At 40.2% G+C, this 72,089-nt stretch overlaps 1 protein-coding gene across 1 annotated transcript; it reads right to left on the minus strand.

The window, feature by feature from the left end:
- Nucleotides 1-5,558: 5,558 nt before the first annotated feature.
- Nucleotides 5,559-25,621, minus strand: LOC308135653 (BMP/retinoic acid-inducible neural-specific protein 3-like; the record flags this gene model as incomplete). The annotated part of the gene is given in 8 exon segments (XM_080503732.1): nucleotides 5,559-6,684; nucleotides 9,384-9,460; nucleotides 9,463-9,629; nucleotides 12,242-12,478; nucleotides 13,152-13,257; nucleotides 16,624-16,847; nucleotides 21,898-22,100; nucleotides 25,265-25,621. Coding segments are annotated over 8 exon segments (2,397 nt in total). The 5' UTR covers nucleotides 25,522-25,621.
- Between the last annotated feature and the right edge of the window lie 46,468 nt (nucleotides 25,622-72,089).

Genomic DNA, 72,089 nt, shown 5'->3' on the forward strand with positions numbered 1-72,089 from the left:
CATCTTATATAACCTGAATTTATTCTGTTTAGTGTTGCAGGGTACTGGAGCCATTCGTGATTACCTGCCAATGTTTTTTGGGTTTTTTTCTAACACAGCTTACATCCTTCCTAAGTTTAATTTTCTCAATTAAATAACAGAGCCCTCTGGTTTTGCGAAAGAATGGTGTCCTGTTTTAAAACTGCAGTTTAAACAGCCTGCAGCGGCCACTAATGGCAGGTGGATGTATGACTATTAAAACTGACCAGCTATGAAGTGAAGGTTCATGTAACTGCAGACACCCAGAGCAAGCCATGCCAATCACGACCAAAGAAAGCACTTGAGAGGTGTTTACACATGGCAGCTCAATATCTGTCATGTGAAAATAGTCTGGCCATGAGATGCTTCAAATTATTTTTTCACTTTTGTTACATTTATACTGCAGATTTCTTCAGAACCCAGTGACAAACATTAATTACAACCCATTTGTCCTGGTGTTTGACAAAGCTGAATATAAACGCAGATTCCTTTTTTTTTTTTCTTCAATTATACCTGCCGTTCTTTTCCCAATTATTGATGTGAGATCAGCCTTTAATTGCATTTATAATGATTTCAGAGGGGTCTTTAAATGATGTAAGTTAACCTAATTAAATCTTGCAGGAATGCTGAAAGAAGCACTTTGCTTTTGTGATTTAAAATACAAACAAGAAACATGACCCTGAATGAAAATATTGTTGATCAATAACCCGTTTCCTTCCCTTTTGTGTGCTTTGTTTATCATAAAAAGGGTGAAAACGAATTGATGCTTCAGTTAGCTTCCAATGAAAGGCTCCCACTTGGCTTTTAAAGCGAGCTGTCTGGGCTGTTCTTGACGTATCGTCAGCTATTATTCCTGATGCCTCCCATGGGGTCGTCCTCTCCATAAACTCTTTCCCTTCACTGAGCCCCTGCCTCCCATCACCAGCATGCTTGTTAAACAGACACACGCATTAGTCTAACTCATGTTTCCTCCGAGGCCCACAAGCCTGCCAACCCAAAGCTCCTGCTTATCACTCAGCCTCTGCCCCTTGTTTGTGTGCATAGCTGCTTGCACACATTTATACTCATGGCCTGCCCTCAGATAAAACCTCTCCAAGTAAGTGTGTGCATTTTCTTTATCCCAGCATCCTGCCTCTTAATAGCTTAGTTTGTTTGGTTTTATTTGACCTAGAATCCATTAGTTGAGGAGGACATATGCAAATTCCCCACTTGTATAAAAATAGAAGTATCCTGATAAAGGAGCCTTGCAAAAAAAAAAAGAAAGAAAAAAAAAGATATGTGGTTTAACTCATTACTGCGACATATATTCGAACTTATCTGCACCAAGAGGAAGTCTGTCTTTGATGCATAACTCTGAACAGGTCAAGTGGAGTTTTGAGTCAATAGCATCAGTGTATCTGCATAATACAAGAAGCACGGAGGTCAAGCATATCCAAACTATTCTGAGAATCAAATAGGAAAATCTTCCCCAGGGTAAGATATAAGCAACGCTCAGCAAAAGCAAATCAAAACATCAGTGCACTGAAGGAAGTCTCTACAAGGAACAGACTGGGTTCAGCACAGGATCTGAGCTGATGCAAGTTAGTGCACTATATAGCAGCCTGTTTCCACTCATCTGTGCCAACATCAAATCACTATCTGTGCAGGAGCCCGAACAGCATGCTGCCGGTGGACAGCAGAAACAGGCCATTACACAACTATTAGAGAGAAAGTAAACAGATCAGACCCCTTATTGTTTCAATCAAATCTCCTCTAATTTAAACTAATGATTTTCTCATTATAGCTTCAGTTCTTTCCTCTGCCACTTCCTGACCATTATTTAAAAATCACTTCTGAGTCTCTGCTGTGCCATACGAAAAAGTCTTTTGTGTCGATTTCCTCAATGTTTTTTTTTCTGACTAAAGTAATTTTTTTTTTTTAAATGGCAAGCACATCCACAACATCTATTTTTGAAAAAGAAATCTGTGAAATAGGATGCTCCCAGATCACTGAAGGCACTGACGCAAATAAAACAGCAAAAAAAAGCGAGACACGCTCACTTTATCTGAGAGCAAAACAAAAGAAGAGAGCAATTAAAATTTAGCAGGCATCCGTAGCACAGATAGGAGAGTTCAGGTGAGACAGACTCACAAACTGAAACTCATTAAATATCAAAATTTCATTCTCGAATCCTACCCGCGTTTAAATCTATCAGTCACTGGTAATTTAGGACATAAAACGGAAACTATTTAAAAGGTGATGGAGACATTTGCTGCTTTGTGCAGGCGACTACTTTCATCTGCATATGAAATTGTTTGAGTTTGAAGCTGCTGTCAACAGCCAGCTTCATGTAAATAAAGGACCAACAGGAGGGCAAGCAAGTCTGACTTCCAACTCGTATTACATCATATCTGGAAAACTCAAAGCAGCATGCCGGTCAGGGAGTTTAATGACGGAGAAAAACACCTTTTCAAAGAAGGCGGCGCCGCCTACACAAAGGCCACGCAGTGGGCTGCTGTGGACAAGTGCGACAGTTTCAGTTACTTGAAAGGAGATACCCTCAAAAAGCCAAGATCACTTTGAAATGTAGACGATATCTGTAATATTTTGAGGCTTTACCTTTCTATCAAATAAATCTCAGTAAGGGTTTAAAGAACTTTGTGTGGAAGGCAGAGTTTGCATGTGGGCGTGTGTGCATACATGCCAGTGTGCATGTCTGCGTGCGTGCGCATGTGCGTGTGTGCTTAAGGCTAATTGGTGATTCAAACATTGCCCACAGGTGTGGGTGGGAGTGTGTGTGTGTTTGTCTGTCTGGTGACCCACTGCAACCTGCACTTATGGTGAGCTGGGAATGGTTCCAGTGTTGTATGACACGATGGAAGAAGTGATATAGGACGGACAGATTGATGAGGTGGAATTTTGTCTTTATATGATGAATCAATCAAACACCTAGCTATCTGGTCAAACCAGCATGAAGACGAGCTTCCAGGTGAAATGGCTCCTTTTTGGTAAATAGTTTTTAATTTGCAAAAAATGTCTTGATGATTAATTCAGTGCATTGGTTAGTTTCAGTGCACATACATGACAAATTACACTCTGGTAACGTAACCCAATACTACAAATGATCTGACCCAGAATGCATTTGGAGAAAATAGTTTATTTATTCATAAAATTAAGTGAGACTGATCAAATTACTCCCTCAAGATGAATATTCACTTCTGTTCAATGTTTTTGTTCATCATTGACTCAAGCTACCAACAAGCATGGCGGTGGCTGGTGGACTAATTGCTGTTGACTGGCAAAAACCATCAAACCGCATCACATACACATCTAGTGGATTTGAAGTCGTTAATCAAATACATTCTCGGCCTTACAGGAGCCCCGGTCATGGGGTGGATCCACTCCACAAGCCCTCTGAAGCTTTGTCCATGTACCTGTACAGTATGTGCTGACTCAAATCCAAGAAACACATTTTATTTTCTATAGTTCATTTTCAATCATTCAAGGGGTTTATCATAATCAATTTATCTGCGGTTATTCTGTGTGTGTGTGTGTGTGTGTGTGTGTGTGTGTGTGTGTGTGTGAGAGAGACTGGTAATGTCAGTCTTTTACTGATATACTTTACATTGTTAGTCACATTCAAATACACCCTTGAATCCACAACCTTGTACCGACTGAACCAAAGCTGCTCATTGTTTTTCTTTCCACACTACTATCGTGCACATTTTCGCAGACTTTTCTCTGAGTGCCCTTTCTTTTTGACTCCTAACACTCCATGAACGATGCTGCCATCTGAGTCGAGATGAAGTGAAAATAAGTGGAAACAGTTTGAGTTGATCTGTAAGACAAGGTGTATATCCTCAAACCCCAACCTACTTTCCAAGCCTGAACTACTCGCAACAACAAACTCTTTTCTTTCTATTTCTTTTTCCTCGTGTCAAATTCTCCCCCAGAGGTAAGCTGGACTGTTTCCAATAAAAGTGTACCACATTTTCACATCCAGAAGCAGAATATTTGCTTGTTAAAAAGACTTTAAAATCTGAGCAGATGCTCGCTGTGTAGCCAAAGGAGTTAACCCTTCATTGGGATGTGGTCCAGATTTAATATCTTCCTCACACACTTTTTCCTGCAGTCAATTAAAACTCAGAAGTTGGTAGATTTTGGCATGTTGGATTTTACTGCTGCAACTTCTTCCAACACTTAAACTGCTTTTAACTTTCCAAAATGAGAGCATGAGGAAAACCAAAAGTAAGGGTTGTAGAGAGAGAGAGAGAATTCTAAAGGATGATTTTAGATGATGTGATGCGGCGCGCAAATACCAAAAGCCCTCGATATCTGATCGCTCAGTAAAAGGCTTAACTCTTGGAGACAATGAGTCTGGGTCCTAACACTGCAAAATCAATGTTTAAGCTTAAAGGTAGCCTTGAAAGATTTCAAAACGGCCTGTAGTACCATTTGAAGCTTTTCTTCCAATCTATTCCGTGCCACACAAACTGAATGAACATTCTTTTTTCTTTTTTTTTTTTACCACTGCAGCATGATGCATCATTCAGTAATGTGAATGACAGCATAGGGCAGCGGTGGAAGTGGTAGTACACTCAGCGTTTCATCTCACAATCAAAACTGGATCAGCAACCTCGTTCACATTCATTCTGAATGACGGCATCAGAGCAAATTGTGTCTGGCTTTAATCTCGGGAGGAAAAATGTCTGGTGAATCTTGATGAAGCTACCCTTTCCTAGCAGCTCTTTAGATGCTGGCCTAATCAAAGCAGTGCCATGCTGTTCGCCCGCGGCGGTACCATCGACAGTCCTTCTGGGATTAATGCTGATTTCTTTTTTTTTGGCTGGAGTCACTCTTGCGAGGGTCCGACTCACCCCGGTGCTAGGTGAGAGGAGCGTCCTTGTCGCTGATTCCTTGCTTACTCTTGTTTGATGCTGGACATGTCTCTGTGGCTCCCCACCTCATCTATCACAGTAAATGTGAATGGCGGACGGGGACAGCAGAGGACCAGAGAAAGGCTACTCCCAACCCTCCCTTCTCTCGCTATATACTTAGTAATCTGTGCCAATGCTGTTCCCTGAATGGAGAATGGAGACCTTGTGTGCTAAGGCTCCAGATGGGCAAAAACAACACAGCACACACCACCAGAACCCTCCACTGAGATAGAGGGGGAAAGTGTACGACAAGCTAAGAAGGCTATGAGGACATTTCTACTGCGTGCAGTTGACAATTAGTCAAATTGAACATGTCTTTTTTTTTTTTTATAAAATTGTAATGATGGAGCAGATGAGAGTTTGTAAGTGATCAACTATTTATAATCAATACCCAAAAAAGGTTTCTGTTGAACTTAAAATAGGTTTTTCTTCACCCTAAATCCATTGTTGTGGGCTTAAAACACTGCACTGATATTAGGAAACAAAACATCAAATTTAATTGCACATTGTGTATGTACAGCACAGTTTTGAACAACAAATCACACATGTGACACAAATTTATCCAGCTGACGAAGGATACAGGCCGGTGGCGAGGAAATAGTACAAAACATCTAATGGTGGCCATTAACTACACAGTTTATTTGCCTCGTATTGCATGTAGTTTGGTTGTTTGGCACTGAAAGCTTGCAGGGCAGTGAGTATCCTGGTCACGTCTGCACTGGACAGTTTGAGTCTGTGGCGCAGCAGACACGCAAACAGATCTACGTGCGGGGCCCCTGGAGGCGAGAGGCGGTTAACCCTGTAGCGCAGCTCTACCAACTGCAGCAGTGCCGAGTCCTGCGATCCCTGAGTGTACGGATAGTCTATCTGCAGGATCAGGTCCTGAATCGCCTCGGGGTCAAAGTGCACGCTGTAACCTAACAGCTGCATGCTGTTCACTTTCATGTAGCCGATGTTGTTGGACGGCTCTGTCGCCTCCAGAGGTTCATTGTACAGAGTCATGTTTTTGTTTCCTCCCACAGCGTCCCTGCTTTGACTCCTCAGGTAGAAATGAACCGTCTCAAAAAAGCTCTTCCATCTGTTTCCCAGACTTAACGTCCAGTTATAGCAGTCCAAAGGGATATCCAGCTTTTTCCGCTCCCAGTCGGGGTATCCGTGCTGACCTATAGGCATGGTCCAGCTCTCCGAGTGGCTGCCCCCGAAGGGATTGACAAACAGTGACAGCGCTGGCTCCAGAGTGCTATTTCTGGTGAGGCAAAACTGCAGAGCGATTCCAAGGAGCACATGAACACGGTTGGACTTGACTCGGTTGCTCTTGAGAGTGAGCAGCATTCTCTTCCTCCAGGACGGATCGAACCAAGTGTTAATGCGCACGTCGTTGCTCACGAACACGGCGTGCAGAGAGATGCGTGGGTCACGCCGCTGAAGCAGGTAGCGGAGCTCCAGGTCCTGCAGATCTCTGTCACTCTCCAGGCCCAGGTAGGGGTCCGTAGGGTCGGGCACAGCCGGCCGGCAGACCCCCTGTGTCAGGGTGAAGCCGAGGTTACAGCTGGAGCACCGAGTCCGGTTCTCCACGGAGCAGGAGGCGCACCGGGGACCGTCGCCCACAGAGCAGGGTATGATGCCCTGGCATGTCGGGTGGTTGTAGGGACAGGAGCAGCTGTGGCTCTCATCGCTGTAAACACCAACCTGGTTATTCTCACTGCAGTACAAAATGGAAAGAGCGTAGCTCAACCAGAAGAGCAGAGGCCTGAGGGAAGAGACAAAAAGTGTTTCAGTACAACCCGTATTCAGCTGTAGTGGCTATCGTTTAATATCTAATTTGTATTTGTCATTTTGTATCATTTTAAGTTTTTGTGAATATACAATGACAGAAATGTTTTGCCTGAGAAGATTAATCCTGCTTCTCCCCCAAATAATGTGTTGTTTTGATGTGCAGCAAAAACAATTTAAGCTCGACTCAGCTGGAGCCACAGAAGCAAAATCAGATCAAAATGAATATTTTAATCCGCTGAATTTCCCCCTGTGGTGTTGATGAGTTGTGATGACATTCACACACATAAACATGCAAACAGATGCACATACTTTCAACGAGTTTCAAGGTAGGGGTAAAATCGATACACCACAGCATATTCTGCAACGCAATACTTTATTGATGACAGATGCTGAGTATTGATGTTTTATCGCATGAATAAATTAGTTTGTCAGATGCAACATTTATGGCAGTTTTTTTTTTGACTGCATGAGTCAACTTGTTTGTTTTCATATCTTCATATAGTCATCTTCCAGCTTTATAATTATTTTCCAAAGTAATTTCATTCTCAATATGGAAATATTAGTTTCAAATCTTTTTTTTTTTCAGTAATTGGCCTCATGCATGAGTTTCATGCATTACTCATTCATGTCATATGTGTATTTCCTACAGCATACCAGGGCTTCATTGAGAAACTGTGCTTGTACAGAGTTAATGCATAATACATAGTGTTCCAACAATCTGTGTACATTGAATGTTGGACTCTTTACTTGCATTTTCAATTGTTGAACGAACTAAGTGGCTTTTAAAATGAATTCTCTACTTATAGTGCCGTGGCATTCAGAAATGCATTACATATTTTCCATCTGCTAGATCTGAGGAGGTTTTGTGAGACAGCATGAGTTCTTCACCAGGCACAGCCTCATCTGGGGGATTCACGAATGTGTGCTATTATGAAAAAAAAAAAAAAAAAAAAAAAGAGTACCGGTACTCTCTTTATGTGTTGGCATTTGAACCTTTGTAACCTTTGTAAATAGTTGTTTCTGTTGGTTTTACCCACACTGATATTGCCTTGCTGTTAAAATGCCTTTTGTTTATTAATAGAAAAATATTGATTTGAGAATGCTTTTATGCATCTTCTTTCAGTATTGTTGCAATAGAAGCAATGTTGATGAAAACCTATTCCTTTTGGTCATTTTAAGATATTTCAATCATATGTTGTTTTAATACTCTTCAATGCTCAGGACTCAAGGTGCTTAAAATTGCAATAACATTGATTATGACTTAAGTATTATGAGGTCTCCGGGGATCCCATTTCCTCATTGTATTGCAGTTCTCATGTATTTTTTCTCGAGGCTGTTACCTGCAAAAGCTTCAAAAGACAATGAAAACAAATCAATAAAAGAATGCAAATATTTCATTTCTCTGTGACACAAAAATGGACCAACATCCTATCCAGTTACTCTGAACCGCTATTGAGTTTCTTTCTTTCTTTCTTTCTTCCTTTTTTTTTTTTACAAGCAGAAGGGGGTGTGATAAAGAACTGTAATTGGATTGTGGACTGAGGAGGCAGTGCCTGAGTTTCAGTAGCAAGCTGATGGATTGTGTCATTTAGTTAATTTCCCTGCCAGAAATAGCTATCAACACAGAGTGTTCATGAGAGAGCATAAATCTGACTGAAGTTATGGCTCCAGCGGCCTCTGATAGGCTGCTGAAATAGAGGACCCAGGTGGGAGTTTGTAGCTGGAATAGCAGCTGTAACAGTAAAAACAGGAGTCGATATAAGCAGAGTCTATGACCCTTTCCTGCAGATTTCTCTGATGGCCACTGTTTCTCCTCAGACAACAGAGTAAGATAGAAAATACTTTATTCTTCATATGACTCTTCCTTAATAATTTTTAATCTTAACTTTGTATTAAGTGATTCGTTTCACTATTTATGTACTTTAGTTTTCATGTCTTCTTATATCCCCAAAAACTCTTTTTAGCATGTACTTTTTGAATGTTTATAATATGCTTATGGATATCTGACATGGATATGTAATAGATGATAGCATCAGAAAGCTACCTATTTTGAATAAATAGAAATCGATCTAACAATTAAACATCAGGAGTGAATGCAAATGAAAATACGACAAATTCATAATAATAACAACAACGTCAAATGTACTCACTTCTCCAGCAGGATACACAGTGAAATCACTATCAATACGATAAAACATGATACGATACAGTGTGGTGTGATGCAATGCGATGCAATACAATACGGTGCAGTGTGGTATGGTACAATATGATACAATACGATGTGACCTGATGCAATACGACATGATACAATGCGATGTGATATGGTGTGGTACAGTACGGTATGATGAGATACGGATGAAAATGCTGGATCAATTGCAATGCATTTTTTTAAGCTGCAGACATTAAAAAGTGTCTGTTTGGCCAAACATGATCCCGTTTATCTTTCAGTGGCTATAGAACAGAGAATCAGCTTTGGTCCTGTCAGCACTTTTCACCTCACCCCACAACTACTTTTCCTAAAGTGCCTTCTAATAAGTACCGTCTCGCTCGGCTGCTTTCTCTTGCTGCCTGCCGCATAAATCATTCTCATAATTATAAGTTTTGGGGAGCACCTTGGGTTAACAGGCTGCAGTATAAATATTCCCTCCTCCTGTCCCCCGTCTTCCTTCTTACCTCGGCCTCTGCTGGATTATTTTCGGCTGTTTTCGACACCTCTTGCTAAGGCTGAAGAGCTTGTTAGTGGTGCGGCGGGGAGCTTGTTAGTGGTGCGGCGGGCTTTGGTGAAAAGCTGGCGGCTACTGGATTCCAGCTGCCGGTAGCGCTGGAGCAGGCTGCCATCCGTCCTCCACAAGTGCTCCACGACAGATGTGTTTACAGCGTAATGGGTTGGCAGCTTCCCAACAAAGCTTTGGAACTCCTCTGGTAGGAAGGAGAACATGAATAAGTAAACTCAGCCTGTGGCTACAAGCCGCAGGGTAACACTCCCCCAAAAACCGTCTATTCCTCATTGTTTGTCCTAGAAAATCAAACAGCTCAAGAGGAGGGATAACAGCTGCCATGGTGCCACAAGAAAGTGTGTTTTTGTTATTTAGATTTTCGTGGGAAGGAGGTTTGCTGATCTCATTGTCATGTCCAAGAACAAACAAATTGCTTTCACACTTTGTGAAGACATTATACGTTTGTACATTTCACCTGTTGTCAGCGTGCAGTGCTGCACATCTTCAAGCCAAATCATTTTTAATTAGGAATGAATGACACTGACAGCAAATGTGCAGTTCCTGTCCTTAATAATGTGAAAAAACACGTTTCCATGGTAACTGTAATAACTTGTCAAACTTAAGAAAGAAAGCAGCATGTTTAATTTGTAATGGGCTTCGTTTGTTAGATGAAAAGAGACTGAAACATGCTCAGGAGGATTTTCTTTTTTTGTCCGTGTCTCCACTCAGTCACATGTGCATCATGCAGTATTATGTTATCCAGCACCATAACATTGGCTTTGTTTCCTCTAACAGCCACTTTGTCTTCCTGTTGTGTAAACTGTTGTGTAAGTGCCAGTTGAGGCGACTAATCTCCTCCACAGATGTATTCTATGTTTATGGTAATTATAGCAGTCTCAAAAATAATGCAATTATACAGTAGTACATACATGGACACTGGCCAGGTTGGGGGTAATTGCTGGTTTATTTATGTGTGTGAAGGCTTTGCTTTGTTGTATAAAGCTCAAATTAGAGAAGGCTGGAAAAAGTGGATTTCAGAATATATAGTGGTTTTATAGTGTTTATTTACTCTTTTTGCTTGAATTCAAGCAAACCAAGGTTCCAAGGTTGCTGTTTTCTTTCCCTCTAAACATACTATGTATAAGAAAATGACTATATTTCCCATTTAGATTTTCTCAAAATAATGATGGAAATGAAGATTGACTTATTAAGCCGATCAAGTTTATTTTAACCACCTATGCTAACCTCTGGAGTTTTACTGATTCTGACCAGAGATTACAGGGATTATAGTGGATTACCTGCTACTACTGATGGATAAATCAGATATCACTGTTAGCTGTGGTGTGTGCAAGACACTGATATTACATTTAGGACTTATATTTTCATAAAGGAGTTGCTGGCATATTAGACGTTCTATTTTTACTTTCAATAGAAGCTATCATGGTGTACACCCACAGAGGGAGTAAAGTTCAGACCGCACAACCCTGACATTTACATGGTTGATTTTTATATCCTTGCAGATTTTTACATATGCAAGTAAAAAGTAAGGAAAATGATAAAAACATCAGTGTTCTGGCTTGTAGTGTGAAGAAATTGATACAGATTTATGTTGATGCAGTAGAGGTAGTGTACTGGAAAAAGTCCCTGTACAAGTGTAAACCTACTCATATTCCTTCGATAACTTTATTCAGTCAAATTGCCAGAGGATTAATTAGGACAAAAAGGTCACATCTTCCTGACAAGAATCATAAATTAAGCCAAATTACATAATGCTTCATGTACGGGCCCGAGAGAACATGCAAACTCCATCTGTTGTCACTGCTTTAAGTGTAAGTGATTAGTTCCCCACTGCACTATAAGTGATATGAAATGATTTGAGAAGCTGCTGGAGCCACAGCTAGTTTGAACTACTTTAATCTGAGGGACTGACAAATTATTAATGACAGAAAAAAGAGAAATATTAAAATACAAAGTTGTGTTTTACAAATCATTTTTGTGGTAAATGTTTTGGAGGAAATTGAACCATTTTTACGAAAAAAAAATGTCTATGTTTAACTCTGTGTCATGTTTTGTTTTACATTACATTACATCATCTTGTGAAACTTATGAAGTTTCAAAAATATCTACAACTGACAGATGAGATAATAGAAAACTTGATGTTTTTCACTCAAATTGATTGGAACTCAAATACACATCAGGATCAAATGGAAAGTTTCAAATGTGTAGTATCGACTTCAGCTGCAAAACACATTGGAAACAAAGGAAAATTGAAATGAATAATCATAGAATCTGTCCACCAAGACCTCAAAACCTCACTGGTCAACAACTTGTACCGTGTCCCAGTCTATTGTGACATTGTGAAGTTTCTTTTTGACATTTTTGAGAAGAAAAAAACCCAACTTTTATTCTGTGTCTCTTTGCAGTAGTTTTGTGAGAACAGATGGAGTTTAAAAAAAAACAAAAACAAAAACAAAAACCCTAAAAGCAGCCCGGAGCACCTTGAGAGCACCAGAACAATCATTTGATTTGACACAGTAACTGACGGGTCTCTTGATTTGGTGTCAGGCAGCTGCCACTGTTTGACAGCTTGGAATGCATTTTGAAAGAGAAGGCTAAAAAAAAGCCATGTTGTAGCTTTAAAACACATTTTTACATTTCTTTTCTCAGAAAAGGTGACCAGTGTGCCGATGTCCAGAATCTCAGGGAAGGGTTTTCAAGCCAATGTGCCACATGTGGTGTTTTTGAAAGCACTATTCAGGCTGACATTTTCAAGTCCCATTGTGGCGGGTCACGCTAAATAATTTTCTGACTCACCGGATTCTTCAAACTCCTGATTGGCCAGCCTCCAGGTATCCCTGATGCGCAGCAGGTTCTTCTCCAGAGTGTCCAGGTCAGAGAGTGGACAGTTACATTGTGGAAAGTCCGGGCTGCACTTGCACCAGCAGTCACCGCTCTGGCAGACGAACTGACCCTCGGATTTGCAGCCGACGTAGTCGAGAGCTGCTTGGATGAAGCGGCTCCGTAAATAGCCTGGTAGGACAACCTGCAGCCCTGCGGCATCAAACAGAAGATAGACGGAACAAAATAGATTAACATAGTAACAATAAAAAAAGACAGTATAGGGGTTTATGGATGCCTTTGCTCTTCTTATACTCCACAAATTTCCTTATGGGCAAAGAAATACACCAATCTCTCCTCTGTGTGTTTTATACATTTTAATGAACAGTTTCTTGTTTCTTTGTCGTCTTGTGTTTTCTGAAAACCATCAATATCGCAAAGACCCCACTGCTTCAGTTATTCACTAGTGGACCAGATAATGGACTACCTAAACATGTGTAAGTCAACTATACTTAAATTGATGACCTTCAGAAAAGTATTTCCATATATGTTTGAGGGCATTTTTAAAGATGTATGTATTTAGTAATAAAGAAGGCGCTGGGATTGGCATGCAGCTGGTTTAGTTGATTCAGTGAGATTCGTCTTAAAATGAGCAAAAGATAATAAAATAAAAGGAACCCTTTCAAGAAAGAGTTTTGATTCTTGTTTTTTTTCAGATAGGCATCTTCACTTTTTTTTGCGAAGTACCACTTCAGAAGACTTCAATCAGTCTGGATCAGAATTTAGTCTCAGTAATCTCATTTGATTTGACATGATAGCAAATAAGCTTATCTTCTAAAATGTCAAACTGTACCTCAGAAAAGAGCACATCACAGTGTGGATATACCTTGTAGCAGAACCTTGTTTTCTGGACTGTGGACCAACACAGAGCTGACCGTGTCCAGGTTGTCATAGTTGCTGCATCCCAGAGGACCGGTTCTGGTTTCAGTCACCTGCAGGTACACCAAGAGGAAACCATAGTATGACAGTGTGTGGTGATTTTGTGCTTTTTTGTGTTTTCTGTAACTATCCATGTTCACTGGTGAGATCTCTTAGGTCCTCACAGCCTCTGTTGACACCAAGAAAAACATTTATTCTTGTCCCCCTGAAATGACCTGCATGTTTTTGTACCCCGTGACTTTTTTTTTTTTTTGCACTTGTCTGTTTCTTTTCCTTTTTGAGAAAAGAATCTCATGCCTCATACAGCGAACCACCGTGTAAGTATTATTCAGAAGATCCTCAATTATAAAACCTTCTCTCCACAGACAGAATAATTTCCTCTGATGGAAGAGATGAAATCAGCTTGCATCCGACGGAGAAACTTTAAACTGATTCACTTGTCAGCTTACATCATTTCCAACAGTAATTTTGATGTGAAGTTTAAAAACACACAAAAGTCAATCTGTGTTCACATTTTTTCCCTCCCCGAATTCTCTCTGATTTCCAAAACCATATGTGATTTTAATGAATGGCCATCCATCCCAGGTGCTGCTTTACATCCCTCATAAAGTGCAGCGTTCATCTCCCTCAGCCCCTCTTTTTCTCTTCCTCTGATCTTCAATCAGCCTCAAACTCTGCACCTGCTGCAAAAAGCAAATAAATGGAAGTCGGCCTGGCTGGAAATTAATGGAATGATATCCTTAATCCATCAGGCTGACGCATAACCAGAGGAACATGTTCTCATTTTGGGGGGGCACTTGTCTTCATCAGTGGCTACTCACTTTAGCATCTACGTTTGCCCCTTGGGCTGATTAATGCGCACACTCTAATAGCCACTTCAGATGATAAAATGGATGATTGGTGTTTTATACTACAAGAAGCACAACTGCCGCTCCGCTTTTCTTCACCGGTCTCTTCTTTAAAGCCGGCCACCGAGCAGAGGAAACCTTGCATCAGGCAGCATTGTTTTCCTGCTGCTTGAAAAGTCTGTTAATTACTGTGTTTAGAGGCGGTAAGCTATAAAGACTTGAGAGACCTTCATTTATCATATTCTGATACAAATCGAGTGAAATGTTCCTTTAGCATGCCAAGATATTTTCTCCAAAATAAACTCGATGCTGGAGAAAAAAAACAAACCCCCAAAAAACGGGTGGAACAGATTTGACAGCCTGCTTGCTTCCCTGCAGCCACAACAGGTGAGTCTGCTAATGTCAGGCCAATTCTGCAAATATGCATTTATTCTTAATCCAACCCGATTATGTGATCATGGGGGGGGGGGAGTACCTGAACTGGTATTAAAGATTTGGGATTGTGTGAGTTAACTTGAAGATTCGGAAGTGTCCTGGATTCAATGTTTGCTCTCCATGTAAATCAGTTATTCAGATGAACCGTCTCCGCCATCATGATCCATTTTGTATTTTGTACTGTCTGTGTCTATGTGGTCCATTTTTTCCTTATGGTTCAATCAAGCCCCAATAAAGTTGGATATATACTCTCTCACTCTTTTAGGTGAAAAGAACAAGGATGATGTAAACTCTGCTCAGGACAAACGGTTTGAGCAAAACAAACGAGCGACTATACATGGCATGTTGAATTTAATGCGTATCTCATGTCCAATACAAATCTCTAACCGATCGCATGTTAATTTTCCTGCATGAAATCACATGACAGACAAGTTCAGCCCTCATGATGTGTCGAGAACAAGCTGTGAAAACATCCAAACCAGGGTTGCGGGAGAAGAATTATGTCGTTATTTCCTTGCAGCCCTGGGAGAAAGAACAAGTTTCTCCATTCTTGCAAAGTACGTAGGGACAGTAATTCTCCGCTCCTCCTCTCTGCTTCCTCAGCCTTGAACGTATGAGGTGTTACTCGTTAACTTTCCTCTAAATAAAATACCCCGCGTGTATTTATGTGCCGTCCTCAGTCCTGCCGGTTGCCAGATTGTCTCACCATGTTACGCATCTCTGCAATGTGTCTTGTATTTGTCCTAGCCTTTACCTCAGACTTTAACCACATCTCCTTGACTGGTCCACAAGGGGTCAAAGATAAAGTATGAATCAAACGAGAATGAGCCTACATTATGCATGCGATACAAGTGTGCTCCTTTTATTCCGAGGCAGCCAGCCCTATTTTAACAGTGTATGTAATTCATGCTTGTGGGCGGACCCATATTTTCTCGACTGAAAAAAAAATCATTCAAATTTGAATCACCATCATTTTGCAACACATGCAAAGAAACACAAAAACTTGACAGATATTGAGTAGAAACAGTATAGTGCAACATGCTTTTTAATGAGCTTCATATTATTTTTTAGCAGAATTGAGTAGAACTCATGCTTCAGTCCACCATGGTAATCCAAGTTTTTCCGCAGTAAAATCATTTGCTCGTCCTCGCTTTATCTTGCACATATTTTCCAAATTTAGTCTTCTCACGTTTGGCTGTTCTCTGTTCTTGACCTCAAGTTCCCGGATCATTCTTGTCTGCCACTCTGACTGATCACATGTGTACTGACCTCTGCCTGCATGAGCGCGAATAAACTGTCAGGGCCTTCATCTGCTTCCTGAGCCATGAGTTGGGATCCTGGGACCCTGGCATTAACCTCTCTAATATTGCAAATTAATTTTTTGGAAGGTATTTCCATTTTGTACTACTTCACTTTTCTTGCAGCTGTAATTATTCTAAAGCTGCATGTAGTGTGTCTAGGTGACTTGTACAGATTGTTTTGACCTCAACAATTCAACCCAAACCCTAACCCTAATTCAACAAAGACTTGCATGTTAATTCTTGATTTTAAATGTATCTTATTGAACCAAAGTTAAAGCAATATTTCAAATATCTAAAGTGCCTTATTGTTCTTGTGAGGATGTATTAGTAGCTTAATCAATGCCTGGTATCCGTGAGTGTGTTCAAGTATTACTTATAGTATTATTTATATAGCAATATTTGCAACAAAAACAAAAGTACACACAGAATACACAGAAGTATTTTGAACATAACCTTTTATAGGATATCAGAAATAGATAACATCATTCTATGAAAGAGAAGGCCAATGTTAATTTATTTATCATGAGCTCAGGACATTTTCAAGGCTCAAATAAAGTTGAAGTGAAAAGGTAGATAAAGCAAAGGTTTTATTTCCAGTGTGATGACATCTTTCTTTTCTGAATATATCCTTTATGAAGGTACAATGGGTTTAAGGAAAGTGAACCAAGCCAGCTCAACTTTGTGTTTTAATTCATGGCATTCCCATGTGTAACTGCTGGAGGCTGACAAACCACGACACGCCACAGCAACACATTTCGCTTCAGGCAGTCAGTATGTAGTGCTTCATTTCCCAGCAGATCACTGTTGTATTTGCACTTTTCTCACTTCCACGTACCCTTATAGCAGTGGATGCGATTTGGAGGTGGTGCAGTTTGCGCAGGGTGCTCTCTCGGTCTGTGAAGTAGGAGGCAGCCAGCTGGTGGAGGGCTTCCAGGGTCACAGTCCCCGTAGTGTTTGAGTTCCCGGTGCTGCTACGGCTGCCCTCGGCCGCCGAGGAAGTAGACGAAGACTCCTGGCTGAGCTTCCTTTTGTCCACAAATATCGTCAGAGACTCCTCCCCTGGTGACAGTCAGGCAGAGGCAATGAGAGGTTCATTAGCTCTGACAGAGCAGCACTAATCACCTTTCATTAGTATCTTTTCAGATTGGAGAGAAAAGCGCAGTAGTGATTAAGTGCTGTGGGAGAACTGATGGTTTGGATGATTGCAGGAAAAGGCACAGACAAGGTCTCTGCATCTATTAAACTCCTCATGAATAAAGAGAGCTTATTCAAGATCATTGATCAAGTTCCCTTAATTATTTTAATTATCTTAATTATAATGGCCAAAAATCACACAAGAAACAAAGCGGGTCTCTGGCTGCCACTGAGTCTCTTTAAGAAATAACTTGCGCACTATGTTAATATCACCGAGAGCCATGAAACCCTCTCAGTTCCATTAAAGTTTGCCTTCAGACATTGGTGAGAGATGTACCAATATATCTTAAAAAAGTTTATGATACAAAAAAATGTTTTATCCACTATTTTATTCAAACTACGAAACATTCCTATTTTACATCTCTTACACCTTTCAATACTTTTTCAAAGCCCCACAGGTCCTATAAGAAGAAAAAAACTTTCTTGAATTAATGTATTTTCTGAAATGAGCTAGATATTGAATAATGATATGGAAATGTCAAATATATAAAAAGTACAGTATTTGCACGAATGGTCTCAAACTTCACACTATACGTGAAAAGGTTGTATATTCGACCAGAAACATCTTCTAATCTGTTTTGGATGTCAGAAACATTGTTCATAAATTCCATCAAAACCAGATTTTCAATAAGCGAAGTGCAAAAGCAAAGCCGAACACTTGACTGTAGAAAGAACAGAGCCACAGTGCGAATTCTTCACAGAGTTTTACTTTTGGCGGAGGAAAGCCAACATTGAAAACTGGGCCTTTCTGTGATGAAGTGCTGTAATTTACTCTTTCTGGTAAAGCTCCTCACTTTTCTACTCACTTTTTTCGTCTTCTTCTCCTGCAATTGGTCATTTCGCGCACTTTCGCGGTATAACTTCCCACTACTGTATTCCCCAGAGAGCAGGTGTAAAATTGCTCCATTCACTTTGGGTGAAGAGGTCATCAATAAGACCCGTTATTTTTTCCAGCAGGCTGACTTGTCAGGATGATACACAGATGACTACATGTTCTTGGCAGGTACTCTTTAGGGAGCCTTGGCAACCATTAACTGAATCGGGAGCCAATTAAAAAATACCTTTCTGATTTTCTGATTTCCAAACTATCTATTTGCAGCTGACCCTCAGCCTTGCAGAGGAGAAGGTTGTATCAACACACATGGCAAACAGACCAAACACCAAATACCTTCTGTTGTAATAAACTGCCCTGTTAGTCCTTCTGATTTAATTTGCCTCTGAAGTGCCAAATCAATTTAACAATCCAAGGTTTTCCCACATATAATTTACAGTATGGACAAAGAAATTCGGTTGTATTGTTAATGGATGGTGATGGTGTTGTTGTGAGTTTTTTAGGAGGATCTGGGGCAGAGCAAATCATCCATTATGAGGAATGTACTATTACATAATGCAACACACCACAGAAGCATAAAAGTGCAGCCTGGTTACTAGTTTTGATTGTATTAAAAACATAGAACTAAATTAGATTTTCCAACATAGAGGAGTCTTTGTAATGTAGCCACTGAGTCAAAGTAAGTTATCTACACACTTCTACTCATCATTCAGCAGTAAAATGGATGAAACCATTGTGATGGGCGGGTAGTCGATGTAAGTATTTATGTTACAAATTTATCTAATCAAATTGCACAAATACTCTCAGTTTACACAATAGAAAATTTTATATTTAATTAGAGCGACGCAATTATATAGGGGGGGGGCTTCTCTGTTTTTCAGTGAGGATGGTAAAACACATTCAGTTAAAATGTGACATTTGCTGCTGTTCTCATCACAATAGATAAGCACATTTTGCCAACATGTTTGTGGTAAAAATGACATTTCTTCTGTGTGTGTTACATTCAGTTTACTCACACGTCTCATTACATTTTTTTGCCATTGTTCTCTAATCTGCTGCTGCTATGCTGAACACTGGCTAATGGTCAAGGCTGGAAACGAGGATCTATCATGGTGACCTTTTGGCTTGGTGATTACCGCTTTTTCTTTCCCCTTTTTTCTGGCAACAGATGCCATTTCCATTACAATTTGTTGACCTTTAACAAGTTGTAGTTTTGATAATTGCAAGTCAAACCTCACCATACCAGTCAGAATTTAAAAAGAAAAAAGGAATTTTCACCTGATATCTGACAAGGATGATTGACATAATGACATTGTTTATCAGTGCTGTCCAAAAAGGTTTCCTGTGATATCCAAACAATGTTCATTTTCAGCAGGAAGCTGGAGCAAGAAGTATTCTCCTGTCATTACTCTATTCTTGACGTGTTTATCTACTTTGACCTCCTCCCTATTAAGTTTTATAGCTGTATAACAAAGCCAAACAATGTTAGCCTTTGTTTCTGACAGCCATGAGTCATAATTCTTATCGTTGCTTGTTGCCCTTGTCAGGTAAACATCATTTGTATTAGCATGGGTGACATACAGGATATGTTCAGAGACTCAGAATCTCAAAAAAAACTGTGAACTAGACGCATTACATGAAGGAGTAGTTGGGTTGTCTCCACATTTTAGGTACTTAGTGGTAATCAAATGACAATCCTAAAGACAACACGATAGGCTGTATACAAAGATGGACTTCGACTTTGCTTCTGAAAAGCAAAGCTAAAAAATATAAATGGCCAAAAGCACAATAATTGCAAAATCAAATTAAAGTCCATACCCTCATCCATACGAATTAACGGAGAAATTTAAAACAAGCATATACAATCAGTTTTACCAACTTGATAATCCAGCTGTTCATTTGATGAATGTACTAATTTTTTTAACAAAATTTCCCAGTGTGCCCTTCCTTCATCCATCCATCCATCCTATTGGTGGGAAACTGGGGCTCAGCCTAATTCACTATGGAGGAGGCAGGTTGCCACATTCACAGTCACAATTTAAAGTTGCGAGTTAACATAAAATGTCTGTTTTTAGACAAACCGGAGAACTGGGTGGAAAACTCATGCATGTACAGTGAGAACATGCAAACTCGACGGCACGGACAGGCTTCCAAGTCCAGACTTGTTGGTAGGACCTCCCAGTCATAAAAGAAACCCTCATCATTGCAATTCTGAGATCACAATTTCTGATTTTGTTCATGTTGCTAAACCTCGTGATGAGCATGCTCACCTCACAGCGAAGAGACCCTGGTTCAAACCAAACTCAGTTTATTCCTGTATCAAATCTAAATGTTCTCACTGTGGGTGCATGAGGTTTGTTCAGGCTCTACAGGTTCCTTCAACAGTCCAGAGACTTACCGCATGTGTTGGTGTTAGGTAGAAGGTGACTTCAAATTACCTGTAGCTGTGTGATTGTCTCCATGTATCGGCTCTGTGATGGAATAAGGACTTGCCAGCGGTGACTTGTCCTGCTTACTGGCCATTGTTTGCTTTAAGTTCAATTAACCAGTGTTTGAAGTTTTGTGATGAATAAGTTAATTTAAAGGTATACAGGAGGATTTTCAGGAATTTTAGGAAAGAACCGCCCTCTCCACCGTTTGAAAAAAGTGCGAATGCGCAACGCTGTACCTGCTCCCGAGACGGAACGCCTACTAAAACGCGTGCGAGAGACATGCACGAGCCCAGTTCTCCTCGTGCACGCTCTGTTTACAAGTCATAAGTCGGCATCGCTCACATAAGCTCACTTTACAAGAAGATGTGCACCAGAGGGGGTGAAACTGTGTAAAAATGTCCGAGAATAATGCGTCGGGTCGGCCACCGGCTTGATGAGGACCGTGTGGAGTGAGCTGCGCGCAGGGACGGGCACGTACGACGGGCTTACGTCATATATCACCAGAATGATTGACAATTGGGAGGACCAGTTATTTTGATGATCCACCCGGAAGAAGAAAATCCTCTACTATACCTTTAAGAGAACACATCTGTCAATATACTCCAATAAAATCATAATTTGAAAGTATAGCGTTATTTTTTATTTATCTATTAATGTTGATATACCTTTCCTGAGAAACATTGGGCCTATTAGTGTCTACTTGTGTTTTAAGCTCTAAAAAGGGGTGAAGGTTGACAGACAATGGTGGCTGTAATGGCAGCACATTATTACTGTGGCTTCACTGCTAACCACTGCAGCAGAAACGACGGTCCCAAAATATGTCACCAATAAAATATGGCAGCCCATAGATCAAAAAAGACTTTGGCTTCACTTCTGTACAATAGGCAGAACAAGAGGCATGTCGTTTATCTTTATATGCAGTATATTAGACTAAATACCCGGTGACCGCAGTAATTCAAGAGTCCAAGTTCAGCTAAGCAATAAAGGCTTCATTTTCATTTAAATCTTCAGTTGCCTTGCAGTCTGCTGAGTGCACTTCCAAATTACACGAGTACAACTTTTCCTTCATGAATGAATTATGATTTTATAGGATACTGACAAACAAGTGGTATGGATACAGATGCTTTGGCTGGTATTGTGTTGATGCAAATAGGATAAAAGCACACCAATGTACAGAGCAATCCTGAATGTACTATGTAAAAACAAAGAATTTGGATTTGAATTATCAAATTGGGTTGTTACATAAATAGTTTATTTTCCAGGACCATATTGGCTGTAAAACAAACTACACTGTGTGAATATAACTGATGAATGTGAGATAAAAGTTGAGGAATTAGCATTAAAAAGATTATATTGTACAACAGCTGTGAAGCTCAGCTTGTGGAATCCCGCTGTCTTTTCCCGCCTCCTCCAATGTATTTGTCACAATCTAAACAACAGAGATTTGATGATATTTGAGCCAAAAAAAAAAAAACACTGATCCCAAAATATGTTTATATGCTTTGTTGCTCAGAAAGCAGCAAGCGATAAAATCAGGGCCCCATATGCTGTGAAAATAAATAATAAATAAATTAATTAATTAATTAAAAAAAAGTAACAAGCTCACATGAGGAGTGACGTGAATCAAGGTTGCTTTGAATCTCTACTGTACCTCCCAGAGTGGCAGAGAGGAGGAGGTGGGTGCCGTATTTCTTGATGAGACTCTCTGTAATCGTCTGGAGGGTCGGACGCCTCCCCAACTGGCGGATGGTGTTCGTGAAGTCTGGGTCGAGGGGCGGAGCCAGACCACCGCTGCCTCCAAAACCATCCCTCTTCTCCACCGCCAGGCTGTTGACCTTCCATCGACCAAACTCCCTGCAACACACACACACACACACACACACACACACACACACACACACACACACACACACACACACACACACACACACACACACACACACACACACACACACAAAGCCTTTAGTTGTGTATGACGCACGGTGCTGCAGATGAACACAGACGGATGCATGGTACCTATATTGAGGCATATATTACAGGCCTGACTGAACAGATTCATTCCTATAGAGGGCTGACACGATGTGTCAGTGATAATCTGACGAGCTCTATCTAACTGCACAGGTGAAGGACTTTTCGACCTTGCTGGACCTCTCCATTGTAGGTAAAAAATCAAATCAGGTTTTTATGTATTACTGTTACATTTTCACTGACATGTAACCTGAGGTTCTCACAAAGTCTATTTTATTCCACAGTGATTGTACCTTTTCTATTTAACATACTTATGTTATACTGATTAAAATGTTAGTTTTTATACAAGTGGATACTTTAAACAAGTGCGTAAAATGTTTCTATACTGGTTCTCTTTTGTTCAGTGGGTTCAGTCAAGCTTGCTCTCATACTACTACTCTTCAGATGAGCAGAAATGAGACATGTTAAGAATTATTCGGCACTCAGTTTATGCTCTGCTCACCTGTTGTTCTCAAGCACTCATCACAGCAAGTTCTGATGCATTTGGCCTTTAGACTGATGAAACCTTGTTGCTTCATTCACTTTAACCAGCAGCTAGTAGGAGCTTTTTGTTGAGGCTCAAACACATTGCATCAATCTACCAATGAGAGCAATATAATAGGAAAAAAAAAAAACTTTGGGAAGGGGAATATTTTCACATGTACCGGTAGTAGTATTTCTAGAATCTAGTTTCTTGTCTTCAGGCTGGTTGGAGGTCGGTACTGTGTAGCTCTGATATTAGAAAGAATCCGAATCACATTGATTTGTAATATTGCTTCTTTATATTGCTTCTTAGATATTGCTTCTATTTCTCCACTTCACTGGCGAACACAGGTCTGTTTCTGTATTCTTCTTCACTTTCTTAAAACCATTTGCCAGGAAACCCCACTAAAAACAAACGTTCCATTTTCCAATCAAACTTTAGAAGACTGCAGAAACAGTGGCAAAAATATGACATTACCTTTCAAGAAACTCAGAATTGTGTTTTACCAAATCACTTTTTTCCCCCACCCATTTAGAGATTGTAGAGTTGCCCCCAGAGGACCCCTGGTAGAGAATCAGATTTATAGGGCTCACAGAGAGAGCACAGCTTTAAATAACTCCGATACATGCATAAAGGGAAACTTATTGGGATGCAAAGCTGTGCCTCATTCAGCCTCAGAAAGGCACAAAATAAAGTCCAACATCATCAGCTGCCTTCATTTGTTATCTTATGCCCCTTGGACACGAGTCTCGCTGAGCTGCAGAGACACAAACTGTCTGTCACTCTGTATAGCACCAGTTATTGTCTGCCTCTCCCACAGCGTTCGCCTGCTGCTCTGTGTCCCTCCCTCCACTTCCAGGAGGCCATCAAATCCCTGCCACGAGAAAAACGATCGGCAGGGAAATAATTGGAGGACCGGGACAGTGTGGAGTGTATTATTACAGCCAATCATCATAACGAGGGGACAGGCTGAGTGTCTGTCTCCAGTGGACATCTGGGCAGTGGAGCTTCGCCCAGGGTTTAGCCTCCAGATATTCCACCAGCAATGCACATTGTGGCAATTAAAGGAGCTGTAGGAGTGTACCTTACCTAACCATGAAACCCTATGCGGTGTGAAGAGAAAGCAATAAGCCATGATATAAACCTTTCTTGAAAGGGTGCAAAAAAATATAAACGGAGCAGCTGTGGGGAACAAATGGACAGCTTAATCACACGCTGCCACATGACTGACAGCCACATGCCATTCACTGTGGTCCAGCTATTACAGGGGTTTAGGGGTGTGTAAGCCTCAGGCTATTTAAGAACACATGCCAATGAAAAAATTAGGCGCTTACAAGAAGTGTGAGGGGGTACAATATATTTCTCAGTCTTTCCACTTTCAGATTTTATCTCCAAAACTTTAAATAACAGCCAACATCAGGTAGAGAAAAGTGCAAACAGTCTCATAAGGGCTTTCCTGTCAGTTATCATCTTATTACAGCAGGCTTTTACCTCAGCTGGGTCTCATTTTGGAACCATCCTTAAAATCCTCAAATCCCTAATCTGCAGAGCATCCTTTGAGTTAAAAATGTGAGCAGCCGGCTTACAGGGTACAGGGCTGACTGCTGCAGGGTAAAAGTCCCCAAAGAGGTGAGACATCAACTGCCAATACTGACAGTGGCTGTCATGGACCATATACCAGCTCTCTTCTTTTTTGTCTCTAACCCCAACAATGATTTTTCACTACCTATACAAAACTAGAACCTTTTCGAAGGACATTTGTACTGCAAGTCTGTTCTCTTATAAAGCCCTATGAGAGATGACAATGGAGCAATTGATCTATACACCTATGTATTCACAAGCAGTTATATTTACTGGCGGCTGAAAAGCAACTTCCCATTCTTCAACCAAACTCTGCAACACCTCAGGCATGTAAGAACCAACTTAAATTCCAACAGGAAATGTGGAATATATTACCCAAAGAAAGCTTGTACTGCAATAGAGGTTGGAGCAGCAGCTGGTAAGTGCACCTTCGGGATGCTGCTGAAACTCACTGGAAAGATGAAATAAATGCTGGCATTGGATTGCCTCCTGCTGCAGAGGTCATTTTGAAAGATCAGCAATAACACTCCCATCACATTCCAGAAGGTGAAACATAAACCTCCCCCCAAAAAATACCCAAACGCTGGCTGATGCTCAGATGCCTGATCTGTTTGCAGTCAGAATGCTGAGAGAGCAAAGGGCACTCTCTCCGTGACTACAGCTCTTCAGGTTTGCTCATCAGCTTGCGAGTAAATTGGTGCAGATACCTGTGAGGGCAATTCTGAGTGTGCAGGTGTTCGTTCCAAACACTCCAGCGGCTGCCTGCGCTGATAAGTTGCACTCTGGCTCAAATTGCTCATCGGTAAAATGATCCAGTAGCAAATGGACATGAAAACCCGCAAACAGCACAGCCCCAAAGTCTTCTTGTATCTCAAGAATAATATTCCTCACGCGCGCACATCATATTCATTCAATTATCACTGTTGACTTGAAGGACATATCTCACCTATAGATTTTGTATCTGGTGCTGAATCCCTGCTGGTACCTTTCCGCAGCCTCGGTGAACTCCAGAGATTGGTGGAACGGCCCTTTATCAGACAGCAGCCAGCCCAGAGGGTCGGGGGCGCTGTCGGCTTGTCCGGCGGCTGCGGCTCCGGCGGCGGCGGCAGTCCTGGAGGTCCAGCAGCAGCAGAGCCAGAGGCTGAGAGCCGCCCCCTCCCATAGCAGAGACAGCCGCTTATGACTGATTCTCTGACAGCTCATGCTTCACCCAGTGACACCTCATTCTCTCCGGACCGAGAGGACAACAACTCTTAAGAATCCAAAAGTGGCCTGGCGCGTTGCGCGCATTTGAACGGTTGCCCAAAATTCATTTTAAACCCTCTTAATATTAAGAAATGAATTGTCAAGCGGTACAGTTGATGGTTTGAACACGCGTTAACCTGATTCTGCTATAGGAGCAGCTCTCAGGAATGAACGAACTCCTCCGATCTTGCGCGTCGAAACAAGAAGAGAAAAAAAACCAACTCAAATTCTGTGATCCGATGACAAAAAAAACAAGTGATTTTCACCAAGTCCTTTACATCGAGTGCTGTTCCAACTTGAGATCTGCTCTTGTTCAACTTTTTATTCGCGGAGGGGATGCTCCGGAATCCGCTCCTCGGTGAGAAGTTGCGGCGGCGCAGGCGGCGACACACGACGTGAGTTCATTCTGAGGACGTCCGCGCAGTCCGAGGTAATTCCAGAGGTTGAACGCAAAAGACAGATTTCTCCATTCCGACTGCAATCCTTTTGCCGCACTGTGCGATCCTTAAAGTGTCTGCTTTATAGAAAGCCCTCTAAATGTTTGCGTGCGGGCTCTGCTTTCCCTCCCTTCCCCGCGCTGTGTGAGCTGGTGGGTGAATGAGCTCCTACTTCGACAAAGAGAGCTTTTCTTCCCCGGCCCCCCTTTTTTTTTCCAAGTGAGAAAGCAAGAGGGCGAGCAAGTGCATCATGATGAGGGTGATATATACAGTGAAGGTGATCACTAAGTGAACTTCAGTAGTGAGGACAGCGGGGTGATGATGATGATGTGGCGTGCGTAAAAGACTGCTTCCATCATTCGCCATCACCTTCACATAATTTATACTCATTATTTTTCGGTCACTGCTTGTACCTTTCTGTGTGACTGTTTCACATTAAAAGTTTTAAACAGAGTCTGATAATAGGCTAATTATCTCAAAGTAGTACACCCCCCCCCCCCCCCCCTCCCCTTATTGTCCTGTGCCACAGCTCCAGCGCCTGCAGCGCGCGTGCCTAAATGGTCCACACCAGCTCCCTTATGACATGCAGGGAGCAGGATTTACCGGTGAGCATAATTACAAGCCATTATCAGTGAACGGGTTTTTTGGTTGGTGCAATTCAAGTTCAGGAGTATGCTCACTCTGCAAGCAAGATGGTTTCCGCAAAAAGAAAAAAAAAACAAAAAACGTCTCCTCGGTGTGAAAAGAATGCTTGAACGCCAAATAATGCAAACGAAATCTTTGACCCAAAACTTGGAAATAATACAACTCATTTATAACTTTTTAAACATTCTGGAGTGATTTCTCATTATTGATGGCGTTTCTGTCAGACATCGAAGGGAGAAACAGGTGTGAGGGCAGATGCTGATTGGGGATTTTTTTTTTTTTTTTTTTTTTTACCCTCCAGCTTTCCTTGCAGCAACATCATATCTATTTTATGACAAATCTTTCAGATGTGTGAAAGCTGAGTGATGTGAGAGGGGAAAACTGCTATAAACCTTCAAATTACGTTGTGGAAGAAAGCAGGCATGTGGCTCTTTGTGTGGAGATGGCAAGTACAGGAGATGAATCTCTAATTAGACGCTTGTGTCTACTTCTTAGAGGTTATGATAAAAACAAGCTAAATTCCAGAGACATTGTTTTACATCAGCGGTTCTATACAGTGTTTGCCAGAGAGAGATCTTTGTCACAGTTTGTCATTATGCTTGTCATTCACAGTGAAAACCTGATTGACAAAGGCCTCTGTTAAATGGGCTGCAAGGATCGTGTCTACTATCCATGATGGGGTTCAATCAATAGTCTGCTTCAAGTGATTCCCATTGGCTTTAATGTTATTTGGCAAGGCCCCCACCCCTCCACCCCCACCCTCAGGATGTCAGGGGATGTTTTTTTCTTTCCTTTTTTTCTTTTTGTAGGTTGAATTAAGACAATTTGTCAATTCAGTAATGAGGGGGTCACATCTTCAAAGTCTAAATAGCTGTAGTCACCGTCAGTGCTGCTGACAGACGTCTGGAGCGTCTCAATCCTCTGAAACTCTTTGAAATTTAAAGCAGAAGGCAGCTTTCTTGTAATCTTCCAGCAGGAGGATTTGCCTCCCCAGGTAGCTGATCTTGGCATTCGGGACATCTGTAAGTATAGCAAAGCTGGTGCAACAAAAGAAAAGAATTAAATATCCCAACTTGTAATTTGTGTAGAGAAAGGATAGGAGAAATGAAGGAGGCTAAATGAGCTTTTCCCTCTGGGCTACACGCTGTTATAGTCTCTTGAAATCTGGGTCTTTGTTGTCTGTGTGTGCTGTAATTGAAAAGTTCCAGTCTCCCCCTTCTTCCATCCCGGAGCCTTGTTTCTTTCTCTTCCTTCCACACTCTTTCGCTTTTCTTTCTATATCCTAGTTCTCCAGTCTGACAAACCCAACTCCTCTTCCACCACTCCTACCAGCAGTCCCTCTTTTTCTCTTCACTTTTTTCCTCTCAGTTCTCTGTCATCTCTCATTTGACTCATTCTCTCCCCAGCCCACCCCCTCCCCGTTTCCCTCCTCAGCTGCCTGCTGAGCTTCAGGACGAATGCAGCCGATTTTGATCATTTGCGCCCGAACCAACTGCTGAATCAACCTCTTCCAGCAAATGAAAAAAAAAAAAGGCAAAGAAACTCAGAACGGTCCTGGAAGATGATGTGAAAAGACCTGACGTGGCAGCGGTGTTAATATGCCTGAAAACAAATGCCCGCAGGCTGGCAACATGCGACGTGCCAAAGTAATCACAAGTGGAGAATGACATTGTGATTTTTTTCCCACATGAGAAAGTGAGGGGAATGGGATTGCGGCGCTCCTCATAAGACATGAAGGCTTTGGCGTAAACCAGCACTGTTTGTCTGCGTGCATGTGAAGCCTGCTGTCATCTCCGTTAAAGCAACATAAAGAAGGCTAATTTTACTCAAGAGCTCTGCACTTGTTTCTGTTTCAACAGATAAAACCTTGTAGCCTCCTGTCTGACTCAAAAGTGTTTCACTGAGTAATTAGTTCTTCTGCCCCTTATATTGTGAAGGAATGAATTGCAGCTGATGAGCACTGTGTAAAGCAGATCATAACCGTGCTGGGAGCTTTACGCTCATTGTTCTTTGAAAGTGTCTCTAAAATGGGATGGCAACGTAACTTGGCAGGTGTTGAATGCAGAAGTGCAAACAAAATGGAACGGATGATGATGATGAGGTCTCGACTTTGCTAATTCCATTTAACTCTGGAGCAAAGATTGCGAATGGACCAAAACCTCTCTAGTGTGAGTAATTGAACGGGCATTGCAGACAAGATGTTGGGAAGTGAAACAGCAAAAATGCCCTCATGCTTTACCAGGACTATGAGGGGGCAGAGACACATTAGCAATCGTTTCAGTGCATTAGCCATGATAGCAAGGCTACGATTTGTTCAAACAAATTAATTTATGTGCGATTAGGCTCTAGATCTTTGGCAAAATAGCCTGGAAGTTGTGCTATTTCTCTGATTGTAACTTGGGGTTGTATATAAACAAAGTGCAGTTGGACGTGAAAAAGAAACGGTGCCATTCCCCAACATGTCCAGTGTGTACCTGGTTGAGTGCACTGCAACTCTCTTGGTTATTCAGGTCAGGAAACATACATGTTGGAGTCTTGGTCAAAGCTTTGGCTTCTGTGGCCCTGCTGCTATTTTTGCAGCTTTCCCGTACATGGCCTTTCATTCTTGAGTCGCAATGGCGCATCGGAGTGCCGACCCAGAATACTGAACGCCTGTCACACAACAGGACATGAACATCTGTGCAGAGAGAAGTTGCCTAAACAGTTGCACCATTCCGGAAGTAAAAGTATTTTTCTAATCCATTAAATAGCCGCATGATAGCTGAAACTAATGAATGCACTTAAAGATGATTGGTACCTGTGAACATTGCACATATATGCAAAAATGCACTTGATGGCCTTGCCGCATAATTACTAAAGTGCTGGAGCTCAATCTATTACTTATGAACACTAATAAAGTATAGCACTTTCCACGCATCCATATTATTATGAATAATAATAATAATAATAATAATAATAATAATAATAATAATAATAATAATAATAATAATAATAATAATACTTTTTTGCATATTTCCCTCTGGTGAAAACGAAAAAATCTATTAAGCCACATTAGTAATTCAACTCACTCCAGAAACAATATTGTATTTGCATATAACACATAATAGCTGCTACTGATAAAAGAATGTCAGCTTTTAGCAGATGGTTATTTTCTGTAATGATTGTTTGTTGGGATGAATATGCAGTAGTGACTACAGTTTGTGAAATGCTCCATTTTCTTGCACTATTTTAAGGATATGTTCACACCATTGTCTCACTGGTTTCTTAAAAATGGAGCTGCCATCAAATGCTAGTTGTGGTGCCACAGTAAGTAACTAGGAAGTGGGAAACCTCCCATATCAATTGTGGCAACAATGTGTCTCATTGTGGCAAATTAGGAGGTTTGGGGGGTTCCCAGATGCAAATGTGATGACACAAATATGCAAGAAATGTATCCATTACAAATAAATAACTTTTATGCATTAATTTCATTACATTACAGCATCATTCCGAGTAGACTGGAGGCTTGTAACTGCAATGCTTTACAGCAATGATTATTAGATTTGTTAAAATCAGAACACAAAGTAACAGCTGTCCAACAATTGCATATAAATATAGTGAAAAAATAAATGGTGCTTTTCAAGCCTAATTTTCTTCTTATGTGTGTCATGGATGATAAGCTTTTCTGTATTCTGACAGAAGCAATAAAGGTAAATAAACATCCAAATAGTGGCCATGTTGCTCGCTTGTATTAATAATGTGATTGTTGTAAACTTGCGAATAAGACCAGTAACGATGGGAAATGGGAAAAGGAGGGGAAAACTAATCTAGCTCCATCCAAAGGTAACAAACCTAGAAAGCAACAAGGTTGCCTCCAAAGTCCATTACTTATCACAGTGTATTACATTTTTAAAAAAATGCTTTGAAACTATCAATAAATTCTTTTCACCACCCAATCCAAATAGGGTTACATTAGAAATATGGAGGCATTAAAGCTCAGGCTTCCACCGTTACTCACAACTTTATACGGGTCATTCAGATGGATCTTGAGCCACTTAAAGTTCAGATGGAAGCGCTCCCTCGTGGGTCCACTCGTAAGTTATTACCCAGCTGGTTGTACCTGGTGGACCTCCTTCAAAAAGCAATCTAATCAGGTGCATGTACCACTTCAAGCAGCTCCTCTTGACCAAAGAAACAGCTCAAGAGAGTGTTGATGCCAGATGGTCAGACTCTGTATGCCCAACTCTGAAAGGTTGAGATGATGTGTAAAATATATAAGAGGATCAACTCCTGTTTTAATTAAAAATGCATGAAAAAAAGACAACATATCGACTCTCAAATTGAGATGTTTCGCCATAAAATATATTGGCTTGGTTCAAAATTGATATTTGCAACAGATTCAGAGTTGGAAGTTGGGAAACTGAAATCTAGTAAGTAATTTGTACAAATGAAAACAGCTGTATTCACAACAAATGAGGTCCATTTGCAGCAGATCTAATATTTACCAAAAAGGTCTAATATGTCAAATTTGTGTTAAAACAGTAAAAAAATAAAAATAAAAAAAAAGCTTCTTAACCTGAATTGTCAAAAACTTAAAATATCCCCGAATCCTTTGCATATATTCTTGTCACACATATTTAATTAACCGGATGAATCTCCGCTGTGAGATATGAAGTCAAAGGTCAGATGGATGTTTGTGATCTTCAAGCCTTTAGGCTTCATGGCATAAAAACAGGCACGACTCTCTACTGGAAACCTCTGCATGGGTTCAGAAACACTGCGAAGAAGAAGATAGCATTCGCCTCAAAACTCAAGCAGTTGATCTTCTGACTCTATTCATTGATGGACTGTTGCCACAAGATGCATGGGTGCTCCACAATAGTCATCATGAAGCGGCTACCACCTCTTTGAAATGCCGACAAACCCAAAATCTTCTATAAGATGTCTTGCATTCAAAAACTTGTCTTTGTATATTTGCGAATGAAATGCGTGTTTCGAAGGTTTGCATTGCATCCTTTACAAACAGTGCCAACCTTTTTGGAATTGAGGTCATGTAGCAGGTGCAGGTTTGTACCATTATGTCTCACCGTGTTGTTTCACCCTGCAGGCTGCCTCAATTTCCACACAGGCAGTGCTTCAGAAGCTGAGCCGTGTGTCGGCTGTGTGACAGTGCCGACTCTCTAATTCAGACATTGCTCTGAAGTCTTTGAGCTTCTCACATAGCAGAGTGTACTATGGAAAAAAAAAACGGTTTTCATTAGTTTTTGCTAATCTACTACCGTAATTTGATAAGGTGATTTATGAACGTGAGTCTGGGTGCGATACTTTGGAAGTTTGATTTGTTGATGATCGACCGTGGCTAACTCCGGTTAAATCTGCCCCATGCTGCTGAAAACAGTTCAGTCCAGGTGAACTTTTAGTGCTGCAGACCATTCACTCCTGAGAGGCTTATGAAATGTGCCACAATGTGTCTGGTTGAAACACAGGCACTCAGAGAGTGATCAAATCAGATAGCCGTGTCGGAATGGGACACAGTTCCAACTCAGGGTAAATTCGGGGTCAATCTATCACAAAATAGTGAGGTGAAGTGCTCAGGAAAAACTCACTTCAGTTGCTTGTATGCACAGTGTAATTCTTTTTTTCAGGCCAATTAGTAGACCTACAGATGTAGACTGACCTGTAAATAAAGAGGTTTACTTACTCTTCTGTCTCCCGTCACTCGCGGAAATAACCCACAGTTATTTTGACTACCCTTAAAACTAACAGGCTTTTTATTACACACGTAAGTCTGGATAAAATCTCTGTGGCAGATGGAATCTTTCAAATATATATATATATATATATATATATATATATATATATATATATATAGCCTTTGGGCTGCATGTGACCAATCAACTAAAATAACTTTGACACGTTTGATGTTAGTCAAAGTATTTGTTGAGCAGACATTATGCAGATAATTACTTTTCGGCAAGCTGCCGTCATTCTCCGAGGTCTCCAGTGTAATGTTGTCGTGTGCAATGCAGCCCCATAAAAGCCACAATGTATGCGATTTACATTTACATTGGTGACCTCATTAAAATGTACATGATATAAGAGACAAAGCAAAAAAAAAAAAAATAAGAGACAGAGCAAATCATTGTTCTGCTTTCATATTTTATGCTAAGCTATAAGCCAAGAAGTTGTTGCTTTAGCATGCAATCCACATTCGTTCCAACAAAACAACAAGCTGTTGTATTTCCTGAAACATTAAATGCAAAATATTTTTAATTGCCTGATCATGTTTTATCTATTGTTTGGGAAAATATACATAATGTATGCAAGTTGCCATGAGAACATTAAAGAATTTACAATGGTATATGTTCAGATCCACTTTGGGCAGATTCCTGGAGGAGTTCCTGTGTGCAGAGAAAAGCAATTTAATGCTGTAAGAGCATGGAGAAGTTGGGAAGAGAAATGAATAAAAAGAATCTGAACTATGTAAGTTGACATTATGTAAATGAAGAAAGTCTCAGGATGTCCATGCAGTCGCCAGAGTGCAAAAGAGGACACTTAACTCTCAGCCACTTTTGTGCTCACAGGAGGTCTCTGCGCCGTATGCTTCTTTTAATGCCATCATTATTCGAACGTTGGTCTGAAATTGTTCCTGATTTTAAGAAATAAAATGTTCTTATTAGGCTATTTGATACGTTTCTTTTTTTTATGAAGTTAGTGGCGAATAATTTCCAAGTAAACTAGAGTTTCTCAAACATTTTCTTCATGTCGCCTTGCTATTTTTTATTGATGTATTTTTACACGAGAAAGAGGTTTCAAAATTGTGGCATTTTGTTGTAATTACACGCAATGAAGCAGATTGTGGTGACCCACCTAGCCGAGCTTATTTCATTATGTGACTGTAGCATTCACGATTAAAAGAATAAATCAAATCTCTTTCCCTATTACAGAAGAGTAGTCATCTTGAACTTGGACTCAATTTTAAGGTAGATTGTTTTATTGTTCCCTTTACAAAAGCAATTGAGGCCTTGTCTGGGGTGAAACAAAGAGAAACCTTTCATGTGTTTCTCTTCGGGCCGAGATCATTCCTTTTGACATCGGAGCACTGAAGGGAAGCAGCAGGAGATGATGTTAATGTGGAGTCACATCTCTCTTTTTCGATTTGAGCTGTTTGCTCTGTCAGTACTTTAGAGCTGTCTTATGTCTTTGAATCACAAATTATTTCTGGTGATCAGCAGGAATGAATACTAGGTTAATAGTTTGTCTTATTCCCGGGGGGGGGTTTATGGGACAGGGGCCGGGTGTGTGTGTGTGTGTGTGTGTGTGTGTGTGTGTGTGTGTGTGTGTGTGTGTGTGTGTGTGGGGGGGGGGGGGGGATACGAGTGTGGATTGGTCTGTATGGGTAGGTGTGTGTAAGTGTCTACGTGTGTTTGTGTGTGTGGGGGGACGGTGAATGTGAGCGTAGGTGTATGTGCGTGTGGGGGTGTGTAATTCATATATAAGTATGGGTGTGTGTACGTGTATGAGAGTATGTGAGTGTGTGGGGGGGGGGTTTACGCCCCCTAGCCGCTGGCCTCTGGCCGGGCTCGTGCCGGGCCATGCGGGTCTTAGACTCTGCTCTTCGGCCGTCGGGTGGGGTGGGGGGGCTTCCTGTCCGGGTCCTCTTGTGGTGCCTTGTCGGAGTGGGTGTTGGTCCCCGTGTTCCAGGCCGGCCACTTCGGGGTGGGGCGGGATGGCGCGGGGGGTCCAGCTGGGCTAAGTCCTAGCGACGGGGGGACCTTCTCCCTCTCAGCCCCTCCTACCTTACCTCACCTTACCTCATTCAACAATAGGGGCCAGTGGACGGGGCCTAGGGTGGGGGGTCCAGGCCACTTAACTGTGGTCTGCCCCTCCCCCGACTTTGCGCCGCCCACAATTTTAACTACACTTAGGCACGCAGGGTCTTGAGGGGATCAGCTGGCTTTCGGGGTTCTGCCGCTGGGCAGCGGTAGAACACCCAGGCCCCCGCTACCCCTCAATTTTAAACCGCACCCTAGACACACACATTGCACCACCTCTTCAAAACACAAATACATACATCCACATGCACCCAACACCCCACAGGGTGGAGGGGGGGGTGGGGGCTCCCCCCAGCACCTCCCGCTGTGGTCCCGCCGTGTTCCGGGGTGAGTGCGGCTGGAGTGTGGGGGGCACGCTAGCTCGGGCGTGGCACCTCCGGGGGGGCTGGGTAGTGGTTCTCCCTCCCTATTCACGGTTGGACTGGTGGAGGACGAGATCCCGTAGTGGCCTGGTGGGGGCCTGGCTGGCGGCCTGGGGAGTGGGGGGCACCCCCCTCCCAACCAAATAAATGTATGTACGTATGTCTGTATATATGTAGATATGTATGTCTGTGTGTGTATGTGTATGCTTGGTGTGTGTATCTGTGTGGGTGTGTATGTATGTCTGTGTGTGTGTATGCGTATGCTTGGGTGTGAGGGTGTGGGTGGGCTGGGATTAGGTGATGGGGTGGGGGGGGGGGCGGGGGGGTGGCGGCTGTCATCCGGCCGGGCCTGGCTGGGCCTTCGCTCTTCCTGGTCTGGTCTGGGGGGGGCTCCCTGCCCGCGTGGCCTGGGGGCGCTGCACTGGCCGGTCCCGGCTTGGCGGCTCGGTCTGGGCCCGGGGCTCTGCACCCTTTATCCTTCTCCTGTGGGCCCCTCTGGCCTGGGGGGGGTCCTCTCTGCGCGCTCCATCTGGTGCCTTCCGGGTTGGGGCGTGGCTCTCCGGGGGGGTTTGTCGGGGCCTCCCTGGATCCGGTGGGTCGCTGGGTGCCGGAGTGGCGGCGTCCGGCCCTGGTGGCCTTGGGCTCCGGGGTAGTGCTGCGGCCCCCCCCACAACAGTTCCATTCACATCCAGAGGACAAACCACACACACACACACACACACACACACACACACACACACACACACACACACACACACACACACACACACACACACACACACACACACTTCCACTCCTCATTGACGAGATTGTTCTGTTAATTATCAAAACGAAGTTGTTGTTTGCTTTTGTTGTTGTTGTGTTTGTTTGTTTGTTTGTTTTATTTATTTTTGTTCTATGTCCTTTTTGTTTTTGCTTTTGTTATAATTGCTGTCATTATTTAGGTCTTTTGCTCTGTTGTTGCTCAGGCTGGTCTTAATCTCATGGCAGTTGGAAAATATTTAGATCACTGTGGTTAATGTATTATCAAAAAAAAAACAATAAAAAAATAGTATGTAGCACTAACAAGGGTATTGTATGTATTTTGTATTTTGTATTTTTTGTATTTATTTTGTTTCACCAAGCCTTTCTCTGTCTCTCCTCTCCTCTCTTCTCCTCTATCCTCTCACCCCAACCGGTCCGCAGAATGCCGCCACCTCTGAGTCTGGTTTCTGCAAAGGTTTCTCCTTGTTGAGGGAGTTTTTCCTTTCCACAGTCGCAAACACACCTGCTTGCTCATGTGGATATGTTGGGATTTTCTATTTTCTCTATAACAGCAAATTGGAATGACTGTAAAGTATTTAAAAATAATAAAAAAAAAAAATAAAAAAAAAAAAGGTAACACAAAAAAAAAAAAAAAAGGTTAATAGTTTGTCAACGTGTAATCGTGGCTGGTAACGCTTGTGCATACGGTGGCATTCAGGACGAAGCTGTTTTTGTGGCGTGAGGTTCTGGTCCTGAAGGACATATAGAATCCAAGCAAAACGATTTAATATCCATCAATCTATATTCTATTGGTAAATGGTAAATGGATTTCAATTCCACTGCTTGAGCAGTCCCAAAGAGATTTACACTGTTAATCACACACGCATGCAAACACACACACACACACACACACACACACACACACACACACACACACACACACACACACACACACACACACACACACACACACACACACCCCGAAGGAGGTAGCTGCCATACGAAGCACTCAGTGTTCAGCGAAGGTCGGGACGGTTAAAGTTCCACCTCAAATTATTGCAGATCAAATAGATGTGAGATTTCACATACTTGGAGCAACGTTTATTTTTTCAGTATTTAAGACAATCCTCAGATCATGGAGAACCAGGCTAAGACCTGTTGGACAGACGTAGATTAAAGACTGTTGAGGGACATTTTGTAGCTCCACAACTGATGAGGTGGTTCATTATTCTCCGTACAATGTTATTTCTACCCGAACGCTCCCTGCCTCTCCTCCATCTTCTATAAGGGCCTTTGTTTTGCCAGGGTTGTGGATCCAAGCTGTTGATGAAGGCAGGCATATTATCACCAGTCCATCACGGGCAAATCCAGAGAGACACGCAGTCACACACATTCACATGAGGTATACCTCATGCATGCACAGGGAAACCATGCAATCTCTGCACAGAAGGGTCATCAAGCCTGACTGGAACTGGGGATAATCCCACAGTGAAGCAAGAGAGCTGGTAGTGCACTACGATTGGAGGACAACTCATCCACAGATGAGATTTCAGAATTTCTTTGAGAAAATTTATCCCATACAATGTACTTTTACATATTTCTAATTGATGTTTTATATATATTTCATAGAATTGTATATGTCCATATATTTAGTAGAGTATCATATGGCTTTGTTTGTCTTTGTTTACCATTCTCTTAATGGTAAACAAATTGAACACGTGTATGTAAATCCATTTTTAAGAATAACTTTAGATAAAAAGCTTGGTTTGAAGCCGCATATAAATATCCTGAAGTCAAAATTAGGCAAAAATATTGGCATAATGTGTAAAATCCAATCAGTACTAGATCAAAATTCACTCAACTTTTTATAACTCTCTCATTCTTCCATATCTGAGTTATGGTGTGGAAATATGAGGAGATAATTCTAAAGCAAACATTGATCCTATTTTTTTTTACTTCAGAAGAAGGCCATTAGACTCATAAATGAAGTTGATTATTATGCTCCAACAAATCCTGTTTGCCAAATAAAAGACGCTAAAAATATACACTATTGTCAACCTTAATACACTAGCTGTAATGTATAAGGCACATAATTATAATCTTCCACCTCATATACACAAAGTTATTCAATCAGAGAGAGTTGATTTAGTTTCAGGGGTACTGGGTTGTTTTTTTTGTGTGAAACGAAGAAATTAGTTGCAGTTTTGTGGACGAGTCATCTCAGCACCGTGCACCACTGTGTTTCTCACTGCACAGTATACTCATACAATCTATTACAAAAAAACAAAAACAAAAAAAACCTAGATGTTTTTTAAGTCTTTGGGTTTGTTTCACTTAATCACACCTTTTGTCTCAATCTAGACTGCCTAACTGTAGCATGAAACTAAGACTCATTAAAATGTTTTTTCGTGAGATTGCCTACTTCGTAAAGGACGTTTGTTACGGTTCCTCTTTAAACGTCACCTGGGTTTAGGTCATTATTCTCTTTATCAAGTAACTTTACTGGTTCTTTTCTTAAATTTTGAATTGCAACTCGACTGAGATCAGTAATCAAAAACAATGAACATCAGATTTGATTTTTATACAGCTATAAAGCAGACTGCACCATATCACCATTCAGCATTGACTTTACCTCGACAAAAACAAAGGCACATACTGTATGATGTTCTCTGTGATGGGTTATTGATCTCAAGCAAGTTACAAGTTGGATTTTTGCACTCAGGTGAGAAGATGCGAATGGAACAGCTTTCCTGAAGGAGAGGAGTTAAACAAAGTACAAACACCTCCTTCAACTTCTTGCAATTTCTGAATAAGTTAAAACGTGCAAAACAGTGGAGTAATCCTTGAATACATGTAATAAAACATGGATGATATGTAACTATTTCGCCTGCACCCTGTCACGGTTAATACAACTGCAGTGTTTTTTTTTTTGTTTTTTCGCTTTGAATTGTTTCGAATCATTACTTTTCCTGGCTGCAAGATTTAGACACTAATGAACTTGTACTTCCCATGCTGGGCCGCTCTATTGATCGGCACAGTCGGCCTCAGAGGCAGAGCTGCAGTCATGGTGTGTTGTAGTCAGACAGGCGGCCGATCAGAGACACAAAGGGAGCCACCAAGGATTACTGGATGGACTATTCAAGTCACCTTCATCATGTGGGAGAACAAAGTCATCATTTGATTATTATATAAGATGAATGTTAGGACTGCTCTACGTGACAGCCATTCGATGCTCCTCATGCATTGTAATTGGCCGCAATGTATTTTTGTGAACGTTTGAACAGGCATCACTTTGGAGGGCTTTAGTGAATATGTAATGATTCTTCGGTCAGTGGCGCATTAACACGTGAAAAGAAAACATCATGAGCATTTTGCCAGTGTGGTGCTATTTGCATACATCACATTCTGTCTAATCCAAACAATTGCTGATATATCCATCCTCACTGTGAGCAAAGCTGTGTACACACCAGGGGAACCTGTTGCACGGTTTCTAAATAAACCTGTTTGCCGGCTCTCCACACCACCTCCAAACTTTTTTTCAAACTGTACAGGAGGCACTTTTTTCAAATGAAGCGTGACCTTCATCTCTCATTGGCTTCGCTGCTTGATTCGTAAAATGTAGTTTTTGCACAGGGAAATCTCACAGGACACCCAAAATGTAATATCAGACCTATGTATCTTCTTATATTAAAAGATATTTTCCTTCTCTCATGATTTTATGACAAATAATGTGCAGGATTTCAATAATATTCTTCAGTGCCTTTGACAAAAATGATGTAGCGCATGGCAGTAATTTTTCACTACACATCTTTTAGTCAAAAAATTGAACAACTGATTGAGGAGATGTGACGTCAGTGATAATAAAGAACCATTTGTGTTGCCCAGGTGATGAAGTTTATTGACTTGGATGTAAACTTTTCCATTAGAGCCAGAATTAGATTAAGATGTGCAACATTAATGGATTTTGACTTCTATTAAGGATTTCTGTGACATGGAAATGTGTTTCATTCCCAATATAACACGAACATCGTGGCACCTTCAGCCTCATCCTGTGACATTTGTGAGCTTTAATACTACAATTGAAGTATAGGAAACTGCCTCATAATACATATTAATGTGAATTTCTCTTGGAGATCATTAAAGTATTTATCTATCTATCTATCTATCTATCTATCTATCTATCTATCTATCTATCTATCTATCTATCTATCTATCTATCTATCTATCTATCTATTACTTTCCACTGCTTTATGATGAGGAGCAGCATGGAGGTGAGGTGAGAATATCCCTGGTTTGAGTCGTGGCTCGAGGTCCTTTCTGGGCAATTCTTGCATGTTGTCGTTGTGGTGGAAAAGCCCCCCCCCCCTCTTCAGATTTAAGAGAAATACATTTTAGGTTGATTGGTGTGACTAAAATTCTCCGTAAGCATTCATGTGAGTGTGTGTGGTTGTCTGTCTCTGTGTTTGTCCTGTGATGGACCTGGTGTTCTCTGCCTTCACCCAATGCCAGCTGGGGTCCGCTCCAGCCCTTGTGACCCCAAGTGACTCTAAGTTACATGCAGATTTCCAAAAGACAGATCTCTGCATGCTGTTTTGTCTCATTTGTAAATGTTCACAACCGTGAAACTTTGGAGATAAATTGAAAACGTTCTTCAAATGCAGGATGATGTTGATATTTACTGAACTGAGAAGTCGCTCAACTTAAGTGACTGAAAGCATAAGATATATAGCTAACCTGAATCAACCCTTCTATTTACATGTTTAGAGTGCACGTGAGAGATATCTTTAAAAAAAGAAGACAAAGCAATGCTTTTAGAATATATTTGTATAAAATGTAGTATTTCCAATATGTGGGCACACAGCCATAATTTGCTCACTTATTTGAATAATGTTGAAATGAAACTCAACTTAAGCACTAAGAAAATATGGAAATGTACATTTGGTTTGTATTACCGAGTAGAGATCTCATAACAATTCAGAGCAGATCTTTCATTTGTTTGGCTGCACAGAAGCTCCAGTTTTTTCAACTTTAACTTGTAATAGAGTTTGAGAGTCATCGTGCATTTTACAACATTCTTACATTACAAATCCATTTCTATTTCATAAAATAGCCAATATAAGCACAGCACTGCACAATTCACCTTTTGTAAATTGTTTTTTTTATGCAACGTGCACAATCACCACTCCTTTTAACATTTGCACATACTAAGATGTGTGTACATTTAATAGCTGGTATGAAATATGATTCAGTTTGATCCATGTACCAACAGTTCTAGCGAAGCCACATCATTTTCACATTCAAACAGTGGCAAAGAAAAAACAACCAGTATGGAAAGTTCTAGCAGATCCAGACTGAGAGGCAGCAGCTTTTTGATGGTGTTGGTTGGGTTTAGCACAGTAAGAGCAAAAAGCACCATCTACTCTACTATTTTACTGCTCCCATGCCACACATACATTTTGTTCATGAAAAGCAGCTAATATGAACTCTCACTATTTATTGCAAATGATTTTTCTGCCTGTCACATTCTTGGTTTTACCCCAAACATAGATTTATTTTCCAGTTGAAACACAACAAATAGAACGTTTTTTCCGTTTCTTTTTTCTTCACCTTTTTTTTCCTTAAAAAAAAGAATGTTCTTTAAACAAAAAGAATGTTTTCTTGAAAATAACTATTTGTTTTACCGTGCACTGAAGTTTATTTAGTTGAAATTCTTCTCAAAGGTCACAACAAAGAAGGCATGCTGGGAAATATCAGTCTGTTTCCATAATCAATTTCACCTTTTCTTTCTAAGTCTAATTATCTCTCTTCCATAGGTAACTCACAAAAAATATTTGGAAGAATGTTTCCAATCAAAATCAACATTTACAAGTAGATTCTTTTTGAAGGAAGTTTTCTCCTTGAAAAACAAAAAGGTCATTCTGTTAACAATTAGTTGATTGTAAATGTGACGAGATTGACTACATTCAGTGAGTGTGAGGTGGTAAAGGAGTGACGATACAGAGAGAAACAAAGATACTAACTTTTTCCATGATTAAGAGCTGCCAGCATTTGACTGAAAACTCACTCAAGCAGCGATTTTATTTTTTATATCAGAGCCAAAATTTCCATGTCACACAATTAATCCAAAATAAATTCACAACTGTCTGGAAGCTATTATCATGTGAGTGATTCACAATTACTCTACCCATCACACTTTTGATTTCACATTGAAACCCATTTCACAGCTTTTAAATTGTCCTTGTTACCTTCAGAATATTACTTTCATGAAAACACTCCCAAGCTATTTATTTCATCAAACAAAAACATCACTGAAAACATTCACTTACCTTGAAAATGACAGGAAAGCAGACTACTGGGAAACATTGGGCAAAATACAGAGGTGACTCTCATATCTTGAATGACTGGTGCATTGATTTCCAACAGGTTTTTGAATAATTAACGAGTATTTTCTAAGTACTTATTTGAGATCCAAATGGTTATTGCTCCAGCTCTGTGCCAAACTCACGTTGATAAAAGTAAAAGTTAGCAACTTAACAGTCCTCAGGAGGAGCAGTAAGGAGCCAGGACTAGACTTTACATGAGGATGTGTTTTCAGTCATGTGCTCCTCGGCGACCCCCTGCACGGCATAATATCAATGCCTGGTGGTAACTCTGGATGCACGTACGCAATGACTCAAATCAATTTGCTATGTTTATGACAACAGAAAGGAGGTGAAATGACGAATGACTGTCTACATCTGGCAAATCACCAGTCAGAGGCGAACGCCTGTGCAGGCGAAGCGATGCTGATCATGACACCAGCAACAAAAAGTACAGCTTCACTGGAGGGATGGTCTGATGTCGACATGTCCAAGATTAAACCTCAGCAGCCCAGTCACTCATATTGCTCCAAAACAGAACTGGGTAGAGAACTTAAACAATTTTACTCAAGTAAAAGTATTGCTGCTTTAGTACTGTATACTCAAGTAAGATATCCAAAAAGTAAGAGTAACAAAATAATTGGATTAAAGCATACTCAGGAAATGAGTAATTGCTGAGTAACCTTGTTACCTTTGTTAGGTTGGGATGTGCACGTTCATATAAAATGAAATGTGACTTATTGAAGTAAATATATCTTAATGAAATGGCACATTTAGGCAACATTAACCACAAAAACATATTAAGCATTTTCCTTGAAATTTTGTAAACAGCAAAGACTGCTCAGTATAAACATGCATATACCATAATACAAATCTTGAACGCCGTCTTAAAATATGTGGAGGATGACAGTTAAATGGTTTTGATAGTGAACCTGACCACTGACAAATACCTTATTCTAATCCTTGTGTTAAGGTGACCCTTATTTAGTTTTACATTCATATACTAGTGAGAATATCTGACAAATAGACTGAAGTTTAGACTGAAGATTCAGTTTAATCTGCCCACAAAATGTCAAAGTGCAGCACTTATATTACAATAAACGTAGTCAGAGGCATTTAGTTAAAGTCAAGACTAAAAATGTTGAATTATTCAGAGAAATTATATCTTATTGGAACAGATAGTCCTTCTATCTTTTTATATATATTAAGTGTTAACGCTGTGATGTGAAGGTCCCAGTGAAAACATCAGGGACAATCATGTGTTGTGTTTGGAGGATCATGACAGCGGTGAACCACCATGGTATTTTGTTGCTTGCAGCCATCTGTAGGACCAGAGTGCCTCCTGCCACCACTGACTGCGGTAAAAAGATGACTCAGGAAAAAGAAATCACCCATCTGACAACTGAGGAAAAGCAATAGTATTTTATCAACACTGATAAGCTGGGGTTTGATCTGTAAGTAGATCCAATAGGTTGTTTCCCCCACATTTGCATCTACTTGGTCCACGGCAGGTCGCCTTACACTGCGGAGTATCGCAAAGCCTTGAAGAGCACAGTCGCTTATCGGTACCTCACAAGATGAAAAATATGTTCACGATCACAGGCAGAATGAGTGAAGCATAATATATTTCCAAAGATACTGACTATGATCCCGCTATTGATACATTGAAATGTGGAAATCTATAGTGAAGAGCAGTGCCACCCTATCTGTCATCGAAAGCCCCTCCCACAGGTAAGATACTGCATGTACAATATACAAAGCTAGCATTCCTATTTGTTTCAGTTCAGAAATTTGTAAATTATGTTTGTACTGTTATTTGTTGAAAAGACTACATTAATATAAAAGGTGATGTGTTGGAGGCATAGTTCTTCCCCTTTTTATGAAAAATAAAGGCATGGTCCGACTCGGCTTATAGATACAAGAGACAATATAATATACAGGGACATGACAGCACGGCTTCCTATGTTTGGTCACATGGAGTCAGGAGGCGGAGCCAGATAAGGACGTTTCAGACAGATAATTATATGTCCGTTATTTATCCAGTATATGTTCTAGAAATCCAGTCAAAAGCAAAGGTAGGCTTTAAGCCCAAAGTAATGTTTTTTTCTTCTTGGGAACTGGAAGAGTATAAACTAACATGCTTCTTGTTTTAATACTACTCTAACAAGTACAATATATTCAAGAACTTACTAAAGTGAATTTATTGGAATAAAGAAAGTGTTTCTTCACAAACCTGCTCCTGAGAACTTTACCTTTATAACCGAACATGTTTGCCAAGATTTCATTCTTGAGTATCATTGAGTAACATCGCGACTTTCCCTTGCGACCTAAGAAAATCCAATTTGATTTCAATAGAGCCTGATATACAAGTACATTCTGAAAAATGTCTTTCACATTTAATGTACTTATGCCTCCAGTTATTCTCAACCATATAGAAATTCTGGATAAATAAGTACAAGAAGTACCTGCTACAGTTTCTCTCCAAAACAATATGTCTGGAAAAAAAATCCTTCTCAGAACTCATAATTTCTGCATTTCTGCAACATTTAGCATGAATGTTTTCACAAACTCCTTCTCATCATACATTTCTTGCAAATGCTATTTCGCTTATAATTATGTAGTGAGCCTTCGCTGCTGCAGCTCTGCTGTCTCTGGTTTGAGTTCTGTTGCTAGTTAATTTAAAGTTCTCTCATGTCTCTCAAATGCTGCAAATCCCAATAGATGATTCTTGAGCAACACTTGCTTAAATTAAAAATGTTAGGCGTGAATGTTTCCTTTGTTATTTTTTTATGCTTCTGGATCAACCCACTGGCCAGACTTTTGCCACGGGCTGCGTATTTGACGACCTCACTCTCGACAATCCTACATTTCATAGTTCCACAAAATATTCCAGAAAACCGAGTGACTGATTGTTTTCTGTTTGGTCCTCATAATGATAGGTTCTTAGGAGGCAACATAAACAGTTGTAATTGGAAAGGCACGTTAGGGACACATAGTTTGAATGCAGATTGTGTTTTGTTGATTGTGACTGGGGACTGCATGTACAGGCATATACAAAAAAATTATTCATTTATTTCTACCCTCACAGCAAATAAACTACAACATTTCAAGCAAATAAGTCTTTGGATTTATTTATTATGGCTTAGAAATAGGATGGAAAATGATTCAGTCTCGTTAAACATTCCAATATTTTGAGGTACAAGGCATTACTGAGGCTTAAATGATTTTAAAAAAAAATCTCAGTTTCTGTGGAGTTTTCACTGCTTGAATTTAGTTATGGGAGAACAATTATTTTAACATTGTCTTTTCCAGTTATTTTGTGTTTTAATCATTGTTCTTTCTCTGTTTTCTAACTTGCTGACTAGATCTCAGAAAAATGTTTTCACTCAGTATTTCTTTATTTATTGAGTCTCTTGTGATGCAGTGGTTAGCGTTCGCTCCTCGCACCAAGATTATAGTGGATGAGTCCAGCTTGGGGGTTCATCTGTGTGATGTTCTCTGTGTATGTGTGGGTTTCTGTAGTTTCCTCTTTCAGACCAAAAGCGTACATTTGCGGTTAGCTGGTAACTAAATTGGACATAATGTTTTAATGCGTCTGTTTCTCTGTTTGTCTTTATGATCTGGCCAGTGTGTGCCGTCTTTCCCAACTGGAATTGGATCCAGTGCACATATAGACAAATGACTGGAGTCCTGGATTAATATGTATTCTTATTTAAAAGACACTTGTTTACAAAGCAATTTGCAAGTTTGTCTTTTTGGCTGCTTCCCATTATGTCATCAGAAGGTGTGCAGATGTCACCAGAAAACCATTTGCCGCTGTTTGTTAACATGGCTCGAAAGAAACAACAACCCATACACACACATACGCACACGACACAATTATATTTGTCTTGCATTACTGCTAATGAGTTGCAGGTACTCACTTGTGAGAAAGCTCCCTTGGTTTACAGATGTCTCAATGCAGCCGTGCTATTTTCTTTCTCTTAATTTAAGTTCTTTCATTTGCAGAGAAAATCACACGCAGTAGCGAACCAAAGGTTTCGTTACAGTGATTAAAACTAATATGGCAGGAAATTGTGTTTATGTGCATTTCATCCACAATGTTTCGGCTTTGTTATTTCCAAATGGGATGTCTTGGGAGGTGGCTTTATGTCCTTGCATCTGTATGAATTTATATGGCAATATTGTTGGTTCAGTCTTTACAGACATGATCTGCTGAACCAGTGTGCTATGTTAAGCGTTACGATACCATCTACAACACGAGCACTTAACCTAAAGCACTGCTGTGGGTGAAAACAGCCCCAGAGAGCTGGCATCAGTACTCTCAGTGTCAGTGGTTTGTGTTTCTTTCTCATAAAGCACCTGCTCTTCTTTGACTAGACGACACTGCTACTACACGTCATGTAACATTTGACGTTTGGCAGTGACTTGTGCCACACTGAAGCCTGTTATTGATGTGAAGAATTGTTTGGTTTGGCGCTCAAAAACAAAAAAAGATAGTTGACATGACATTCAATCTGACCCTTGTGCTGTCGGTATAATCTATCCTGTCAGCTTTCATAAAGAATGAAGGGACACTAAAAAGAGTCCTTTGACTGAAACTAAGCCTCTTACTTGAATCCCAAAGCTTCGCTCTTTTCATGCGCTCTTCCTCTCCTATTCCCCATCTCTGTATTTAACTGATAATCTGAACTTACTGGAGCCTTTATATCTCATATCTATAATGTATTTGTCTTTTGAAAATTCAACAATAGTCCTGATCATCAACAGGATATATATATATACAGGAGAGTACTATGGTGGGACAATGTGTACTATGTGTATACACAATTGGACCGTCATATCTATGTTGTGTAAAGTGTTAAAGGAGATGTTATATTATGATCTAATCATTTCAATTATCTTCAACAGAATCGGGTAAAACGTAGATGTTTTATTTCCTACACTTCTGCAGGTTTCAGTATGTCATAAATACGTCTGATGAAAAAATGGATAATGAACCTGTTCTGAGCACTGACTGTCCAGCGAGCAGTTTTTTCATGGATCTGACCGGAGTTGGTCATGAATTGTCATTTTTTAGTGGTGAGAGAAGAGCTCAACCATTTAGGAGAGGCACAGAGTGGAGGTACTGTACTTGCTCGCCAGTTGAAGTGATTTGGGTGTTCATTTTTATTGGAGTTGTTTCTGTTGACTGAACAAAAATAAAGAAATTCTGAAGACTATTGGACAAATTCAAAATAAGAAAAGAAAATCTACTCAGAAAGCAGTCAAAATGTAGTAAAATTAGAGATAAATATTTTAGAAATTGTCCCTGAACATTTTGTTTGTATAAAGAGTCTTTAAAATTCTTCACTTAAAACCTCGAATACTATAAAGTAAGTTGATAGCGTATGTTGTGACGATAAGCTGTGCTCATTCTCAGACAGGATCACAGTGTCTCAAATAAATGACATCAAATCAGTGGCAGTGAGTGCCAGCTGTCATTCTACACAAGTAAATACCTAACCGCTTCAGTTCAATGGGGTTGTTTCAGTAACATGATTGAATGCCAGTATGTTTTTTTGTTTTTTTCTGAATCAGTCTACGTGCTCCAGGAAAATACTGTGAAATGCACTGATTGTGCAAGAGGTCATCTCTCCAAATTCCTACATCACTGTTTTAAAATGGATTTACTCAAGAACAGCTGCTGACACTAGTAGACACTAGTAGAGCTTTAGGTGCAACCAGAGGAGAGATTTCTGTGCTGTTTTTTATCCTTATTCTGCCAGCACAACCAAACCTCAAAGAAGATGGATGGATGGACTGAATCCGCTCTCCATGTCAGCCTAACCCCAGATAAACCTGGCTGAGGGCTTTCATTCAAAATATGGTGAATAATTCAGAAAGGAGCATCGTCGCATTGTTTAAGAAGGAAGGAAATGTGTGGCGAGCGTTCCCCCAGCTCGTTAATAATCTCCCCGGCTCTGCAAATAGATGCCATGTTCTCTTTCCATTCAGTACTGTCGTAGTCTGCAACCCACCACTCATTATATGGAAATCACCACCTCACTGACACTGGTACCTGTGTAGGAGCCCGAGGTGATCATTAGCCCCGCTCAGCTGTAGGTTTGTCATGACAAGGCTTGCAGGACACACACAACACCGTCCCCTGCTTTCATGTACTAACTCTGTACCGTGTCTGAGACAGTGCGTGAGATTATACTGTTGAATCCTCGCCTGGAAAAGAGAGAGAGAGAGAGAGAGAGAGAGAGAGAGAGAGAGAGAGAGAGAGAGAGAGAGAGAGAGAGAGAGAGAGAGAGAGAGAGAGTTTTGTTTTGTTTTGCTTGCTGTCACTTTTTGGACTTTTCCGGGGAACTGAGGTCCTGTTGGGTGGTCCTCGCTTCACCCGGCTGAGTTGGTAGTTGAGGCTTAGGATTTGGGATTAATTCAGAATTAGGTTTTGGGAAGGGTAAGAGGCCTGGCAAAAAATAAACTGAAGGAGACACTAAATTTAACAGCTCTTTCTCTTGGAGGTTGTGAAGAAATATCATGTGATATTCCCATCTCTCCTCATCTTATTTAGAAATATTCTACAATTTTAGTAATAAATACGACAGAAACGTGTCCAAAGGCTTTTCCCCCCTAGTAGGCATACAAGCTGTAGTATGATGTGAATAAAATGAATCAGTTTTGGGGTCGGTGAAATTTATTCGATTCAGTCTTCAAGAATACCGCACTGAGATCATATCATTTATACACATAGAGAAGAATGCAGTGTTGTATCTAGTGCTCAGATATAATCCAGATTATCTTTAGAAACACCCAGATAAGTTTGAAAACATGTTGAGTTTTATTTCTGGTGAACGTTATGCAACACATGCTTCACTTGGTTTTAGGATTTCATACCCTTTGACAACAACAGCTTCTAAAAGTCTCTTGCTTCATCACGCTTCCTGGACCGGACTACATATTTTATTCCGCAGCTCTTCCTTGGCGGTACATTCAAGCTCTTCCGGGTTTGCTTTCGGCTAAACCTCTACTGTACTTTCATCTGTTCATCAGCCCAACATTTACCTAGTGTATTTAGGAACCTACCGTACTTTTGTTCTGACATCTGGGCTGTTTTTTGTAGCCTTTTTTCTTTCCTTTAGCGGGGACGCTGTTCTCCTTGGCCTTCACCAATTTAGCTCGACGTGATTTAATTTGCTGCGTGTGCTGCAAGCAGACGTCACCACAACATTGTTCCAACTAAGCCCGACAAATTCTTGAATCGGCAATTTGAAAAATTGCCACTTGCCTTGTAGGCTTTTAAATTGCTGCTTTTAATGCCATCTCTCGTATTTCTGATGCTCTCAGACAATTTTGAAGTCTTTGACACTTTAAAGAAACAACTGAAATGTGGCTGCCAGTAATTGTGCTCCACAAAATATGTCTGGCCTTTAGATTTCATTTTATGAAAGTTGACCAGTAACAAAAATTAAAAAACAGAACAGTATATTGATAGTGGATTTTGGTTCATTTAAATTCATTATTTAAAATTTGGGGAAGGAATGGGTCTGATCAGTCAAACTACAAACACGCCAAGCATGAATGATCATTTTTATGTGGATTTCTTATCATCGTGACACTATTCACTGCACATGGTAATTTTGCTTCGTTAAATAATGCCTCAGCAGTCCCTCTTCTTTCTATTTTAATGAGGTAAGGGTTTGAGGTCCCTGAGATTCATAAGTCATCCAAAAGCTGACATAACATGTGCAAGACAAACATATTTCAAAATGTATTTGTGGCTTTTGTGGATATTAGTGAGGGACCGACTGAACCCTGTGCTTCTCCTGCAGTGAGCTGGAATTCAGTTGGATAAAATGGCATAGTGGGTGGATGGATGATGAACAGCAGTACATAAGGATGTTTTGTTGTACATATGAGACAGTTACCTGGCTCATAGGCCAGTTTGCTTTTAATGAGTCATAATCATCCAAGCAGCGGAGCCCGGATCGTCTGCTGTCAGGCGTGTATTTAGCATAGCATACACCAGTGGACGGATTAAATGCAAACATTTATGAAACCTTCATCCCCGATTGTTAATGCTGCATACTAATCAGTGAGTTTAAAGCAGCTTGATGAAATGTCATCCACAGGAAGTTGTGGATATTAGTCAGTTTTCATATTATAGTAAAAAAACACAAACATTTGGAGCCGGTAATAACTGACCTGAGATCACTGAATCCTCAAGGACATACACTAAACAGCATTTTTTATTCATGTTCTTTCAAATTAAAGTGTAACGTCAGCCTCACTGAAGCTTTCCTTGAATGCTAGTGATCATTTATTGCTCCTAATGTTTATTTAATAGTGACCAGCATACCGATCAGTGTGCTGGTCTGGAGGTGGCGGCTCTGCAGGTTTGAGACTGTTGATGTGGCGTTTGCAGAAATGAAATGAGAAGCCATCATCACCTATCATCAGGGATTAAGGGATCTAATTTGAAAAAAAACTATTGCACATTAGAGGTGTTTGCCTTCTTGAGTTAAATACGAAGATCTCGACTGAATTAAACACTTGAGGTTTTGGGAGAAATTAGAATAAAACTTTTCATGTGCAGTATGCTTTTCTCTTTTTTTCCGACTGCAACAGCAACATGTATTGGTTTGTTTACATTCTGTCTCTGATCAAAAGGATTCTAATTTACACAGCTTTTAATCATGAAATTGAACTTACTTCATATTAAAATATTGAATTTCAGAGAGGATATAAATAGAAGTGGATCAAAGTCCTTTTCTCTCTCTCGTTGTTCTTTGTTTTGAAGCAAGATGCTTTCAGGAGCCCTGTGGGTTTGTAATTTCTCCGGCTTGGGTTTTCATTTTGTTTCCTTCTATTTGGTGTTTTTCACAACAGCATTTTAATTCTGTTTTTCTTCCAGCTTTATTTTCATGCAATAAAATGACCTCAGCTTGTTAACCTTGGTGGAGCACTCTTCAGCAGCACTGACATGGCAGAACATCCCACGCAGCTGAAACCTGCCAGAGTTCGGCGGCACTTTAAGGTGAATCTCCACCTCGCTTTCAACCTTTTGTCTAAGATGGCACTCCGGTATATATAAGTACGTTTCAAGGACCTTTCGTGGTATGAAGCGGATAAACCTGGAGACATTTTCAGAGCCAGTATCTCATTTCACAGCCAGTTTGTGGCGCATCTCTTTGCCTCTCGGCTGTTGGCGGCTGGAGGAGAGGTGGCGGAGACTCGGAGCACAGGTCAGGAGGTGCAGACATCATCATCGATCCCTCTCAACTGCATCCCTGAGAGCTCTGAAGTGGGGACATCTGAGAGGCGCAGGCATGTGTGTGTGTGTGTGTGTGTGTGTGTGTGTGTGTGTGTGTGTGTGTGTGTGTGTGTGTGTGTGTGCGCACCTCAAGCATATGGGGCTGTATACGAGCATCATGAGCAGTGGGTGGGTGGGTGGGTGCGCCTGCACCCTCACTTGCAGCATCTCAAAATAGAGTGAAATTCCTGCCGGGGCGTTAGAACAAATATTTGTTCAAAGGAATGTGACACACTCAGTTCATGATTTTTAAAGTGAAAGTAGGCACTGGAAGGCAACAGTTTATCGTCACAACAACACTGCCCTGAAATAAAAACTTAACAGTCCACTTATCACAGGACTCTGCAAGTTATCACATCTGACGACAAGATTTTTATCTGCATATCTCAAATGGGAAATCTTGGGCTCATTAAGGTTATCGCCCTGGCCTTTGTCAACATATTTTGGTCTTGCCTCTGAGCAACCGTATCTGGTATTACAGAAACCCATTTACTGATACCTCATTAGGACAAAGCCAAACAGTCAGTGCTAAAATACCAGCAGTGGAGCTCATCTGCATTCTAAATGTGCAATACAAATGGGAGTATGAAATGAACACAGGCGCGAGGCATGAGTCCCCATGCTTCACTAAGCTAAATTAAAGGCCCTTTTTGTGTATGCACATGCACACCCGATTACACCCACACACGCACACACACACACACACACACCACACACACGCATGCTCACTGATAGTTGCATTCTGCCTGCAGATTAAAAAGAAAAGCATCAAAATATTTGAGATAGGCGTGAAAGACTCCAAACCTTTATCACAACTGGTGGCGCATGAAACATTGAGAAAATACAGGATAATGCAACTTCAGTTTTTCTTTTTATTGTTTTGTTTTTGCAGCATTCGTTGACAGCTTCATTGTTGGTGTAGAATGTATCTGCATCTCAATTTGCTGTTGTGAAAACAGCTGTTCTTGCTTATTGTTGCTTCATGTCATATCTTTTCCATCAGTTAGTTCACTGGTCATGAGCAAAAGTTTTGACAGCAGTTGTGCTAATTACCCAAACACATTCAATTGAGTATTGAACAGTTGTACAGTTTTAAGATTTTTGCCTTGTACTCAAGTTTTTCCAATCTGCCAATTTTGTACATCTCCTAAAGATACTGAGGCATGGATGTAAACACTTTTTCACACCAAAAGTGGTTTCACCCTTTATATCTCATTGTTGCTGGTGCTATAGTTACTGCTGGAGGCAAAATGAGATTGAGCAAATAATTGTCAGGCTGAATATTTAGTTTCCTTATCTTTTGTTTTTATCAGTCACTTCACAGCCCCCCGTATTTTATCTTGTATTATTGTGCTAATGAGTTATTCAACCTTATTATGACAGGTGACAAAGCTACTTACATGCATCGGCTTTCACAATTCAGTTTAACATTTGATATGTTAAAGAAAAGGACATTATTCAAATGCAGAATTGAGCAACAAAAGAGTTCTAAGTGCTTTATATTAGCGGACAAACCGTGATATATGCAGTCAATAAGAAACTGAATCAAAACAAAAAAGAAACAGCATAATGATATAAAATGATTCTTAAAAACAAAAGAATGAATGAAACAGAATAGAAAATAAATGTAACATAAGAATTGAAAACACAACTTTACTGACAAAGCGGCCGGTCTTTAAGCTTGAAGTCATCTTTCATCAGCAATTCCAAATATCTGGTGAAGACTGACTATACTATACTCTATACATAGTGTAAATGTGTGGTCCCATATTCACTGCAAAACACTTCCCCAATGTATTTCGTTATTTCGAGCCATAATTCAAAGAAAAGCAGATATATGAAGTTTCTGGACAGAAATCTGATACATCCTTGAAATTTCTCTGAGGGAAGGACTCTGTCCTTGATTGAATTTCAAAGGATCATTGATATTCTGGCTCTGCACTTCAAGCAGGAAGTGTGGGAAAACTTAACCACAGTGATAATTGACTTGTGACGGCCAAGCTTTCATCGTGGCATCGCTTTTTGATTGATGTCGACTGACATCATCGCGAAGCATAACCAAGTGTTAAACTGTTCACCCAACAAAAGAAGCTCAGAGCAAGTTTCAGTGCACTGAAACTCCACACCTGCAGAGTATAAACACGACACTGGTCATGGTAACTTGATGCTCAGCCACTTACAGTGTGTGTGAAGTCAAACTGTAATGTCCATTGTGGTTCACACTAACGTGTATAAAAGAATCCCATTCATTTTTCTTTAGTGATGATAGGTTTATGTACAGCAGTTTGTCTTTACATTGTTTTTATGATTATTTAGTCACAGCGCTTTGTTTTCGCTGTGGTTGTTTTTAGAGTGCCAGAGAAGTAAAGTTTAGTTCCGCTATAGTTATCCTCCCGGATTTAACGACATAGCATCCTGGAAATACAGCCCACCTGGAAGCCAGCCTGAAGACTGCAATATAACCAGCACGCACTGAGAAGTGTGTGTGATATCACTCCAGCTTTATAGATGCGCTAAAAACTTTTGTTCTGTTTTTCTCCTTTGAATCACATTTTGTCTGAATGTTCTCGTCGACATGTGGAGTTGTAGGGACATTAATACTCACACACATTTCCTTCCTCACATGATATTTGAGTATTCAACATTCAATTAACAAACCCGTATTGTCTTGTATTTTTTGTGTTCGTACACAACCACATTTTGATGTTTACAGTTTGAACAACCAGCCTCAAGGTCTAAGCACTAAATAGGTAGAGCAGGCAAGCAAATCCCTGCGTCTGTAAGCACTTGAAGCAAGGACGCTCCACTCAGGTCTGCTTCTTTACATTTCCAGACTGAACTGCACTACTTAGCCACCAAGGCAGAACCAAAGAGTCATTTCAGTGGATCTTGTCTCTCGGTCCCATTGGTTCTGCCACTCCCGCTGGTTCAGCGACACAGATTGGTCTGGTTTTCTTGTAATTTTAATTAACTGAGCAGGCTTTGATGAAAATTGATTTGCAATTGAATGGGATATGATTCTGAACAAAAAAAAAAGGACACTGCATTTTCTCTCTCTTTGGCCCTTTCATACAAATATAATTTGGCCTTGTCCACTGGCATTTTAACTAATTAAACAGCAACAAATGCCACTTGCGCATTAATTATGTGCTCCACAAACTGAATTCAAAGATATATTTCCAAAGTGAAAAAAATGTTCTCGTGTTGGCTGCCAGAAGGCCAAAAAACTCTTTTCTCTTTGAACAGCATCTTGTTCATTTTTTTTTTTTGTTTTTGTTTTGAATGAATGTTTGTTTGCCAGGCAAATAGACATCTAGACTGTCCTTTGCAATTCATTATGAAACAATAGCCGGCAGGGATAAGAAATAAATAGCTGCAAATAATTCATTTAAAACTAAAAGAAAATCCCATCTCTGTTCTGGCTCAGTGCGAACAACAAAGGCAGAGATAACAACCTGATGGCAGCGATTATAAACTATGTGCAGTAAAGGAGGAGACAAGGAGCCCAACTATAACTCACACCAAACTAAATGAAAAAAGAAAAATAACAATAATGCAGAAGCCTCTCCTCAGATCAATGTCAAACGATTGTCCCTGTCATCTTTACAGATTGAACCAAGCTGGCCATTATAGCCCTTCATATAATGTAATGTGCAATATTTCCTTTTAGACTGCACTTTGCCGCCTCATCTAATGCCGAGGTTACAAAGTGTATTTTCTCCAAAAGTGGCTATGAGAATAAAGCATTCTAAACCATACAATTATGTTTGAGTCTTGCAATTTGCATTTGTTATGTATAAACAGATCATAAATGCAGCTACCGTACAATTATAATGACTGCAGAATCCATGTGAATTGTGTGCTGTGGGAGGATAAGAGTGTGTATTTAATGTGGCTAAAGTCAAAGTTTCAGCGTTAATTAATGTATTTAAATTTCATAGATTCAGTGTCTTGGCATCACTATATGTTGCAGGTTCACTGCAGTAAAATGTCATCATTGCTTTATGGCTCCAAATGTGCAATAATATGAGATGACTTCTTTGGTGTAAATGTTAGAGTGCTTTGGAAAATTACAGTGCAGTCTCTGGTTTGTTCAGTGGATCTGTCAGAGAAGTCAGAGCATCACGTATCTTTCTTCTCCAGTGACAAAAGGATCACGTTTTTTTTTTTTTTCTTCTTCTTCTTTTTTTTTTTTTTGACAGATTACTTGAAGGTCACAGAGTCACTGACAATAAAAGTGAAAAGTCCACAGTTCCATCAGAGATGGAGGGTCACTGTTAGCTTTAGTCTAAATGAAACCACACTTCAGCCGGGTCAATCCTCTGTCTGTGTGCAGAGCGAATGCCCCTGATACTTCCACTGCCTCTACCCAGCGTCAAATATCACTCGAAAAGTGCAATAAGTGCGCTTTAGGCACATATAATGTCAGCTTTTATGGTAGCATGGCGATCTAATTAACTGTAACAAAAGAAAGAAAATAAAATTAGCATTCATTTCCAATGCCTTTTTGTCGTCCTGCTCCTTTCTGCTGTGTAAATATGTGCATGCAAACTCCAGATAGTCTTTCCTAAAATATGTCTGTAAAGGTCATCTGTGCAAGCAGCTTTATTGCAACTTCTGAAGCTTGTAGTAATTAAAGTAGGGAGCAGGTTGGAGGTGGTTGGATGGATCAAATTAAAAACGTTCACCCCGGAGACTACTGTTTTAGTTTTCAGTAAAAGAAACAAAAAACCAGGAGTTAGTGTTGGCTTATGTCACCATAAATCCAGGCAGGTATTTATGAAGAAACTAGGTGAGCACATGTGGCTTGAATGTTTTAGACACGAAAATCACGAGAGAAATCTCTCATTTTGGTTTTGAATTAAACACAAATTCTCTCAACTGAATGCTTCAGTAAAATATAGTGCAATAAATTAATTGAATTTGATTGCATTCTCAAAAGAAGCTAGAATGCAAAATCTGATTTGTAATTTGCTGCAAACGGTGCAAACTGTATATAACGACTTAGTGAAGTACTTATTAAAACTAAGTTGTTTTGTTTTTTGTTTTTTGTTTTTAAATAAACTGAACCAAACAGCACTATTTTCATTGCATTAACCCCATTTTTATATTCCTCCCCGGGGCTATGAAGCACTGGTAAGCCAGTTACCGGTACTTTCCAACAATCATTGCAACACACTCCAATATGTCGATTTGGGAGTGATCGCAAATAGACCTTTTTTTCTTTTTAGTTTTAGTATGAGTACATGCTGTTCTATAGTCACTCTTTTGAGCTGTTTTTGGTCTCCACCTACTCCTGAGGGAAATATGTGACACTGAAGCATTTCAAATGGTACAGATGCAGTAATGTACAGGGTTCTTTTAAATGTATTTTTAGGTTAGGTCTAGGATTCTTTTTTATTCAAAGGAGGAGCCGCTGTGGCTTAAAATGTCATTGCAGTCTGTGGGTGAATCACAAAAGTGAAAATGCATACAGAAAACCAAACTAATTATCAGAAAAAGTCTGAATGGATCTTTTCAGCTCAGAGATTCTGAGGGGTTGCATAATAATACTCAGCAGGTATATTTAAATCATCGTGTTTTTTGAAGGTTTTTTTTTTCACAAGGTCTGTAGCTTTAATCTCAATCTATCTATACAAAACATTCTGTAATTGATCAAAATCATGTCGAGGGTACACATCTCCGAGAGTTTTTGCTCATTTAACAAGTGTCTTCATAGTTTGTAGTTTGAGTTACATATTTTGAAGAATCGAATAAGAAAGATGATTGTTTTGTTTTCCAAAATGATGAGGAGTAGCTTGTATTGTCATTGTTATTGTCAACAAGAAGCCTGTAAACTAGACGAGTAACATATCTTTTTAATTCTCACAGATATTATGCTTTGGAATATACTTTACGGGCACATTTGATAAAGAATAACCCTGGTTCAGGTGTACGGCTATTCACAATTGTACAAATCTTGTCTGCCTTTATTTTCATCAAAGTGAAAGAAATAGGTGGCTCTTCTTAAAGTGAATTTAAATCCAGTCTAGTCCAATAGCAGTACTTCAGCACATGCATAATAATCTAAGTCTGACAACACTGGCCTCTCAAAACAATGGAAACATGTACCACAGTGTAATGGCGAGCAGCAATGTTCCAAAATGGGTGATTCGTGACAAATGAAAACAATTTAAAAAAATCCCTGTGATTCTTTGTTTCTTAACTCCAGTGCACTCCTTACTTTTAGGCCAAGAAGGTTCATTTATTGTGTAAAGACAATAACTCTCTGCAAAGCGGATAAAATAAACCTTGTATGCACCTTGTCTCACTCGACCAATTATTATCTGCTCGTTTGGTTCATCGTGTGTCTTTATTTGTTGTGACGAGCCGAATGATCACCAGACCTGTAAAACAAATCTACCCACAGGCACCATTAAAGTAACCTTGGCCTTGACCTTGGTATCGACAATGTTTCAGTGAAGCAGAGTTTTCCATTGATTTGATTCAGTGACCCACTTCTAAATTTTTACTCAGTTTATACTTTAGTTCTGAAGTTCAAAGACAAAATTAATATCTTTCATGTTTCACCAAACACTTTTTTTTAACCTTTGTCTGTATTTAGCACAAGACACATCAGGGACATTCAGCTGGTCATGTGCAGTTGAGTTCTCTCTATGTGATGTTATTTTCACATGTGTTTTGTTGCCTTGTGTCATAATATGTGATAGGTTGTACTTAAGTCCTAGGTTATTTAATGTGCAGGTTCGATCATGTTATGTCGTGTGCCCTCTGTTGCTTCTTTCAAAGATGTATGGGAGTCCCTCTGATCCTCATGCCAGTAAGCCTTAACATGAGATCAGTATAGAGCCAACTGTCTCTGTCATCTGTGGTGGAGGAATATAAGGTAGTACAGTTGTAATGAAACTCAGTGACTCCCAGGATGAACAAGTCAGACATGCATCATTACAAGATCAGGATGCATGTGGCAACTCAGGAAGCAAGCTGAAAGCCTGTTGAGGCTATGGGATGTCATTGGAATGCCATCCACAGGAAGACAGGGTCTTGGAACCGCCAATGTCGAAAGAGGGAAGGCAGGAGCCCCGAACAAAAGAGCCAGGATCCAGGAGGAAATGTGGAACCTGGAGGTAGAAGGATGAAGCAGACGGGCAGTGAAGCCCGTGTCCTAGAGAGCCTGGAGGAAACAAGACTTCCCAAGAGGAACATCATATGTGAAGACATGAAGAGGTTGGGGCCTTTCTGTATCTCGACTTAAACAAATCTGTACATGTGGGGCTTTAGAGAGGACCCTTGATCTGTGCCCGTAAAACTTTAGTTGTTGTTTTTTATTTAATACAACATTTCTTTGTTTACCATCTTGTCATTTTCATGTACTTCAATTAGATAGTTACTTCATCTTGAATTGTTTTGGTTTTTTTTTTCTTTTTTGGGGGGGGGGGGGTTTGTTAGAGAGCCAGTTTTTTTTCCTTTGTTGCTCTGTTCATTTTATCATTCTATTGTAAATTTCCTGTGGCAGAGCATTCGCAATAATATCCACCTTTTTTAAAGTAACATTTACAATGGCGGCTGCAGTTACTGAAAATCACACATCTCCACAAGACCCAAGGATCGATGCCACACTGCCATCTCACTCAACTGGTCACACATTCAGTCAGCGCTCCGTTCACAGTCGATAGGTGTGGAGAAAAAACTAAATGATCAGCTGAGAAACAGAACAAGAGAAAAAGAGTGGAGGTGAAGCTGAAATGGAACTCATTAAGAAGGTAAGAGTGCCGGTGGGAAGAGCAGTTTATGACTGGAGAACAGTATTCACGTTCACGAGGAAGAGAGTAGTTAATGAGTAAAAGCTGAGCTGCATCATGTTTAGGTTACTGCAGCAACGCTTAATTGTGCTCTGCTGAAAAGATTGCTGAGAAAAATACTGAACATTTAAGTGCTCTCCTTTTCACTGTCAGGTGGAAGTAAAAAAAAAAGAGTAATATTCCCAACAATTGTGTGAAATATATAAGTATATGAAATGTTATTCCTAAATAACTTTTCAACCTGTCAGCACTTTTGTTTAGAAAGAAATGATAGTAAATGCATACGCACGCACGAACCAATGCACGTGCGCATGCATCTCAACAGACCTCAGCCGTCTGTTGTGAATAAGTGGAGATTTGAGAGCTAAAAGCCATCAGACAGAGTTGTCCGACATAAAGGTTGGAAAAGCCTACACCTAAACCAGAGAAAACAATCTGTAAGAGAAATGAGCTTTCTCTCACTCTTCATCTTCTACTTCTGTGATCACTTGTTATCACTGGGTTGGCACTTTCAGCAAAATTGCCTTGACTATATTCTTCTGAAAGCCTCCCAACAACAGCTTAAACTGACCCAGTAAATGCAATTCTCATTTTTTGGGGTAAATACCGTTAAAGCCGCTGGCTGCCAATTCACAGAAAGATATGTTCAAGAACACACACACACACACACACACACACACACACACACACACACACACACACACACACACACACACACACACACACACACACACACACACACACACACACACACCCAATCCACTTCATGCAATCAGCTGTACAGTAGCAGTACAGTCTGACATGCACCACAGTGAACCTCCAGGACCAGGATCACTGCTGTAACTAACAACAACCAAGTTGCTCAGAAATGGACCTTTAAAGGAACTTGAGGGGAAGTGGAGAACAGCAAAAACATCCTTCCTTTGTCATAATGTCCTCAGTGGCATAAATCTCTGACTGGCCCCCACATTTATAGTTGTGCAATGTTTCCATCACTGCAGAGGACGCCACATTGACTTATGGATATTTTTGGAAGCCTCACGCTAACCTTAAACCAAGTCATTGCCCTGAAATTGAGTGATTTACATGAAGGGAACTTGTTTTATATTCCCAAAAGGGAAAGCGAGACTCCCCAATGCAACTGTGTGCACAGATTTATATCCCTGCAACATAAATAATACTGTGGTGTACATTCGCCATCATTTCTTGAAAGTTTTGACCTTACACAACCAAATCTATTCATTCTGCTCCCTGCTATTTTCTCCCCATTCATTATTATTCTAAAAAAAAGAATAGATATAGAAATCTTTCACACTTTACCCGTATCGTATTTGCTCTTTTCTCATGAAATGATTTTCTTTTCTTGGTCTTTGAGTTTGTTTGGTCAAACTTTTGAGGCAGTAACTTTTAAATTTGCCAAGATTTAGCTGCCCAGATGTCTTTGCTGCAGCCTTCTTACTGTGTTGTTCCAGCATACTTTTCCTGTGTTTGCAAGGTTTTTCTTCCCAGGCCACAGACATCCATGAGAGATCAAGTTTGCTTTTCAGCATTTCGTCAGACTGCTTCCATTGGAAATACTTCAGAGTGTCAAAATCTAGTGACATTGCTGAGCAATGCTATACATGTTGAATGAGGCTATAATCGTTGTCTCTGGAGTGGCTGTAGCAAATAGGATGGAAGTGATGAAGGAAGGCCAGAGATTAGGTTGGGGGAAGTAATTTCGAGGGCACAGGTTGTGAAAGATGGGTCTGAGGATGTTGGCTAAGGACTCCAGTGTTGATGCTCTCTGTACAAAGTAGATGGAGATGAATGTTAAAGGCATGTTTCTGTTGTCATGGCAGTCACTGACGTACGTATTCAGTTATAAACCAATATGTCTTTCTTGAACGTAATCATGGTGCAAATGTGGCATGCTGTGTTTATCGCCCATAAGAATACATGTATGTGAATCCAATTATTGCTGGCTTTTCATTCGACGATCATGAGCACTTAGAGGCAGTGAGAAATGGAGTTTTGTGTTGTGGTGAGTGAGATCTGCCACTGAGTAAGAAAAGAAGAAAATAAAACTCAAACCTAAAAATGATTTGAATGCAAAGTGCTACACTAATCCTGTTTTCCGTTTCATTTTAAGGATAATCAATTGTGTTTTAACACGGTAAAGACTGGAATAAATGCCACACTACACATAAGATGAATGACAATGCTAAAATAGTGCCGTTCTTTTTTGCAGCACTTAAGCGCTTAAACGATGTTAAATAATCTACAAACTTGACTCTGAGAAAGCAGATATAGAAGGGAGTCAGGGGAAAGTGTTGAAACTTGGATTAATGTTGACAGTGGATAATTGAGAAGTCACACGAACCCTTGTAACAAAGAGAAAGAAGCAAGCAAAAGAATGATGAAGAAATAAATACATTAGCTCACAATTTAAAAGATGATTTCCACTTTGTAGTCCAGACAGAAGTCAGAGTATCAGGCAGCCTGATCATTTATTCTTTCAGTACCTCCCATTTCCCCAAAAATATTTTACCTTCTACTTTGTTAAGGTGAATAACGGACAACGTCCTTACACTCAAAAGTTTTTATTACATTCGTATTTTAAATAACTGTGTAACGTCAATTCTTCCTAAAGCCTGTTTAGTGGGCAAAAAAAGCAGATGGTGTGGATATTATTCATGTTTCTTCAGTTTTCTTCTCGTAAATAGTGTTTGTATTTAACAGCATGCAGCAGGCTTTGACCACGAAGTGGAAAGTGATGCTTTCACCGCAATGGGAGTGAGGAGGATGCTTGTGATTGGAGTTGTGTGTCATTTTATTCAGAATTGAATTGAAAGTGCAACAGAAACTAAAATTACCAGGATTTTTTTTTTTTTGGGGGGGGGGGGGGGGGGGGGGGGGTTGTGCTGTTTTTCATACAGGTGTGCTTGGAGTACAGTGAGACATCACTCTCTGTGTTTCCATGGAAAATGGACCATGCAAAAATCTTACATCTGCAGGTCATTTTCCAGTAATTTGAAAAAAAAAGTTAAAAAAGAAAAAAATGCAATCTTAGTTTTTTTTTAAATCCCTGGAGGAGAGGACCGTGGTGGTAACCAGGTTACTGCAGCACTTGTAAATGCATTTTCTGACTTCTTTCCTTAACCTGCTTCCTCTTAGTAACATAGTTCATTGTATGCATGGTAATGTAGTCGTTAACAACACGGTTAATTTGCATATCTATGATGTTTGTTTTGCTATTTTTGGTACGCTATCCAACTGTGGTATACATAAAACTCAACTACAAAAGGAGTAGGAATAAATCAAATCAATATTTTCAGCTCATTATCGTATTTATTCATTAAATTTCTGCTATTGTTGTTGAAGAAAACCAACAACTCGACAAGACATTTCCTCATCCTCAGAACAATGTTGTTCTCTCTCACGTGAATGAACATGCACGCATATGCCTGGCATGAAACATTAACATGTAGGCGTGTGAATTTTATTGCCATCTGCTACACCATTTCACGGTGATATAAAAAGTGGAAGCGACCCTCATGCATATAAACATGTCCTCATCAGGTATTCCTCCATTGCAAGATTATGTGTTAACTTTCTCGACCCTGGGGTAAAATCCACCTTTGCTGTCTCTGGCTCATGGGTTCGCCGATATAATGGTAATTTAGTTACTGAGTTGACATTAACTGCAGTGCTGCCGTGATTTGTCACGGGACAGAGGGCCAAAACTAAACTTCAAATACTCTGATGAAACCCTCCCTGATGTCAAACCAGTCCACTCACCAAGTTCTCCTTCTTTTGGCCCACTTTTCTTGATAGTTACTTGATGTCTTTTGAATAATGACATTGAAGTGATGGATGCAGCCATCAGTCACACGCTAACATTCAAGTAGGCCACTGCCCACATAAGCCCTTCATTCATCAACTGCCTCATGTTTCCATTTTATGCCAACAGTAACTGGAAATTGAAATCCTGCTCACATAAAGGCTTGACGATACTCACAAAATGTGTGTGTGCTTCTGTCCGTGTCTGGTCTTGTATTTCTCTCTTGATGGCGTCTCCAAACTGGGGGCACAGTGCAACTGCAGGGCCGCATAGCAGTTTCTGGGTTTTTGAGGATGAACATGCAGTTTCACAGTTAATGTAGGAGTTATGAGTCCAGATTAGGATTATTGTAGTCTCGGAAATAATGCAATGGGAAGGTCTCACAACGATTGAGCTGTGTGTGTGTGTGTGTGTGTGTGTGTGTGTGTGTGTGTGTGTGTGTGTGTGTGTGTGTGTGTGCGTGCATGCGTGTATGTCTTTGGGGATCATTATTTTCATGACAGAACACTTGTTGGTGGTCAAGTGAGGGGAAGGGCGTGCCTCTCTCTCTCTCTCTCTCTCTCTCTCTCTCTCTCTCTCTCTCGCTCTCGCTCTCGCTCTCGCTCTCTACTCATGTGAATAGGAGGTACACCGCTGACTCGATCAGTGCCGTGATGGATGGGTGTGGATGAAAAAAACAAGGTCTCGTGCCATGTTTTCTCAGCGACACGCCACGGTGTTGCAGCATGTGCACGTCTTGGCACAGTGGCAGGTAAAGCCACTCACAGATGACAAATGACACTGTGAAGTTGAAGGGCAAACCTGCCATTACTCATCGTGTTCATTTATAGGCTTGACACTGACATCCATCAGATGGTCAGGCATGGAAATCTGCAACATAGATTGCAATATTACATGTGACGACTTCTCTGTGAGTGAAAACTAAGAAACTGTGAGCACATCAAGATCAGTGGAACATAAAGTGAATTTGTTGGAAGACCAAATAAATACCCACACACACACACACACACACATTTGAGGCAGGAGTATCTAACTGATGCCTCTTATTGGCTGTGGAGATTGACCGAAGCTATGTGGACGGGGAGAAAACGAATTGTCAACAGTGAGAAGTCCATGTCGGTGAGTGGGGTATGATTGAATGATTTGTTCAGGACATATCAACTATTAAAGCAAAAAAAAAAAAATGTTATTTGACTTTGTTGTCTACAAGACCACATATGTAGGAGATCAATTGTTGATGCAAAAAACTAACTTACATCCAGCAGTTATCTGTTACCTGTAATGTCAGGCACTTGTTCTGATATTCTATTGATGGGAGAGCTGAGGAATTTAAAACGTTTTCAATTTTCTCTTCGGTTAGGACATCTCAATTTTTATATAACTTGTGTAAAGTATCCCTATAAACCTGATACATTACACAGGAACAATTGCTTTGAAGTCCAATAATTATTTCCCGTAAGTCCACAGCAGCTCCTGAAATGGCATCAGAAATGAAGAAAAGTAACTTCACCAGTTCAGAAGTAAAACCCCTGCTGTCAGTGATCGAGAACAGGGAACAAAGGCCATTTCTGGAATTATAGACCCACAAAATGATAAGCTCTGTAAATGTCACTAGTCAATCACACTGATACAGAAGTAAATGAAGAAATAAATGTTCTTATTGTTGTGTTATCCAAAAGCAGCAATTTAAATTATTCATGCAGTCAGGTCTTTTACATACCGGTATATTAACTTGTGATTTTAACGGCAGAGTAAAACCGCATATATAATAATAATGATTTGTAATTTATAATGGACTTTCATACTCTAATTTAATACCCGAGAAGTGGAAAACGGGAGACTGCTCCGTTATCCACGGACATCAGGACTTGAACACTGGAAAGAAGATTGAAAATGTACGAAATTTGAGAATGCAGCAATTCTTCTAAAACTGTTATATGAACCATTTACCTCTTTATAGTTCATTCACAAAAATATGTGTGTATTTTTTAACCCGCAGGTAAACAATGTTTCTATATTTCAAGTCTCCATACAACATTGCATGCCAGGCATGTCGCCAAATCTTGTTTCAGCATTTCTAGTTTGAAATATTAGTCTTGTTTACAAAAATGTGCACTAAATATGACTTTTTAAACTTCTACTTGAAAATGCATGTACTGTCTGTTGCAGTGCTTTTCTATGCTTTGTGCAGTCTTGGCTCACAATCTATGATGACAGGGCCATTGTGGTGTTTTTAATTTTTCACAAGAGATACTGCAAAAATACCAATTATTAGCTAACATTGTTTTCCTGTTTCAGTATTTCCTTCATTTTGGCATGGTTAGTTTAGGGGAAAAAAAATAATTTCACAAGTCAACAGGTGTGATCACTGGCCTGATAAAGGGGAAACATGATGTCATAGTTTTGCTCAACATTGAGGCAAATGCTGCTCTTGTTATTCATCTTGTTGAACATTGCTTTGTTCCAGTCCTACCATTTTTCCCATTTATGGTTTCACTTTTTGTTGTTGTTGTTGTTGTTGTTGTTGTTGTTTGGCTTTTCATGCAACTTGTAATAATGATGTGTACCATCTGAGACCGCTAACAAAATGCTGCTGCAGTAGCACAGAAAAACCTACATTATTACAGTGCTCAAATGGAAAATTTTTCCCAAAAGAAAAAGCTACGCAGCACAATTTGATGTAAGAAAATGTTTTTTTAAAATAGTACAGCAGTAAACTTTATCAGAGCAGCAGAGAGAGAGATTATGGTGTTCAAGAAAAAAAAAAATCTGTTGCTGTGATAGGGAAAACAAAGAAAGCCTATTGTGGGATAAAAAGTCAGTTATCGACATTACATCTTTGCATGAAGAAGCAGTGTAAATATCAATTTTTTATACAGAGGTCTAATAATTATAGGAATATTTTATTCAAGATAATTCCAAAATAGCCATTACCTTGCAATATTCCTCAGAATATTCATTTTGAATATATATACACACAATATTCCTCAGAATATTCCTCAGAATATTGTTCATAACTTTCTAAATTGTGTATGTCACCTCAAAAAATGCTTTACTAACTACACTCTCCGTCTACGACAAAGCAGGTGTGAAATGCATAGTTTTTGGGGGGAGAAAAAATGAAACTGGCTCCATCCCAGATGTTTAATGTGATGAACAGGTGGTCCGACTGGGCAAAGAAGCTCTGGTGGGTGACCTTCTGTTAAAACTAGAGCCCATTTACACCTGCAGAACCCAGTGCGCGAGTAATTATATAGTGCAAACATTATATGATGGATGGATTGCCGCAGTAAAATCTCCTTGTCTCCCTCCTTTATAATTCTGTGTGAATCGTCTGTGTTAAAAACAGTTATGTCAAAGCCACAATGAACTCTTTGATTTATGATTTATATAGTTGTTCTGGCCGTGGCGGCGGCGGACGAGTTATGGGCCTGTTAAAAGTGTCGTCAGTCAGAGCGAGATGAAGGCTGAACTCTCAACGCCTTCGCACAGTGAGTCAGACTGGATGCCTGACTCCTTGCTGGTCGCAGACCGCCGTTCACACTGGGCTTCAAATTGGGTGATTTGATGGTGAGATTAGTGCTGCAGACTGTCGGGGAGATGTGAGGTGAACACAAGAGCATCCCTGACTGCAATAAAAAAGAATGAAAGCATCTTTTTTTTCTTTTCTTGGTTCATTCTGGTTGTTTTGATGTTTAATTTCCCTATTTTTTGGGAAACATTGTCACATTTAGTTCTGGTCCCTCAGTATTGTGCTAAATCCAGATACTTAGAGCTGATAGTAGAAACAAAATAACGAAATAACGGACCGGAAATCATTCACCGTCCATCTGTCACACACAGAGAGACAAACAACCACATTCACACCTACAGGAAACTTTAGAGTTTCCAAATAACTTCAAATCCATATTTTGGGGTTTCGGTGTGAAACCAGATTACCTGAAAAAAACACAGAAACTCCCAAAGGCCCAAAGTCAGACATGGACTGTAACTGGGATATTTTCACCAGGACGTGAGAGTTTTAACCACTACACTGCTATTCAGCCCCACGGTTACACGAACTTTTGCTCTCTGGCCAACATGAGGAAGTTAGCTACTAAGTTAGCCTACCACTAAAAATGGACCTCAAGGCTCAAAACTAGTGAGCACAGCTACCATTGCTCTTTATAAAGTCAACAAAAATTCTTCAACATTGCATCTCATGTTTTTTCCTGAGTTGTATTCCAGTAAGTGGACTACCTAACTTTTGTTGAACTTTACTAATCCAAATATTGTGAAGATGTCTTTGTTTTAGTACATTTTTTATTTCAGCTTTCTTTGCTTAATGTGATTTCATCTCTCTGTGTCTCTTCTAATGATTTGCTGCAACTTCTCAAGAGTTTCTCTCTCGGATACATTCATCACTATCTTACAATGTGGTGACGGCAGCTATTCTCCACCCTTGTGTGAACAATTGGCTACTGAATCTAATGTTTTACAGCAGTTTCTATAGATTCAATAGCAAACTTGACCGTTATGCAACTGTGCTGGTTTCTGTCATTATGCAACTGAGCTGTTTGTGAGGATGCAGATAGTTGCAGTCAGCTGAGACGATGAAGTCACTTGGATGACTGATGAAACATTTCTCCCTTCAAAGTCTGCATCCAGATGAACAGATTTAACTCTCTGATACAAAACCTGACACCATCAGTGTTGGCATATCTTGAATCATTGGGATGTTTATGCCTCAAAGCATGTCCCTTATTTTAGTCGTGGCTTCAATTTGCAAATTTGGCTGATGAAAGAGATGAAAATGAAAAGTAATTTTGCGGATGTTCTGGCACGTTATTTGAAAATATTTTTTGCTTGATACGTAAAGCAGCGGGGGTAAAAAAAATAAATAAAAAAATAAAAACCCTCTTTGGACAGATGACATGGTCACAGTTGGTTGAAAACAGAACGGTGTCATCCAGGCAAACATTTTTAATGAGACACACCAAGACGTGGTTGAGAAGTGACTGACTGCTGCCTGTCTGCTGATGTGTCACATCAAGGTAACATCTGTGTGTGTGTGTGTGTGTGTGTGTGTGTGTGTGTGTGTGTGTGTGTGTGTGTGTGTGTGTGTGTGTGTGTGTGTGCGTGCGTGCGTGCGTGCGTGTGTGCGTGCGTTGCCTGCGTGTTTTGAGCTGATATTCCATTATACAAAATTGGAAATTTCATTGTTAAGATTATTTTGCAGCAGATGACCAAGAAATTCACCCTGTATGAAATTTCCGTGTGTGTGTGTGTGTGTGTGTGTGTGTGTGTGTGTGTGTGTGTGTGTGTGTGTGTGTGTGTGTGTGTGTGTGTGGCACCACAGGAGACACAGTTGCTGATGATTTGACAAGTGTGACATTTACAAATAAATCTCTGGGGGCTGTGAGAAAGCAGAGACACATTTTTTTTTTTCCCCGACAAACTTTGATGAAAGCCAAGAAGACACAATTGATCTTCCCCTGCTGCGTGTCTTGGCGTTCGTGGCGGCATCTGTTTTCTGTGTCAGCTTCCGTCTCGTTGGTTCATGTCTCATGTAATGCCCACCTTCGGGCTGGCAGACTGATCTGTGTCCATGCAAACACTCCAGTGTCCAGTCTGCCAAAACAGCTGAGAACCAGCTCTTGATTGCTTGTGCTTTTTCCAGACCGTGTCTCACCAGATGGCTCCCCCTTTATTGTAACAGGAGCCTTGTCATTGTTCTCATAAAAAAAAAAAAAAAAAAAAAAAAAATGTTTTTATGTCTGTTGTAGCCACTTGGATCAGACGCTGCACTATTTTCAGCAACCTTTTATGTTTTACTCCTCTTGTACATCTGGTCAGAATTCGACTCTTTATACTCTAAGATGACAATGCGCTCGCATTAAAATGTACCATTATTCCCCACAAATGCAATGATGTGAGCCTTGTAATATATTACAAATAAAACCACCTTTATGAGGAGTATCAGTTAAATAGACTTGCCTTTATGTAGTTATCATTTCCAAATAATCATGCCTGTAGCGCACGTTAAAGTGCACTGAAGCACTGCTCTGGTGAGGACGGTGCGCCATTTTTCCTTGGATAAGTCAATCCAATTATTGGCGTTCAGTTTCAAGCAGTCGAACAGTTGATGCCTATCATCGTTTTACTCAGCCCAATACTGAGTTCTTATATTCCTATTTTCCAACAAACACCAAATAAATGTTGCATATCAGCCAACCTGACAAGGTACAGAAATTGTGTCTGCGCCCCTGAAATGGCTCCTACAGTGCCTTACTTTCGTATTATATATGAACATAGTTTATTGAATATTTCTTTGGACTTTTTTAACTTTTAAAGTACTGTTGATTTTGGTTTTGTTTTTTAAACTTTAAACAAGCAAAGTTGTTTCAAAACAGTGAAAGTAAATGAAACTCAAAAATGCCAAAGTTGATGAAAAAACATTCTCCCTCGCCAATTTTTATGGCTAATTAAAAGTTTTCTCAATAAATTGGCAAACAATGAATATATTTAGTGCAGTTTAAATAATGGATGAACCTACTACCTGATGAAGTAATGGGAAACCAGTAGCAGACCTAACAATTGAGTTAATCCTGGAGCACAGAGCCTCTTTAAAGATCACATGAGTATGACACAAAAGGTGAATGGTGTCAGTAAAAGGCTGCTTTAGTTGATTTATTTATTTTACTTTTAATCCAAAGACAATATGCAACACATAAACTGAAAGTCAAGAATGTGCTCCGCACGTATTGTCCAGACATCTGACTGTGCACAATTCAAGGAGCCTTTCAGAAAAATGGCACAGCATTAAACAGAATCAGATCAATCAAACTGTTGACATTATGCAGTAAAGAGTCAGATGTACTGATGCTGGTAAATATCAACTTTTAGCATGTGTTTTGAATCGTAAAGGCACCATGTTTTTATTTCATGTAAAATAATGTAAAATAATGTAAAATGTATATTTCCTATCGATCCATTCTTAATCTAATACACCAGCTTCACTCAAATGAGGGTTGCTGAGGAGGCAGCTTGCTGACAATAGGTGAAAAGACATGGCCTAAAGTCCATTAAAAGGGATGGTTCACGTATTGACATAAATATAAATACATTCATTATCATTTAAAAAATGTATTGAAAGTATCACATGGTGTACTTCAGTTTTGGAATATAACATTGTTCAATGGACACAATTGATAAGAAACAGAGCAAAGTGCAAAACAATGCGAAAGATTTAACAAGGTCTTTTTTTCCACCCCTGACTTTCTGGCCCCTGACATCTTGTAAAGTGTGGGTTAGAGTTGTGGTCACAATTCAAATGTCAGTGAGCTGTTAACAGCTCCACCGCTACTTCAATCTCGTGAACTTTTCACATGGTTTTGGTTCAATAAATGTCAAAAATGATGTAACATCTCAACCAAAAACAAATATTAGAGGGGGGGGGGGGGGAATCAGACAGCAGATTTTGGTCTTATTCAATTCTGTCATTAATCCGTTGCCAATGCTTCAGGTTTGCTGATCCTACATATAAAACTCTGTGTCAGGTATTTCAAAGGAATTCCACTTGCAGCTTTAAGTGGCAGCCGGAACACTTGCTATAATTTTAACAGTCCACATATCTCACATACCTCAGTGATCATAGAGATGAAACTTACATTTTTTACTCAGATTTGTTAACCTCATTCTGCTCCGCAGACTTCAAAACATGGTTTCCATACTGAATCTGTAATTGAGAATGTATACATTGCTGTAGTGTGAAATTATTTTATTAGACAAAATATAATATCTGTGACTTGTTCCGTGAAGGTAAAGAGATCTTAAAGTCACTTGTCTGGATGAGTGATTTATGTGCCTTTGAGTTCACATTTTAGTCTGTAATTTCTCCAAAAAGCTCCTTTTTTTCATGAGCTTTTTTGTGTGTCTTTTTGGCCTAGTTCACTGTTATAATGTCAGCTTTGGAGCACATCATTAAAATGGTTAAGAAATGTTCAGCAAACCATCAAATTCATCAATTCAAGAGCTGAAAATAAGATAAATTATATATCAGGAAATGCAGACAGCAATTACCTCCCAGCACCCACAACCATCATTTACACAACTCGAAGTCTCATTGATGTACTCCGATTATATACCATATAGAAAGTAAAATATCCCCTTGAGCATTTGATTCATATACTTGCAACAGCAAATGTGGCATTGACTACAGAAATCCTTCGCCATATAAGATGTCATTTTAAAGTGATGAACATAAGCAGAGCGTTCTCTGTATCCCAAATATGTGACTGGGCTCATTACAGATATTTGTACTTTATTTAGACAGGCTTCTCCTCCAGCAATCTGTCACTGCAGACACAAAGCATACTGCCATCATCCTCGCAGCGAGGACTGAACAGAATGTTGCAGCCATGTGGCCATGTCCCCATGCCTGCTGCCATCTGGAGACACTGTCAATTACAGACTGAATATTAGTGATTAGAGTTAGATCTACAGCCAAACAGCCGTGTTCTTAATACATGGGTTAGCCATAATGTTTGTCCGGATGTTCATAACGGTCTTAAAATAATCTGTCAGTTCAGCCAACCCCGTGAGGTCAACCCTTTACCCCCTCCATCCTGTACATGCAAGTACACACCAGGGCACAACAACTTAAGAGGACATTAAATGTTCTCGGTGGTCTACTGTTTTGTTAGGTTTTTTTTTCTAAAGAAAAAAAATACAAATTTTTCGAAGATTTTAGCTTTTTTTGACCTTAACGCCGAAATGTACTGACACAGACCGCAATCATCACTTACTTACAGGAGTCACCGGAGAGAAGAAACGTAATAAAATATGTGAGGGAAATACGGAGCAGGCAGGGAGGGGAGAGGATGTGCCATTTCGTGTGGATGGAAAGTGCAGCAGCAGAAAGCAGTCTGGGCAGTCTTGGTGCATTTATTCTAAGTCATTTCATGCATTTTGAGCAAAAAAAAAACCCCAACTTTAATATTATACTTATCTAAGAGGTATGGATTGAGATCTAATGGTTGAAACTATCTTGCAAAGTGGTTTCTGTCACTCTGACCAGATGCTGAAAGGTGTAAAAGCATTCATCCTTTCATACACAGTTGCTGCTCCTTCCAAAATGCACCTACAGCAATGGGCACTTTCTGGAAATAGCCACGAGCGGGACCTGCCTTCCATGTGAATGGCAGCTGAATTTTAACAGAAATCCACTATCACCGGAGCCAGGTGTTAGCTTATGTATA

This window comes from Blennius ocellaris (assembly GCF_963422515.1).
Source record: "Blennius ocellaris genome assembly, chromosome: 10".
Classification (NCBI taxonomy): Eukaryota; Metazoa; Chordata; class Actinopteri; order Blenniiformes; family Blenniidae; genus Blennius; species Blennius ocellaris.